The sequence below is a fragment of the Mauremys mutica genome, chromosome 25 (assembly GCF_020497125.1).
Source record: "Mauremys mutica isolate MM-2020 ecotype Southern chromosome 25, ASM2049712v1, whole genome shotgun sequence".
Taxonomy (NCBI): Eukaryota; Metazoa; Chordata; order Testudines; family Geoemydidae; genus Mauremys; species Mauremys mutica.
The window spans coordinates 14894690-14964200 of record NC_059096.1 but is presented as its reverse complement, the minus strand read 5'-3'; the positions used below and the strand labels follow the sequence as shown (position 1 = coordinate 14964200).

The window sequence follows — 69511 nt, the reverse complement described above, 5'->3', positions numbered from 1 at the left end:
CCCAGTGCCCTCCTGACCCACCCGCTCACCTCGGGACCTACTTACCCAGCCGCTCAGCTACCTCCTGACCCACCTACCCATCTCCTTCCCCACCCGTCTACCTCCCTCCTGACCTACCTCCCTACCCCAGCCCAGCACTGGAGCATCAGGCCTCCAGGCTCCTGCAGCCCCGGTACTGGCAGCACCAGCTGTGTCATGTAGACCAGGCTGGGGTCCCGCCTGCGCCCACACCCTGCCCTCTTTATGGCTGTAACACTGGCAGGCTCCAGGGCAGAGGTGCTGTAGCCCCCTGCACCGGGGGCGGGAGGGTGTCTCATGGCCCATTTATTCTGGCCGAGATGGTCAGCAAGGCAGATACACCTCATGCCCACCCAGCCACTCGCACCAAGCACCCCTGACATGGTAACAGTGGGGCCCTGGTAACGGAGGGTCCCTGGGTCTGCCCAGTTCCCCCGTCCACGTGCAAGACTTGCCCCAGGTCGCAGGGTGTCTGTGCTCAGCCCAGTCCAGTCCTGTGTCCAACCACTCGTCAAGCAGGGCCCCTTTGGTCACTGGTATCTGGGCTGTTGGGTCCTGGGCGCGGCCCCTGTGTGAAGAGCTGTTGGCATCACGCTGGTGGTAGAACTGGACCGTCTCCTCCTCCTCCCGCCAGGCCCAGGGGCTCTAGGCAGTGCCAGGAACGGGGCCGAGGGTGCAGCCTATTGCACAGCCCCCTGTGCCCGTGAGGAGCGCTGGCACCAAGCAGGATGCAGGGCAGATGGTAGTGCTCCAAGCTCTGCCAGCCCTGGCGCTCCCTGGGCCCCTGCTCACTGCTCTGGGGAGCACGGCCCTGCCCAGCGCCGGGCCTCCGTCCCCGGCAGCTCTTCTCGGTCACGCTGCTTGGGTCTGGCGGCTGAGTGATTCCAAGGGCCCGAGAGCCCCCAGCTGAGGCTCAGCAGGCTCCAGGGGGGTGGGGGTGGCTGGGGTGCCAGGCTGGTTCAATTCGCTGCCTGCCGGATGGGCACATCGCTAGGGCTGCTCGACGCAGAAAGGCAGAGTGTGACCCCTGCACCCCCCGGCAAGCCCCAGTGTGGACACCATGACGCTGGCTGGGTGGCAGCTCTGCGGCGAAAGCACTCGCTGCTCTAGCTGCGTCTCCACTGGATGGCTCTGCGGGGGTCTCGGGCCTCTCCAGTGCAGACCAGGCCTTAGTGTCTCCGGGCCTTCGGCTAGCAGCACTGCCCAGGGCGGGGGTGTTAGGCACGGGGAGGCACCTGGATCCAGGATGCGGGAGCCACAGAAGCTCCCCAGAGAGTGAATGAGGGGCAGGTGAAGGGTCCCTGGGGCACCGGGAGGGCAAGGCAGGTTCGGCAGCCCCATTCCCCCCTGGCAGCGCATCCTCCAGGCAACAGCAGCTCTGCCCTTTCTCCCCTGGGTGGGTCAGAATCAGCAGCCTTCTGGAGACGGGGGAACCCCCCCAACCCCCCAGGCCACCCCCTCTTCCCCAGCCCCCAGGGAACGCTCCCCGCACGGAGGAGACGCCTGCAGACGGTCCTTCCCCAGCTCGGCGGGAAGTTCCCCAGTTCTTATCATGAGAATGCCCCCAAACCACCCCCACGCTGCCTGGTGCCCGGAGAGGTGGCAGCTCCACCTCGCCCCAACGTCCCCGTCTTATCAGGGCTGGAACTAACAGGGCCTCAGGACAGTGACAGCTGGGGACCTGGGGCCAGCAAACGCAAAGGGGGAAAGGCCTGGAGTGATTTCTGCAATCTCCTTAAATAGCCCCGGGGCCTCTCCCACTCCCGGCTGTTCCCTCGCCCTCGGCCGGGCCCCCTGGAAACCCCCCTCGGATCCCCGGGGCCTCTCCCACTCCCAGCTGTTCCCTCGCCCTCGGCCGGGCCCCCTGGAAACCCCCCTCGGATCCCCGGGGCCTCTCCCGCTACCGGCTGTTCCCTCGCCCTCGGCCGGGCCCCCTGGAAACCCCCCTGGGGTCCCCGGGGCCTCTCCCACTCCCGGCTGTTCCCCCGCCCTCGGCCGGGCCCCCTGGAAACCCCCCTGGGGACCCCGGGGCCTCTCCCACTCCCGGCTGTTCCCTCGCCCTCGGCCGGGCCCCCTGGAAACCCCCCTCGGATCCCCGGGGCCTCTCCCACTCCCGGCTGTTCCCTCGCCCTCGGCCGGGCCCCCTGGAAACCCCCCTGGTGTCCCCGGGGCCTCTCCCACTCCCGGCTGTTCCCTCGCCCTCGGCCGGGCCCCCTGGAAACCCCCCTCGGATCCCCGGGGCCTCTCCCGCTACCGGCTGTTCCCTCGCCCTCGGCCGGGCCCCCTGGAAACCCCCCTGGGGACCCCGGGGCCTCTCCCACTCCCGGCTGTTCCCTCGCCCTCGGCCGGGCCCCCTGGAAACCCCCCTGGGAACCCCGGGGCCTCTCCCACTCCCGGCTGTTCCCTCGCCCTCGGCCGGGCCCCCTGGAAACCCCCCTCGGATCCCCGGGGCCTCTCCCACTCCCGGCTGTTCCCTCGCCCTCGGCCGGGCCCCCTGGAAACCCCCCTGGGGACCCCGGGGCCTCTCCCACTCCCGGCTGTTCCCTCGCCCTCGGCCGGGCCCCCTGGAAACCCCCCTGGGAACCCCGGGGCCTCTCCCACTCCCGGCTGTTCCCTCGCCCTCGGCCGGGCCCCCTGGAGACCCCCCGCTGGGGTCCCCGGGGCCTCTCCCACTCCCGGCTGTTCCCTCGCCCTCGGCCGGGCCCCCTGGAAACCCCCCTGGGGTCCCCGGGGCCTCTCCCACTCCCGGCTGTTCCCTCGCCCTCGGCCGGGCCCGCTGCAGCCCCCGCTGGGGTCCCCGGGGCCTCTCCCACTCCCGGCTGTTCCCTCGCCCTCGGCCGGGCCCCCTGGAAACCCCCCTGGGGTCCCCGGGGCCTCTCCCACTCCCGGCTGTTCCCTCGCCCTCGGCCGGGCCCCCTGGAAACCCCCCTGGAGTCCCCGGGGCCTCTCCCACTCCCGGCTGTTCCCTCGCCCTCGGCTGGGCCCCCTGGAAACCCCCCTGGGGACCCCGGGGCCTCTCCCACTCCCGGCTGTTCCCTCGCCCTCGGCCGGGCCCGCTGCAGCCCCCGCTGGGGTCCCCGGGGCCTCTCCCGCTCCCGGCTGTTCCCTCGCCCTCGGCCGGGCCCCCTGGAAACCCCCCTGGGGTCCCCGGGGCCTCTCCCGCTCCCGGCTGTTCCCTCGCCCTCGGCCGGGCCCCCTGGAAACCCCCCTCGGATCCCCGGGGCCTCTCCCACTCCCGGCTGTTCCCTCGCCCTCGGCCGGGCCCGCTGCAGCCCCCGCTGGGGTCCCCGGGGCGCTTCTCTTCGCAGGTGCTGCACAAGGTTGCTGTGGCTGGGTTTCCCCAAAGGCAGTGTTTGAACCCCGCCCGCCCGCGTCTCTGGTGCTGCTCGTTATTGTTATTTGTGCGTAACATGGCGGGGCCCCGTCCGGACAGCACATTGCTGGCTGCCTTTTCTGGGCCCGAGGGGTCGGCAGTCTCTGGCCATGCCCAGCAGTGCCCTCCCCACACCGACCCCCAGCTCTCTCCTCCTCACAGAACCCTCCGCCCCGTGGGCAGCAGCATGGACGCGGGAGCTGAGCCAACCCTGCTCAGGCTGCCGCGGCTGCCTCTCTCGCTGGCTCCCCCATCCCTCCCCAGAGGCCCCTAATCCATCTCTCGCAGCGGGAGGCGCTAAGCCGCCTTTTCAATTCCCTTCCTCAGCACGCCGAGCTCTCGGCGCTCTCAATGCCGGCCCTGGCAGGAGACGTGTCAGACAAGCTGGAGGGATCCCTCCCCTGCCAGGAAGGTCAAGGTGTGCTTAAGCCAGCTTCCCTCTCACACAAACCCTGGGCCCCTGGGGAGGGCAGCACGGGCGCCAGCCCCTTCTGGCTGGAGACTCCCCCAGCACGGAAGGACAAACAACCAGCAGCCAGAGAAAGCTGGTTTGTTCCCCTGGGGACCTGCTTTCTGGACAGGCTGGGGAGAATCCAGCCAAGCTGGTGACGATGCCCATGCCATGCTCCAGGGGCCGGGGCTTCTGCACAGCCAGCCGCCCAGGGAGGGCACCGAGCTTCGGCCGGGGGTGCCAGCCCGCAGGGAGGGGATCCACTGAACCCCCTCCCCGCCTGTATATACCAATCTCCTAGAACTGGAAGGGACCCTGAAAGGTCATCGAGTCCAGCCCCTGCCTTCACTAGCAGGACCAAGTATTGATTTTGCCCCAGATCCCTAAGTGGCCCCCTCAAGGATTGAACTCACAACCCTGGGTTTAGGGGGCCAATGCTCAAACCACTGAGCTGTGGACGCGGCAGGGGGACAAGGCCCCTCTAGTGGAGGGACATGCCGGGGGAAGCACTGAAGAGGCAGCCCTGGCTGGGAGGGGTTACTGCTAATATAAGCAAGAGGTGAGCTGGGAAGGGATGGGCCGGACATGAACACCCCCTGGCATAGAGCAGCCCTGAACGGGGGAGGCTCAGGATCTCGCAGAGGGCGAGGGGGTGTGGGAAGGTGGGAGCCACACCTGCCCCTGCCTGGCATGGACAGCAGCGCAAAGGGCTGTCAAATCACAGCGACACTTAACAGGGCTGTAGACAGGCCTGGGGGCACAGTGAGGGGCTTTGTTTATGTGTCGGACCAGGGCCGGCTCCAGCTTTTCTGCCACCTCAAGCGACAAAAACCCAAAGACGACGACAAGCGGCGGCACTTCGGCGGCAGCTAAATCGCGCCGCTCCTTCGCCGGCAGCTCGGTGGTGGGGCCTCCCTCTCTTCCTCTTCGCCGGCAGCTCGGTGGTGGGGCCTCCCTCTCTTCCTCTTCGCCGGCAGCTCGGTGGTGGGGCCTCCCTCTCTTCCTCTTCGCCGGCAGCTCGGTGGTGGGGCTTCCCTCTCTTCCTCTTCGCCGGCAGCTCGGTGGTGGGGCCTCCCTCTCTTCCTCTTCGCCGGCAGCTCGGTGGTGGGGCCTCCCTCTCTTCCTCTTCGGCGGCAGCTCGGTGGTGGGGCCTCCCTCTCTTCCTCTTCGGCGGCAGTTCGGTGGTGGGGCCTCCCTCTCTTCCTCTTCGGCGGCAATTCAGCGGCAGCTCAAAGAGGAAGAGAGGGAATGAGGGACCTCCCGCCGAATTGCTGCCGAAGGCCCGGACGTGCCGCCCCTTTGAATTGGCCGCCCCCCTGCTTCCTATGCTGGTGTCTGGAGCCGGCCCTGTGTAGGACCTAGAGTAATGGCTGTGTAACAGTTCGGAGCCGGGAGCAGCCCTATGCTGGGATTGGAAGGAGTAAGGGCACTTTGCGGCTACGAGTCCAGGAACCACGCACCGTCCCCAGGGCTGGGTGCCCAGCGTGTGCTCCGTGCCATTTAGCAATGCCTGGCATCACCATGACCGCTCGGTGTCCGACCCAGCCCACGGAAGTGCTGGAAGGACCCGCTTAATCCTCCTCTCAGCCCCGACACAGCCACCCCCATCGTCCCACCAGGGACTCTATGGAGACTGAGGCCCAGCTCCAGCCTGGGCAGATTTGGAGAGTAATTAACCTTCGGAACAATATACCGAGGGACTGGCTGGACTGGCATCTGCCAGGAGGGTGCATGAGCTCAGTGCCCGACTGGCCTTGTGCTCTGCTCCGCAAGGACCAGGTCCTCCGGGGGCCGCATCGCAGTGTCCTGCCTGTGCTGCTTTCCACCTCTCTCCAGTAGCGTCCCTGTCCTGTGTCCTTTGCTAGGGCCTTTCCCACCCAGGTGAACTCGTCTCTAGGCCCCAGATGGAGCGAGGCCTCTGCTTCAGCCTGGGAAAGACCAAGCCCTTAGGAAGCCACTAGGTTCTTTGGAGCATATGGGCAGAGAGGTCACAGGATCCGTTACCAGCACCATGGACTTGGAAACGTTTAGAACGTTGTTACATCTTGGCCAGGCAGCCAGGACCCCTTGGTTCAAAGACCCACCCCCCACGGGCTCCACAACTTCAGTGGCAGGCCTCAGACAGGGCCCCTCGGTGGAGACAAGCAATGCGGAGCTGGGGGCCCCTTCGCGGCCGCCCATGGCCCTTGGGGAGGGAGGTGCTCCAGGCCACACTTAGCCAAGCGCTCCTTGTCCGCCGGTGTCCTGCTGCTGCTCTGCTCGCTGATCTCCTGCATGCGGGACGGAGAGGCTCTGAAAGGAGAAAGAGAAGCCGCTCCCCAGTAACTGCTGGTCTTCCAGTTGTGTCTGTGCAGTCCCACTGCCCGGGTGCCTTCCCTTCTACCCTGGAGTGCTCTGAGCCACCAGGCCCCAGAGGTCTGGGGCACGGCTGGGGGTGCCCCCCCCCAGTGGCTTTTCCAGGCAGTTCCACTGTGCAACATCAGGGACCCCATATCCCACAAGTGGGAATGCACCAAGCCGGCTCCCAGAGCTCCACCGGCAAAGCCGCCTAGTGGAGACGCAACCCTAGCGGGACCCCAGTGCAGCTTGTACCCCCACCAGGAGAAACTGCTGGCAGAAGCTGCGGCTGCTCCAGGGCTGTTGCTGTCACAGACGGGTTGGCTGCGGGGATTTTCACACTCTACCACGCACCAGTGATGCTGGTAAAACCAGGCTTCAGCAAACAACGATTCCTGGTGAGGAGCCTCACGACTCCACAATGGGTGGGGGATGGTGGTGTCCTTTTCTGAGGGCCTGCACACACACGCTCACACACACACGCTCACACGCCCATTCAAACATCTCATCCATTCACATGTGTCACACACACACACACACATTCAAACATCTCATTCACCACATGCACCCCCCCGCAACACATGCATCACACACTCCACTCGTACACACTTGAACCTTTCGTACTCTCTCACACACACTCCCCATGCACTCCCCACACCAGACTCTAGCCCTCCCCCTGTGCTCAGGGTTAGCCTGAGGGTGGTAGCGATGTCTCTTGGGGGCAGCAGTAGGGGAGGGGGTTCAGGAGCTGTTCCCTGTGGCTCTGGGTCGCCATGGGGGATGGGGGGAGAGCTGGCATCCATAGCAGGCCCGGCACGTCTCTTCATTTCCATAGCAATGAGCCCCATTCTCCTCCACACAGAGCCGCCAGGGCTTTTGTAATGGGTTTTAATTAAAGGCTCTTAAGTGTGAGACAAAGGCGGGGGGGGGTGCCCCCCTTCCCGGGGCCTGCACCAGAAATGTAGGGAACCACCCAGCTCCCCATGCTCTTCCCTCCCCGCCCAGTCCCACAGTCCGGCCTCTGGGTAGCCCTGGCAAAGGGCCCCAGGGGGGCGCAGCGTGGGAGGCACCCACCTTCCAGGCTGCCCTAGGCAGCAGTGGGCAGGGTGCCCATCAGGGTGTTCCTGGCCAGCTCCCGGCCCCATGCACTGTGCCAAGGCGATTTGAGGTCTGCTGGTTCCCCCCCAGCCCAGCCAGCAGCTCTGGTGAACAACAAACTCCAACCCCAGTGGGGATGGGCCTACGGGGGGGTCAGGAGCGAATCTGGGCCAGAACTGGAACTCGGGATCCAACCCCCCCCAGAGTCCAAACCTGCAGGCAGCTGGAGCTGGGCCCAAACCAGCCTCCCCACCCTGGGCTTAGGGGGTCCGGGGTGCAAGCTCCAGGTGCCCCCTGCGTGCCTGGCCCTGCAACGTGGGCTGCCAAGTTGGCCTTTGGCATGCAGCCCAGGGGGATGCTTGGATTTGGCGTGGGCCTGTAACAGGGGGCTGGCTCGGAGAAACAAGCCAGGCCCCTGGTAGCCCTGTTCCAGAGGAAGAGGGGTCTTAGTTGGGCTGGCTGAGGGGCCACACCCTAATTACCAGAGTGGCTCCACCTGAGGCCTGGGTAGCCAGCCTGCCCTATGAAGCTGGCTGGGAGACAGGAAAGGGAGGAGTGGGGGCTGCAGGTCCCTGCTGGCAGGGAAGTTAACAGTCTCCCAGAGCGCTGGTCTCTGCAGATACCTGTAAATAACAGGTGGTGGGAACGGACACAAACAATAAAAGGACCCAGGTGCTGCACTTCAGCTGGTCTCTGACTGTGTTTGTGGAGGGGCCGGGAGAAGGCACCGCTACAGGGCCCCTCTCCAGGCAGAGCAGAGGTCAGCAGGAATGGGGGCACGGCCCCAGTGGGGGGTGTCAGTTCTTCCAGCCCAGGGTGTGGTGGCAGGCAGTGCTGCGCATACATAACATTCTCTGAATTCCTTTGCATTTCCTGGCCTAACCGGACGTTGCTGTGTGCGGTTTGACAGCTGCTGCCTCCCACCCCAGAAGCAGCTTCATGTCAGGGAGTCTTGTCTCTCGGGGCGGGGACTGCGTGGGATCCTTCCGGATGAAAGGCCCCACAGGAACCGTCTCTTTCCCTTTGCTCACTGACATGCTGTCAGCATTGCGGCCAGCCCTCATAGTGGGTGATATTCTTATTAACCCACCCCTGGGTGCTGGGGCTGGTCAAGTCCCTGAGTCCGCTCCAGCCCCAGGATCCTGCTCCTGACTTGGGGAGTCCCGGTGCAAATAGCCATCTCTGCTTTCGCACCCCAGAGAGTTGGGGGGGCGTGTCTCTGCTTCGCGTGGGAGAGCGGCTGGCGCCCCAACACGGACAGACACTCCCCTTGAAACTAACAATCGACTGCCTGTGTTCTAGTCACTGCCCTGCTCCGTGCCTCAGTTTCCCCAGCTGTGAACAAGGGCTGGTGCTTGCCCACTGCCAGAGTGCTAATGGCTGTAAAGTGCTCTCAGGCTCCTGGGCATAAGCAAAGACCTGGGATATGTGACCAGGGACAGAACAGGTGAGACCAGACACCTGGGAACACCTCCCTCTGCACTCAGTCCCCTGCCCCTTTGCCCACTTTCTCCTTTTCACCCCCTCCCTGTCAGCGGAGTCCCCCCCCCACCCCCACCGGCTTTTCATTGAAAGAAGCTGAAACCCAGGTGCTCCGTTTCAGCCCCACCAAAGCCTGGCTCAGAGCAGCACCCACGTTTCCAAGGGTTCTCTGGGCCCTACAAGCTGGGGCAGCCCCCTAGAAGACTGGGGGACCCCTGCCTGGGAGGATGTTAGCCAAGACTTTGGGGAGCTCAGCACTGATTTGAAGGATGGTGGGGGTCTGGGCACTGATTCTGCCCACTTCCTATTTCACCCAAACCTCTTCCCCACTTCCCACGGTGCTGACGGGGAGCCCGTCCCAAGGCTCCGGCTGCAGGAAGAAGACAGCCCTGAGATCAAAGCGAGCCCAAGCCTGCAGGGTCTCAGCAACACCGTGGAGCTGCGAGAGGTGACCGGGCCGATGGAGACACCATAGCAGATGGGGCACGGCCGGGAGGAAAGTTTGGGGCATCTCCCTTGGCTGATAAGGGGTTGTCTTGTTCTTGCCTTTGATCCCTGGGTCAGGAGGCAGGAGCTGGCCTGTTTTCCTTCTTCAGCACAAGGGTCTCTGATAGCGCAACTCTGGGTGACACGGCTTCTCCCCCACCCCGGGGGCGAAACAAGCCTGGCCCGGGAGTGTTGCTGTGACACAAGGGGTCTTGCTAAAGAACCTGCTGGAGGGGAAATGGGAGGAGATGGGGGGCAGCCAGGCAGTTCAGATTCAGCCCCCTGAGCTGGGCTGAGGACGGTTTTACCAGCCTGAGACACACACAATTCACAGACTGGCTTCCCAGATCCACCGGGGAGCGAGTGGCAGGAGACGCCCATCTGTGCCAGCTGCCCAGGGCACTGCGTACACAGCTCCCGGGGGGTGGAAGCTGCTGGTGGAGCCACAGCCCGTTGTCGGGGCAGCCTGGGGTGGAGGGACTCCAGGAGGGGATTGCGTTGGGAGCAAACCTCCAGGATCCCAGCATGCCCTACACATCACGCCCCCCCACTGCTCCGCGCCGGGCCCCAGCACTGCCACGCCCCAGGCGAAGCATCACACCTAGTTCCTACCCCTTCCCCCACCCCTGCCTGCCGTGTCTGTGCAGACTGCGCGCTCAGTCTGGGGTGCGCAGCGCCCAGCCCAAAGGGGCCCTGATCCCAGCTGGCCCTGGGCACGGCCCTAAGAAACATCCTAGGAAATGCAGCCACCTCTGGGAGTTCAACACAGCTCTCCGCGGAACGGGGGTGGGGACACTCCTGCTCTTCCAGAGGGACTTCTCCTTAGAGCCCTGCAGCGGGACTGGGATCCCACAGGATCCGCTGCCACGATGACGGGAGCGTGTTCAGAGTCATTTGTCGAGGGTGGGGAGAAAACCCAGCCTGTGGGAACTGGCGGGAAAACACAGAATCGCCCATCGGTTTGTGCCCAATAGAATTTCATGGATGTAAAGTGAGTTTGTCTTTTGTTTTAGATAAAGGTTTAAATACGTCTATTTAAGCAAGGGAGCAAAAGAAATTTGCTGTCTGTTGTAACAGGAGCTACAGTCTATTTTCACATGGTTTAAGCAAGGTTTGTTTTATTCTTTTAGTGGTAAAAATTGGGTCTGAATTCTGTTGCTATATCGAATACATTAACTGACCATTTTGGGGTGGGGGGGGTTGTTAGCGTGGGGGAATCTGCCTCTCGTGCAGGTTTGTGGGATCTAAGGGTTTTGCGGGAGGGAGTGGGAGTCGGTATTGCGGGGGAGGGGAGGGGGAAGGAGAGGGATTGAAAAAAAATAGTCCCTCCCAGGGCTCTACTTCTAATGTCCACACAGGGACACAAGACTGGCCAAACTAGCTCAGACCTGAGGTCCTCCCAGGCCAGGATCCTGCCTCTGCCAGTGGCCAGCACTAGATACTTCAGAGGAAGGTGCAAGAACCCAAATTAGGCGTTTGTGGGGTAACGAGCCCCACCCAATAGGTGTGATCTTGGTTTTAAGAGATCCGTTCAAGCCATGCAGCAGGAGGTCTAATATCCCTTCCAACACGGCTATTCTTGTATTAATAGAACTGCCCAGTCCCTTGTCGAATCTTGCTGTGTTCTTGGCCTCAGTGACTTCCTGTGGCAGTGAGTTCCACAGGCTAATTACACTCCTTTTGTTGGCTTTGAATGCCTCATCTTTTAATGTCATTGAATGTCCCTTTGGTCTTGTGCTGTGAGAAGGGGGAATGGAGGCTCCCCATCTCCCTCCTCTAGGCCAGTCATTATTTATCGAATTTTATCACGTCCCCTCGTATTCATCTCATGTCTAAGGTAACAATGCCCATTGTTGCTACCTCTCTGCAGAGGAGAGCTTTCCCAGGCCGTTGCTGATCCTCATCGCCCTCCTGTGAACCCCTCCGGTTCTGCAGCAGTATCCTCGGGGGAAGGGCTGCACAGTGCCCAGCCGAGGCGGTGCCAGTGCTTAGGTAATGGCATTCGCACAGTCTCCGGATTATGCCCCAGTCCATGCCGGATGCATCTTGTTTGCTTTTGTGCCCACAGCTGCACATGGAGCAGAGCTCCCCACAGAGCTGCCTCCACGGGGCCCAGGTCCCCGTGCTGAGATGAGGCGTGTGAGGCGCGTACCTACAAACATGGCTGTGGTTCCAAGGGCCACGTGCACAGACCTGGCTCCATCTGCTACCCAGGGGTGAGTGCGCCCTGCAGAGGGCCAGACAGGGAGCTGGGCCATGGGGAAGCCGCTGCTAAGAGCTCTCGTCCAAGGAGAACTTGGGTAGTAGGTGCCAACGCCCATCCCGGCTGACTGGTGTGTGTCTGGGATGGGCTGCGCTCCATGGCCTGGCCTGGCCCAGGGGCCATTGTCCCCGTAGCAGCGGTGGGTTTTCACGGCCTGGCCATTGGACTAAGACCCATTGTGTCCAGGCCCTTAGATGCAGCCCCAGTGTACAGGGCTGGCCTTCCAAGTAGTGAGAGTAAGGGGCAGGGAGCCGGACTCCTGGGTTCTCTCTCCAGCTCTGGGAGGGGAGTGGGGTCTAGTGACTGGAGCAGGAGGCTGGAAGTCAGGACTCCTGGGTTCTATTCCTGGCTCAGGACAGGGGGTGTCTCATGGTTCTAGCCAGGGCCGGCTCCAGGCACCAGCCCAGCAAGCAGGTGCTTGGGGCGGCCAAGGGGAAGGGGCGGCATGTCCGGCTCTTCGGTGGCATTTCGGCGGCGGGTCCCTCTCGGTGCAGTGGCGCGGTGGAGCTGCCACCAAAGTGCCACCGATCCCGCCACTTGGGACTGCAAAACCCCTGGAGCCGGCCCTGGTTCTGGCAGACAGAGACAGGACTCCGGGTTCTGGATGCAGCAGGGGGTGGTTAGAGCAAGGGGCCGGGCGGCCCAGAACTCCTGGGTTCTCATCTCAGCGCTAGTAGTGGTCTTGGGCCAGTCCCTCTGCCTCTCTGTAGCCCGGGCGTGACCCCGAGGGCTCTTTTGGGGCAGCGAGGCCAGGCCCCTTGTTATCTGTCACTGAGAAGGACAAAGGGCTGTTGTTTGAGGCCTCGCCCCGTGGCATCGTCAGACCCCCCAGTCCTGGGGCATGCCCCCCTTCAGTGCAGGCCCTGCTCCGCTCTGATCTCTCTCCCCTCCACCCAATCGCTTCACAGCTGCCACTGCAACTTGGACCTGCTGCTCCCTTCCCCCCCTGCAGTCCCCAAATCCCCCTGCTCCCCTCCCCCTCGCTGCCCCGGCACCGGCCTGTCCCCGGATGTGAAGTGAGCCCGGGGCAGGGAGCCGGGGGGGCGGGGGGGAGGCGCAGGCTCCGGGCGTTAATCCCATGAGGTCTGTTTGTAGTTCGGATGCTTGTAATTCCAGAGCCAGCGGGCCCGCCGGGGGGAGGGTGCCTCCGGCTCTAGGAGGGCAGCAGCTGCCGCTGATGGGAGTGTGCAAACACGGCTCTCCTGGACCCAGCCCCAGCTGCCAAAGGGCCCCTCTGAAACCAGAGACCAGCCTGGCCTGGGAGGCTGGAAACTGGAGCTCTAGACCCAGCTCTGCCACTGCCCTGCCAGGTGACCCTGGGCAAGTCCCTTCCCACCCTGGGCCTCTGTCCGACCTTGCAGGGCCTGGCTCTCCCACTGTGCGGGTGCAGTGCCCGGTGCAATGGGGTCCTGACCTCCGCGGGGGCCACTAGGTGCCGTGTAAATAGCTGGATGCTTGGCCTCCTCCCCCCATTGCTAGCACAGGCTGAGCTCCAAGGGGGTAGTGATGGCAGGCGCTTTAGTGCTCCCCAGCACCACCTGGCGCAGCCCAGCTCAGGGCAGGTTTTCTTGTCGGGCCCAGCAGCCCCAGTCCTGGCCTGGACCCCGTCCGTCATCGTAATGTCTGAGCCCCTGAGTCTCTAATCCCCCTGCGCAGCAGGGCAGGGCGCCTAGCCCCACTGAGCACGGGGAGCCTAGGAGCCTGGCCCTGGGGCAGCCTGTGGCAGCCCGGACAAGTCCCGGCCTCGCCTTCCAGCAAACCCCGTGACCATCCCTGCCCCAAAGCCGGGGCTGTGGGGAAATGCCTGAGCCTCGTCTACACACCACCCGTCCCTCTGAGAACTTCACCCCTGGTCAAACAAAGGGCTGGGGGCTGCCGCGGTGGCTGGGGTCAGTTCCCAGCGCTGCCCCAGACTCTGTGGGTTCCCTTGGTCAAGGGGTCTTCTCCTGTCTGTGACTCCACACCCAAGCTGAGCTCCCAGGGCACATGGGGCAGCGACCCCGGTGCTGTGGGCTGCGTAGGAAACTGCCAGACATGGTCTGGTCCGGTGATGAGCTCCTCAGAGCAGGGCTGGTCTCCTTGGCCTGGCCCACACACCAGCTGCACTGGGATAACGAGGTGGGGCAGGGGACATTGTCTCTTTCACTGAGCTAGTTACGCTGGTACAAACCTCACGTGCTGCAGATGTACCGGGATACAGGTGCCTTTGACCGGAATAACTTATTCTCCTTCCTAACAGGAACATCTGTACCAGAATAAGGTCCCTTTATAGGGATATAAATGCCTCCCCCTTGGGGCATTGTGCCGCTTTCACTGGACCTGTGTAGTGCAAACAGTGCAATTTTTGTGCGCAGACAAGGCCTTACTCTATATATGTGTGTGTAGCTCCCACCACAATGGGGTCCTGGTCTCAGCTGGGGTCTCTCCGTGCTACTGTGATATCAATGATAGAAGCACTCCTAGCTTCCAAGGCCAGAAGGGACTGTCATAACCAGCCCATCTGATCTCCTGTCGAGCACAAGCCAGAGAGCCTCGCCGAGTGGTTCCAGTGTCCAACTCATGCACTAGCTTGGCCAGAAGGTACCTTTGAGACAGATGTTGTCGCCAGGTGACAGGGAACTGCCACATCCCTGGGTCAGTTGTTCCGATGGTTGATTACTCTCCCTAGACCTTATTTCCAGGCTGAACTTGTCTAGCTTCAGCTTCCAGCTACTGGACCTTGTTCTCCTTTGTCTGCTCGACTGACGAGCCCTCGGCTGTTAGAAATCTCTCTGTGTAGGTATCTAGCACGCGTGATCACTTGGAAAAACTCAACAGATTGAGCTTCTTTAGTCTCTCATTTGTCCAGACCTCAGATGATTCATGTAGCTCTTCTCTAAACACTTTCCAATTGGTGACTTCCTTTTTAAATGACAGACACCAAAACGGGACGATTTCCAATAATGGTCTCACCAGTTCTCAGTGTGGAAATGATTGAAGAGCTCTCTCCAGATCCAGCAGGTCCCAGCGACAGGCGAAATGTATGGGACACACCTGTGGATGGCAGCTGGGCTCAACCTTTACAAAAATCAGTATTGCCCACAAAGAGTTCTCCAGCCATCCAAGGGAGACAGATGTCCTGGTTGGGGATTCAGTTCTCAGAAGAATCGAAAGGACATTCTGCAAGGGACAGGTGAGCAACAGAGCCAAGGTTCAAGCCCTCACTCTAAAACTGGACAGGCTTCTGAAGTTGGACGATGATTATATCGACACTAATGATGCTCTGTGGCAGGATTTCTCGCAGAGAATAGAGGACTTTGGGGAACTCAAAAGCAGGCTGAAGAGATGATTGTCCAGCTGACCTTCCCTGAGATCCTCCCTGTCCCATGAGATAAGGAAGACAAAAGGCAGAAGATTCTGGAAGTGAGTCATTGGCTAGGTAAGTGGTGGTGGTTTCTTTGTGGAACTTTGTTCCACCTTCTATGGGGAGACCGACCTGTGTAGTTTGGATGGACTCCACCTCAGGAGACGGGGGAATAGTCTCCCTGGGGACAGGTTGGCTAGAGTAGTCAGGAGAGGATTAGACTAATAGCAAAAGAGGGACGATATGAGCACTCAGCACAAAATCGAGATGTTGAGAACAAAATGAATGGAGGACCCAAAGGACACGCGGAGAAGAAATTCTTGAGTTGCCTGTACACCAATGCTAGAAGCCTGCGTAACAAACAAGAGGAACTGGAATTGCTCATTTATGAGCATAACTGCAGTGTAGCCAGTATCCCTGACATCTGGTGGGATGAGTCCCATGAGTGGAATGTTAATATCAGGGGTTCTATGCAGAGATGTTGTAGCCAGGTCGGTCCCAGGATATTAGAGAGACAAGGTGGGGGAGGGAATGTCTTTTATTGGACCAGCTTCTGTTGGCGAGAGAGACAAATACCCTGAGAGAACCTGTTTCAGTCCAGAAATACCCCCAGCCCTGACCACACACCCCTAATTGTCACCTGCCACCACACACTGGAACTCCTGGGGTACATCAAACAATACTCAGTGGGAACCCCATCCTGAAAGAAACGTATCAGAGGGGTGGCCGTGTTAGTCTGGATCTGTAAAAGCAACAAAGTCCTGTGGCACCTTATAGACTCACAGACGTATTGGAGCATGAGCTTTCGGGGGTGAATCCCCACTTTGTCAGACGCATGTGGTGGAAATTTCCAGGGGCAGGGATATCTAGACTGATTCTTGCCTGCATATTTATCCCTGCCTCTGGAAATTTCCACCACATGCGTCTGACGAAGTGGGGATTCACCCCTGAAAGCTCATGCTCCAATACATCTGTTAGTCTATAAGGTGCCACAGGACTCTTTGATCCTGAAAGAAAACTTTCCTGAATCCCACTTCTGGCCTTCAAACAACTCCCCAACCTCTCCAAGCTCATCATCAGAAGCAAGCTCCCCACAGCTCAGGACACACCAACTCGAAGCGGCACCAGAACAACAGATGAAAACCTGCAGGCGCTACAGTGATCAACAACCCCTCCCGCCGTCCGCGCCTTTCAAGATCCATGGATCCTACATGGATCTATCACACGTGCTGTGCCGCATCCAGTGCACAAAATGCCCCAGTGACAACTACGTGGGTGAAACCAGACCAGCAGGACGCTCTGGAATGAACTCACATGGGAAAGTGATTAAAGATAAAAACCCCTTGTCACCAGTGGGTGAACACTTTTCACAAAGTGATCACGCTGTGTCTGACTTATCAGCCCTCATCCTCAAAGGAAACCTGCACAACACTTTCAAAAAACGAACCTGGGAGCTTCAATTCAAAACTCTGCTTGACACCAAAAAACATGGACAGAACAGAGACAGCGGCTTTATGGCTTTAACCCCCTAACCCTCTGTTTGTCCTATGCCTGCAGAGGTGTTAATGGGCCACTCCACCCAGGGCGGGTGCAAGGATGTTTCGCGCCCTAGGCAAAACTTCCATCTTGAGCCCCCCACCCGAGCCCTGTGGCAGCCCTCCGCCCCCACCCCCGCCCTGAGGCGCTCCCCCTGAAGCAGCTCCTCCCTCTGCCCTGAGGCACCCCCCCGTCCCGCGGCAGCTCCGCCCTGAGGCACCCCCCCGCCCCACGGCAGCTCCGCCCTGAGGCACCCCCCAGCCCGGGGAGCCGTGTGGCAGCTCCCCGCCCCAGCTCCCCTCTGCTCCACCTCCTCCCCGAGCACGCCGTCACTGCTCCACTTCTCCCGCCTCCCAGGCTTTTGGCGCCAATCAGCCGTTTGGCGCCGCAAGCCTGGGAGGGAGAGAAGCAGAGCGGGGCGGGGTGCTCAGGGGAGGAGGCGGAGCAGAGGTGAGCTGGAGCGGGGAGCGGTTCCCCTGCGTGCCGCGCCCCCCCTTGCTTGCTGCAGGCGGCCCTCCCCGCGCCCCCCTGCCCCCAGGTCCCTCCACCTAAATGCCGACGATGACCGGGGCGGCCGAAGATCCGGCCGCCGCCGAAGGACCCGAAATGCTGCCCCCAAAATGCTAGTGCCCTAGGCAACTGCCCAGGTCGCCTAATGGGTTGCACCGGCCCTGACTCCACCTTGAATGGGCCCTTACAATATGTGCTAACTACTGGTCCACCCTGCATTTTGCTGTGATGCTTGGCCTATGGCTACGTCAGAAATGAAAGCGCTGGTGTAAACAGCCCTACGTCAAGGGGAGAGCCGAGCTTTTCCACCACAAGCACTGCAGCTGCATAAGTGTCTGCTTCAGCCCACCAGATCACACCAGGGAACAGGCACCTATCTACCAGGTGTAGGAAACAAAAGCTGTGTGATGCTGGAGACGTCAATCTGAGTGACTTTTTTGCATGCTGGAGGTCTCATGCTGCCAACACTAAAACATCCTTGGAATTTCTAAACATTATAGGTGACAATTTCCTAACAAAGTGTTGTATCCTACATGGGGGAATTCCATAGTCGCACTCATCTGGACAGGTGACGTATAATTGATCACAGACTAAACATTAATGGTAGCTTAGGAACAAGTGATCATGACTTGCTCGCATTTATAGTGTGCAAACAGAATAAAGTACAGACCAGAGATTGATATAGATATAGATAGATGGACTTTATTCTGTTTGCATGATAGACAGACAGACAGACAGACTTGGGTGCTTTAAAATGGCCAATTTCACAAAGCTGAAAACAATTTTAATCCAGATCAACTGGGAGGAAGGATTTAATCAGAAAAATGTGACTGATATTTGGGAATGTTGTAAGAACACTTTACCAGATGCCTCAAAAGCTACCCACCCCCCACCCCCCATCGTCCCAGCCCGTTATCACTTCCCTCCCGAAGCAAACAGCCATCATGGAAATTTCAGCCTGAAAAGTTGAACTTAAACATAATTATAAGCAACCAAAAATAGGCTCTAGGACAGGGATGGGCAAACTACGGCCCGCGGCTGGTTTTAAACTGACCCATGAGCTCCCGCTGGGGAGTGGGGTCTGGGGCTTGCCCTGCTCCAGCTGGGGCGCCGGGTTGGGAGAGCCACACCACGTGCCTCCTGGAAGCCACGGTGTCATGGGTCTCACCCTCACTTGAAACTGGGGGGTTTCAAGTTGAGGACCAGCATGTATCCCCCCACCCTAAAATCCTAGGGTAGGTCTCCTTTTGGCTGCCACCACCCGGTCAATTACGTGGGCCGGGACACCCCTGTTTCCCCCCTCCTCTTCCCAAAGACGTTCCCTGGGGAAACACAGATCAACTCACAGAGGGAGAACCCTCCCTCCCCTCTCTGCCCGGAGATAAGCTTGTCTCACCACCGAGAGAGAGTTTCTTAGCCCCCTCCCCCTGTATCCACAGTAGAAGGGATTTAATTAAATCTTTATAGAAAGAATTTATCAAAAGAAAAACAAGAAAATACAAGTATCAGAGGGGTAGCCATGTTAGTCTGGATCTGCAAAAGCACCACGAAAGAAAATACACAATCTCTATGAGTCCAAGCTGGACACTCATAGGGTATAACCTTGCTAAGTTCTGGAGAGAATCTTCTCTCCTTCTCAGTACAAACAATACAGGCAGAATTAAGAATAATCAATAACAACCACACAGAATTGTAAACATAGGATTATTAGATGAGGACACAAAGTACCTTTCTAATACTCACTATCTTGACTAGAAGAAATTAGTTCAGAAAGATGGAACTTGTAGAAGACTTGATTAAACATCTGGACCCTTGTAACTCCAAATGGCTAAGAACAACACACACACAAACAGAGAGAAAAAGTTCCCTCCTAGGAATTTTAAATTCTCTTCCCTGATTGGTCCTCAGGTCAGGTGTTCACCAGGTACCATGTGTTAACCCTTTACAGGTGGAAACTTAACCCTTAACTAACTATTTATGACACACGGCATGGCCCCACTGCGGGGCGCAGGGTTGGGGGCCGCACGCAGCTCCTGGAAGCAGCCACATGGCCCCACTCCGAGGGTTGGGGGCCACTCCACACGTAGGAGCCGGAAAAGGGACATGCCACTGCTTCTGGGAGCCACGCGAGGTAAGCCCTGCTCGCAGCTAGGGTGACCAGACAGCAAGTGTGAAAAATCAGGACAGGAGTGGGGGGTAATAGGAGTCCATATAAAAAAAGCCCCAAATATCAGGACTGTCCTATAAAATCGGGACATCTGGTCACCCTACTCGCAGCGTGCACCCCTGAACCTCTCCCCACTCCCCAAGCCCCTGCCCCAGCCCTGATCCCTCTCCCATTCTCCAAACCCCTTGATCCCAGCATGGAGCACCCTCCTGCACCCCAAACCTCTCATCCCCAGCCCTGCCCTAGAACCTGCACCCCCAGCTAGAGCCTGCACCCCCTCTCAAACCCCTGCTCCAGCCCTGATCCCCCTTCTGCCCTCCGAACCCCTAAGTCCCAGCCCAGAGCACCCTCCTGCACCCCAAACCTCTCATCCCCAGCCCTGCCCCAGAACCTGCACCCCCAGTCGGAGCCTGCACCCCCTCTCGCACCCCTGCCCCAGCCCTGATCCCCCTTCTGCCCTCCGAACCCCTCAGTCCCAGCCCAGAGCACCCTCCTGCACCCCAAACCTCTCATCCCCAGCCCTGCCCCAGAACCTGCACCCCCAGCCAGAGCCTGCACCCCCTCTCACACCCCTGCTCCAGCCCTGATCCCCCTTCTGCCCTCCGAACCCCTCAGTCCCAGCCCAGAGCACCCTCCTGCACCCCAAACCTCTCATCCCCAGCCCTGCCCCAGAACCTGCACCCCCAGCTAGAGCCTGCACCCCCTCTCACACCCCTGCCCCAGCCCTGATCCCCCTTCCGCCCTCCGAACCCCTCAGTCCCAGCCCAGAGCACCCTCCTGCACCCCAAACCTCTCATCCCCAGCTCCGCCCCAGAGCCCTCACCCCCAACCAGAGCCCTCACCCCCTCCTGCACCCCAACCCCAATTTTGTGAGCATTTGTGGCCTGCCAGACAATTTCTATTCCCAGATGTGGCCCTCAGGCCAAAAAGTTTGCCCACCCCTGAGCTAGGAAGTGCTGGACCACTTTAACTATAGGCCACAGGCTCTGGCTATAATACTTATCATGGCCAGAGCTGTTAATGGGAAGGACTCGAAGCACGTTATAGAGCTGGGTAGGTGTCATTTTACAGATGGGGAAACTGAGGCACAGAGAGGGCTGTGACTTGCCAAGGATCACACAGGGAGTCAGTGGCAGAGCCAAAAATAGAACCCAGGAGTCCTGACTCCCAGTCCCTCCTGCTGAAGCCACTAGATACCACTGCTTCCCAGGCTCTGACCCCTCTGTGCCGGGATTCCTAAGCAGTCCCCTGGCGCCAGTCTACACAGTCTGGCTTGTTGCAGTTCTTTCCTGCAGGTGTGTCATAGCTGCCTGCGGTGCGACTGCGTCCAGGGGAGCGTGACCCAGCTCCAGGGCCTGGCTCAGCCACACAACATGATGGGGCCTGAGGAGGCCACCGGGCAGAAAGAGACGCAGCTGTTTATGCAGGGCCTAGACGCGCACAACTGGGCGATGCAACTGGACTCCGCCGGGAGCTAATGCAAACTCTGTGTGGCGCTAGTGTGGTTGGAGCAGGGGATGGAGAGCCAGGTCGCCTGGGTTCTCTCTCAGGAACTCACTGTGTGGCCTTGGCTGTCGCTCCCTCTCTCTGTGGTGTAGCTACCCTGGCTGTAAAATGGGCACAACGCAGGCATGTTGTGCCCAGAGCCTGTTCCCACTGAGAAATAATCCCCTCTAACTGCCCTTGGGTAGTTATGTGCTTTCTGAAACCGAGCACCCAGGAATTTCACTTGGAGGCCTGGAGTGGGGTGGGGGCATTTTCTGCCATATGGGACTGGAAAGATGGGCTGGGGTCCACCGCCAGCAGCCATGAAATAAGGCTCGGCCCCTCCCGGCTGTCGCCCGTTTCTTGTCCTGCAGCTCCAGGGTGCTGGATCCTCACGCAGCGAACCTGCCGCCAATTGCTGGAATGACGCCATGGCCACCACGAGCGGTGTCACTTCATTTCCATCCCTTCCCGGATTGCGTCTGGAGCCCTGCAAGCCCCAGCTCCCCCCCCCCTCTGACAAACCCCCCTCAGGGTCCCCTTCTCTGGCCCAGCCCCACTTGGCTTTGACCGAGAGGCTGGGAGAAAGGACCTGCCACAATTACATTACTGGAAACATTTCTCCAGCTCCCCCCACTCCTGGCCAGGCTGCCCCCCTCGCCCCCGGTGCTGCCCCCCCTGCGCCCACCCCAGGGGCAGAGAGACGAGGGCCCTGCCCGCAGAGCCCGGCTGCAGTGTGGAGATACCAGTGCCAGCCTCTCGCACGCCCAGCCCAGCCTGGGGGAGCCCAGCCTGGGAAGGACTTGCCCTTCCAGCCCCCGCTTCACATGCATCCCCCCGCCAATTATCCCAGGCCTCTCCCCATTCCCTCCCCACCCCCAATTATCCCAGGCCTCTCCCCATTCCCTCCCCCCCCCCAATTATCCCAGGCCTCTCCCTGGGCCCTCTGCAGATGTGGGGGAGCAGCAGGCCCTGGGCCAGGACTCCACGCCCACCCCAGAACCAGTCCCCTTGGGCTGACAGCCCAGGACACAGCAGCCCTCTCTCTCCCAGCCTCGCCCCCCACCCTCCGGGTCCCCCACTGGCTCAGTGTTGTCCTGACTCGCAGCCCCACCCCGCCCCGGCAGACCAAGGGTCTAGGGTGCCAGTGGCCTTGCAGAGGGGTCTGAGCTCCCGCCTCACAGGGAAAAGGCCCATCTCTCTCCAGCAGCCACATCGGATGGAGCAGGAAGCCCCCACGCCTGGAGTGAGCCGGAGAGAGGGAGAGCATGGCCGGGTCTGTGCAGAGAGCTGTACAGGCTCCTGGCCCGCAGGAGAAGCCACGGACCCTCCCACGCCTCCCAGCCTGATCAAGCCTCCCCATCTTCAAAAAAGGGACCAAGGAGGATCCAGGGAACTACAGGCCAGTCAGCCTCACCTCAGTCCCTGGAAAAATCATGGAGCAGCTCCTCAAGGAATCAATTCTGAAGCACTTAGAGGAGAGGAAAGTGATCAGGAACAGTCAGCATGGATTCACCAAGGGCAAGTCATGCCTGACTAACCTGATTACCTTCTATGACGAGATAACTGGCGCTCATAGACTCATAGACTTTAAGGTCAGAAGGGACCATTATGATCATCTAGTCCGACCCCCTGCACAATGCAGGCCACAGAATCTCACCCACCCACTCCTGTAACAAACCCCTAACCTATGTCTGAGTCATTGAAGTCCTCAAATTGTGGTTTGAAGACCTCAAGCTGCAGAGAATCCTCCAGCAAGTGACCCGTGCCCCACGCTGCAGAGGAAGGCGAAAAACCTCCAGGGCCTCTGCCAATCTGCCCTGGAGGAAAATTCCTTCCCGACCCCAAATATGGCGATCAGCTAAATCCTGAGAATGTGGGCAAGACTCACCAGCCAGCACCCAGGAAAGAATTCTCTGTAGTAACTCAGATCCCACCCCATCTAACATCCCATCACAGACCACTGGGCATACTTACCTGCTGATAATCAAAGATCAATTGCGAAATTAATTGCCAAAATTAGGCTACCCCATCATACCATCCCCTCCATAAACTTATCAAGCTTAGTCTTGAAGCCAGATTCGTCTTTTGCCCCCACTACTCCCCTTGGAAGGCTGTTCCAGAACTTCACTCCTCTAACGACACTGTGGATGAGGGGAAAGCAGTGGAAGTGTTATTCCTTGACTTTAGCAAAGCTTTTGATAGGGTCTCCCACAGTATTCTTGCCAGCAAAGAATAAATATGTTAAAGAAGTATGGGCTGGATGAATGGACTATAAGGTGGATAGAAAGCTGGCTAGATCGTCGGGCTCAACGGGTAGTGATCAATGGCTCCATGTCTAGCTGGCAGCTGGTATCAAGTGGAGTGCCCCAAGGGTCAGTCCTGGGGCCGGTTTTGTTCAATATCTTCATTAATGATCTGGAGGATGGCATGGACTGTACCCTCAGCAAGTTTGCAGATGACACTAAACTGGGAGGAGTGTTAGATACGCTGGAGAGTAGGGATAGGATACAGAGGGACCCAGACAAATTAGAGGACTGAGCCAAAAGAAATCTGATGAGGTTCAACAAGGGCAAGTGCAGAGTCCTGCACTTAGGACGGAAGAATCCCATGCACTGCTACAGACTAGGGACCGAATGGCTGGGCAGCAGTTCTGCAGAAAAGGACCTAGGAGTTACAGTGGACGAGAAGCTGGATATGAGTCAGCAGTGTGTCCTTGTTGCCAAGAAGGCTAATGGCATTTTGGGCTGCATAAGTAGGGGCATTTCCAGCAGATCGAGGGATGTGATCATTCCCCTCTATTCGACATTGGTGAGGCCTCACCTGGAGTACTGTGTCCAGTTTTGGGCCCCACACTACAAGAAAGATGTGGAAAAATTGGAAAGAGTCCAGCGGAGGGCAACAAAAATGATTAGGGGGCTGGAGCACATGAGTTATGAGGAGAGGCTGAGGGAACTGGGATTGTTTAGTCTGCAGAAGAGAAGAATGAGGGGGGATTTGATAGCTGCTTTCAACTACCTGAAAGGGGGTTCCAAAGAGGATGGATCTAGACTGTTCTCAGTGGTAGCAGATGACAGAACAAGGAGTAATGGTCTTAAGTTGCAGTGGGGGAGCTATAGTTGGATATTAGGAAAAGCTTTTTCACTAGGAGGGTGGTGAAGCACTGGAATGGGTTACCTTGCATCCGACGAAGTGGGTATTCACCCACGAAAGCTCATGTTCCAAAACGTCTGTTAGTCTATAAGGTGCCACAAGACTCTTTGCTGCTTTTACAGATCCAGACTAACACGACTACCCCTCTGATACTTACCTAGGGAGGTAGTGGAATCTGCTTCCTTAGAGGTTTTTAAGATCAGGCTTGACAAAGCCCTGGCTGGGATGATTTAGCTGGGAATTGGTCCTGCTTTGAGCAGGGGGTTGGACTAGATACCTCCTGAGGTCCCTTCCAAGCCTGAGATTCTATGATTCTATAAGGGGAGCAGAGAAAAGACAGCGCCAAATCCCTGTAACAATAAGGGCCTGGCTGACCCAGTTCTGCCCCCAGTCGTCGTTCCCCCCCCCCCACACCCTTGCTATTCAGCTAGGGTCAGTGGAGTTACCCAAGGAAGACTCCAGCAAGGAGCCAGCCTGGCCTCGTGGTTGGAGGAGTGGCCTGGGAACCAGCTCCGGGCAGGAAGGATGCTCTGCCCCAAAGCTGGAATTCCTGTTCCCAGGAAATCCCACAATTCTGAAAAAAAGTGAATTCTGTTTTGGGTCAAAACGTCCCATTGAAGGAAAGTCCCAAAAATTCATTAAGAAACAAACAAAATGTTTCATTTTGAAATTTTTGAAACAAAATTGAGCCTGGTGGTCCCAGCTCAGCCCTGGCTCCCAAGTCCCCGTCACTCACTAAGGCCGATGGGGAGCCTCCGAGCTCGGGAGCTGGGGTTCCCAGGACTTCCTGCTGTGAGCCAGGAGCCAGGGCTTCCAGGCACCCAGTTCCATGGCAGGGAGCCCGAAAGCCCTGGGGCCGCAGCCTGGGGCGTGCCACATGGTGAGGCTGGCAAGGAGGCAGTTCTTGCCCACTGCCCAGCTCTGCTATTCGGGGGTAAGTCAGAGCTCCTGGGTTCCATTCCTGGCTCTGCCACATACTCTCCCTGTGGCCTTGGGCAAATCCTTGCCAGCTTCTTTGTGCCTCAGTTTCCCTGTGAGCACCTTTGGGGTGATGGTACTTCCCCCACCTCTGTAAGGCACTTGAAGGCTGATGGCAGAAGAGCGTGACATTGGCGGGTGCATTAATCACCCTTTACACAGACCATCCTGGCGCTGCCAAGGTTCGCCGGCTCGCGGCTCTCGGACAGCAGCGGCCCGGTCGCCCTGGCTGCCCCGCCCCGCAGTCAGCCTCAGCACACTCTGAGGGCGTCGTATTGCCCTGCTCAGGATCCCCCACCTCGGGAATTGCTCCCTGGCCCATTCCCGCCGCAGGGTGGGACCCTTTCCAAAGCAGGCAGGGCCTGTCCAAGGCAATGCCTGGGCAGGGATCCCGGCCAGCTGTTCCTGGCTCCTCCCAGGGGCTCCTGGGCCGCGGCCCCTCTTACCCCTCTCTGAGTGAGGCTACTCAGCCGTCTCCTCCCTGCCCTGGTTCCTCTGTTGCTCTTCGGAGGAAGCCCCCAAGCTGGGAAGGAGAGGGACAGGCTGCTCCCCGGGCACCAGCCGCCAACTGCGACGCGCCCGAGAAGCTCCCCCGGAACGTTTGGTCTTGGCCTGAATCTCCTCAGCCCCCCCCCAGCGCCTGCCCAGCCCCCCAGCCCAGCCCAGGGCTGTTCCGCCCCACCAGCGCCTGCCCAGCCCAGCCCCCCAGCCCCAGGTCCACCTGCCCCAGGGCTGTTCCGCCCCACCAGCGCCTGCCCAGCCCAGCCCCCCACCCCAGGGCTGTTCCGCCCCACCAGCGCCTGCCCAGCCCAGCCCCCCGGCCCCAGGTCCACCTGCCCCAGGGCTGTTCTGCCCCACCAGCGCCTGCCCAGCCCAGCCCCCCACCCCAGGGCTGTTCTGCCCCACCAGCGCCTGCCCAGCCCAGCCCAGCCCAGCCCCCCGGCCCCAGGTCCACCTGCCCCAGGGCTGTTCCGGTTTGATTGGCTTTAGCAGCATTAGCCGAGGGTACAAAGCAGAGTCACATGCCCGCACTTCGGTTGTTAAAGGTTTTGGCTCTTTAAGGCTCAGCTGAGCAGATTTGATCTCAGCAGGGAGGATGCAGAGCTGACTAACTCCTTTAATTAGGCTCTCCAGCCCCCCCCCCCCCTTCCCGGCATCCCAGCCTGACCCCCCCGGCCGTTCCCCTGCTCTCTCCAGGCCTGGCCGTGGGGGTGAGAATTCCCGGGCCCAGCCGGGCAAGCGCAGCTGCCGGCCCCCAGCACAGGGACAGATTGTCGGTTGCTTTCTGTCCAGCAGCCCCCACTGGGTCATGTGAGGCCCCTCAGCTGTTCTGCTGAGCCAGGACCGGCAACTGGGGCAGGGCTGAGACGGTGACTGTCATTAACCAACTGCCTGGAGATGACACTCGCCGCTGACTCCCAGCCGCGGTGCTGCGCTGACCAGGGGATGTGGGCGGACGAGCAGAACCCCAGGCCCAAATGCTCCCAAGGCTCGGGGGGGGGGGGGGTTAGATCCAGAGCTGAACTTCCAAACTGGGCTCCTGTCCGCACTGAGCATGGACGGGTGTGGGAGGGGGGTCCTAGATCTTCCCTCTGTTCGGTACATGGAGGGACAAATTCCCCAGGGCCCAGCGCCCGCGATCGGGGCCGGGTTCCCCAGGGCTCAGCGCCCGCAATCGGTGCCGCGTTTCCCAGGGCCCAGCGCCCGCAATCAGGGCCAAATTCCCCAGGGCCCAGCGCCTGCAATCGGGGCCAAATTCCCCAGGGCCCAGCGCCCGCGATCGGGGCCAAATTCCCCAGGGCCCAGCGCCCGCGATCGAGGCCAAATTCCCCAGGGCCCAGCGCCCGCGATCGGGGCCAAATTCCCCAGGGCCCAGCGCCCGCGATCGGCGCCGGGTTCCCCAGGGCTCAGCGCCCGCGATCGGGGCCAAATTCCCCAGGGCCCAGCGCCTGCGATCGGGGCCGGGTTCCCCAGGGCCCAGCGCCTGCAATCGGGGCCAAATTCCCCAGGGCTCAGCGCCCGCGATCGGGGCCAAATTCCCCAGGGCCCAGCGCCTGCGATCGGGGCCGGGTTCCCCAGGGCCCAGCGCCTGCGATCGGGGCCGGGTTCCCCAGGGCCCAGCGCCCGCGATCGGGGCCAAATTCCCCAGAGCCCAGCGCCCGCAATCGGGAACAAACTCCCAAGGGCCCAGCGCCCGCGATCGGGGCCGGGTTCCCCAGGGCTCAGTGCCCGCGATCGGGACCAAACTCCCAAGGGCCCAGCGCCCACGATCGGGAACAAACTCCCAAGGGCCCAGCGCCCGCGATCGGGGCCGGGTTCCCAAGGGCTCAGTGCCCGCGATCGGCGCCGGGTTCCCCAGGGCCCAGCGCCTGCGATCGGGGCCGGGTTCCACAGGGCCCAGCGCCCGCGATCGGGGCCAAATTCCCCAGGGCCCAGCGCCTGCAATCGGGGCCAAATTCCCCAGGGCTCAGCACCCGCGATCGGGACCAAATTCCCCAGGGCCCAGCGCCCGCGATCGGGGCCAAATTCCCCAGGGCCCAGTGCCCGCAATCGGGAACAAACTCCCAAGGGCCCAGCGCCCGCGATCGGGGCCGGGTTCCCCAGGGCTCAGTGCCCGCGATCGGGGCCAAATTCCCCAGGGCCCAGCGCTCGCGATCGGGGCCAAATTCCCCAGGGCCCAGCGCCCGCAATCGGGAACAAACTCCCAAGGGCCCAGCGCCCGCGATCGGGGCCGGGTTCCCCAGGGCTCAGTGCCCGCGATCGGCGCCGGGTTCCCCAGGGCCCAGCGCCCGCGATCGGGAACAAACTCCCAAGGGCCCAGCGCCCACGATCGGCGCCGGGTTCCCCAGGGCCCAGCGCCCGCGATCGGGGCCAAATTCCCCAGGGCCCAGCGCCCGCGATTGGCGCCGGGTTCCCCAGGGCCCAGCGCCCGCGATCGGGGCCAAATTCCCCAGGGCTCAGCGCCCGCGATCAGGGCCGGGTTCCCCAGGGCCCAGCGCCCGCGATCGGGGCCGGGTTCCCCAGGGCCCAGCGCCCGCGATCGGGGCCAAATTCCCCAGGGCCCAGCGCCCGCGAACGGGGCCGGGTTCCCCAGGGCTCAGCGCCCGCGATCAGGGCCAAATTCCCCAGGGCTCAGCGCCCGCGATCGGGGCCAAATTCCCCAGGGCCCAGCGCCCGCGATCGGGGCCGGGTTCCCCAGGGCCCAGCGCCCGCGATCAGGGCCAAATTCCCCAGGGCCCAGCGCCCGCGATCGGGGCCGGGTTCCCCAGGGCCCAGCGCCCGTGATCGGGGCCGGGTTCCCCAGGGCTCAGCGCCCGCGATCGGGGCCGGGTTCCCCAGGGCCCAGCGCCCGCGATCGGGGCCGGGTTCCCCAGGGCTCAGCGCCCGCGATCGAGGCCAAATTCCCCAGGGCCCAGCGCCCGCGATCGGGAACAAACTCCCAAGGGCCCAGCGCCCGCGATCGGGGCCGGGTTCCCCAGGGCTCAGCGCCCGCGATCGGGGCCGGGTTCCCCAGGGCCCAGCGCCCGCGATCGGGGCCAAATTCCCCAGGGCCCAGCGCCTGCGATCGGGGCCGGGTTCCCCAGGGCCCAGCGCCCGCGATCGGGAACAAACTCCCAAGGGCCCAGCGCCTGCGATCGGGGCCGGGTTCCCCAGGGCCCAGCGCCCACGATCGGCGCCGGGTTCCCCAGGGCCCAGCGCCCGCGATCGGGGCCAAATTCCCCAGGGCCCAGCGCCCGCGATTGGCGCCGGGTTCCCCAGGGCCCAGCGCCCGCGATCGGGGCCAAATTCCCCAGGGCTCAGCGCCCGCGATCGGGGCCGGGTTCCCCAGGGCCCAGCGCCCGCGATCGGGGCCAAATTCCCCAGGGCCCAGCGCCCGCGAACGGGGCCGGGTTCCCCAGGGCTCAGCGCCCGCGATCAGGGCCAAATTCCCCAGGGCTCAGCGCCCGCGATCGGGGCCAAATTCCCCAGGGCCCAGCGCCCGCGAACGGGGCCGGGTTCCCCAGGGCCCAGCGCCCGCGATCGGGGCCGGGTTCCCCAGGGCCCAGCGCCCGCGATCAGGGCCAAATTCCCCAGGGCCCAGCGCCCGCGATCGGGGCCGGGTTCCCCAGGGCCCAGCGCCCGTGATCGGGGCCGGGTTCCCCAGGGCTCAGCGCCCGCGATCGGGGCCGGGTTCCCCAGGGCCCAGCGCCCGCGATCGGGGCCAAATTCCCCAGGGCCCAGTGCCTGCAATCGGGGCCGGGTTCCCCAGGGCCCAGCGCTTGCGATCGGGAACAAACTCCCAAGGGCCCAGCGCCCGCGATCGGGGCCGGGTTCCCCAGGGCTCAGTGCCCGCGATCGGCGCCGGGTTCCCCAGGGCCCAGCGCCCGCGATCGGGGCCAAATTCCCCAGGGCCCAGCGCCCGCGATAGGCGCCGGGTTCCCCAGGGCCCAGCGCCCGCGATCGGGGCCAAATTCCCCAGGGCTCAGCGCCCGCGATCGGGGCCGGGTTCCCCAGGGCCCAGCGCCCGCGATTGGGGCCGGGTTCCCCAGGGCCCAGCGCCCGCGATCGGGGCCAAATTCCCCAGGGCCCAGCGCCCGCGAACGGGGCCGGGTTCCCCAGGGCACAGCGCCCGCGATCAGGGCCAAATTCCCCAGGGCTCAGCGCCCGCGATCGGGGCCAAATTCCCCAGGGCCCAGCGCCCGCGAACGGGGCCGGGTTCCCCAGGGCCCAGCGCCTGCGATCGGGGCCGGGTTCCCCAGGGCCCAGCGCCCGCGATCAGGGCCAAATTCCCCAGGGCCCAGCGCCCGCGATCGGGGCCGGGTTCCCCAGGGCTCAGCGCCCGCGATCGGGGCCGGGTTCCCCAGGGCCCAGCGCCTGCGATCGGGGCCGGGTTCCCCAGGGCTCAGCGCCTGCGATCGGGGCCAAATTCCCCAGGGCCCAGCGCCCGCGATCGGGGCCAAATTCCCCAGGGCTCAGCGCCCGCGATCGGGGCCGGGTTCCCCAGGGCCCAGCGCCCGGGATCGGGGCCGGGTTCCCCAGGGCCCAGCGCCCGCGATCGGGGCCGGGTTCCCCAGGGCCCAGCGCCCGCGATCGGGGCCGGGTTCCCCAGGGCTCAGCGCCCGTGATCGGGGCCGGGTTCCCCAGGGCCCAGCGCCCGCGATCGGGGCCGGGTTCCCCAGGGCCCAGCGCCCGCGATCGGGGCCGGGTTCCCCAGGGCTCAGCGCCCGCGATCGGGGCCGGGTTCCCCAGGGCCCAGCGCCCGCGATCGGCGCCGGGTTCCCCAGGGCCCAGCGCCTGCGATCGGGGCCGGATTCCGCAGGGCTCAGCGCCCGCGATCGGGGCCGGGTTCCCCAGAGCCCAGCGCCCACGATCGGGGCCGGGTTCCCCAGGGCCCAGCGCCCGCGATCGGGGCCGGGTTCCCCAGGGCCCAGCGCCCGCGATCGGGGCCGGGTTCCCCAGGGCCCAGCGCCCGCGATCGGCGCCGGGTTCCCCAGGGCCCAGCGCCTGCGATCGGGGCCGGATTCCGCAGGGCCCGGCGACCATTCAGGCACTGATATAAAGGCTGGTTTTGCAAACAGAGCTCAGCTGCCAGTCTGCACCTGGCCGGGCTGAGATCTTTGGCAAAATCTGGCCTCTGTATTTACGTACTGAAATGAGAACTGAGCTGTTTGGAAAATTCTCCCCTCAGTGATGGTAATGGGGGTGGGGGAGGCGTTTTGTCGTTCTGGAGGAGAGCTACCAGTGCAAGGCACTGAGCATCCTCCGCTTCCAGCCGTGGTGGGACCTTCCCGGGGCTCCCTGGTCCCTGCTGCAGCAGGGGAGTTTTGCAGCATCCTAGTAAAGGGGTCACCCCCCATCACCCCCAAACTCCTCGCTGACCTGCCTGTGACACCGCTGTCCTCCACATCCCCCTTCTCAGGGGCCCTGGCTGAGCTGGGTTGGAGCTTTTCTGTTTGCCTCGCCCAGATCGAGCCCCCTGGATCCTATTTTGCAGGCTGGGGAGTGAACCCGTCACGGAAGGGTCGTAAGGCGAAGCTCTCTGCCGACGCCAGTCAAGTGGCATGAGACACAAGCCCCAGGTCCTGCCTCGCATGCTGCCAGCGGAGAAGCCCCGGGACACGGGAGCTCCTGTCCCCGCACAGAGCTGGGTTTTGTCACTCTGGTGCAGCCAGGGCAGGTCAGAGAACAGGGGCTCAGTGCGGCCTGGCTGCTGTCACCCCAGTGCTTCCCTTTGGCCACGCAGCTCCAGCAGCACCAGCCGAAGCTGCTCTTGCTTGGGAGCCAGGCTGGGGCTGGCCTGGACCACCTGGCAGAGTCCCATCCAGCCGGACATTTCTGTGCCTGTGTGGGAGGGACTTTAGTCCCAGCTCTTGAGGGCGTCTGGCAGATGAAGCCCAGGGAGCTGCTCTACATGGACCTTTGGGGCACTTTGGTGAGGGCTGGATCCCCCGTGTCCTGGAGTCCTTAGTCCCCTCCCCTTCCTGCAGCTGGCACGTGGCCGCTCCGCGCCGCGGTGCCCAGCCCTGCGCAGTGCAAGCTCCATTGTTCACAGGCCGGTTCCCGCCCTCGCCGTCCCCCGTAGTCTGTGCGAACTCTGGGCTCAAGTGGGCGAAAGGGGCCAGACTGGCTGAAACTAGAAACTTTTCTCTGACCCGCCCCCCCCCCCCCGAAGGTTGGAGTTTTGAACTGAATGGAGCCCAGATCTTACCCACACCTGGGCTCTGGGGTCTCTAATCGCAGAACCAGCCTCCCCTGCCCCTCTCTGCGCTATAGGCTTGGTGTGGAAATCCATTGCATTCGGGGTTATTATGCTTTGGTCAAACAATAGGAGCTGGATTCCTCCTTCGGCAGCTATACTGAGATTGTCAGCTCCTGGGGGCGGGGACTTTACTCTGTATGTACAGCGCCTAGCGCAATCACCGAGGCTCCAGGCATTCCTGCTATTCAAATGAATGAATGAATAATAATAATATTTGAAAGTAGGCCTGGACCCATGTTGTTTGCTAGTCACCAGACAGCGACTTTCAGTGGAGATCCCCACTGCAATTTACAAGCAACAGCTACAAGAAACACGTCGTTCCTGAGTGGAAACTGCCCCACCCCCATCTTTTGCCCGTCCCCATCCCCGGGCACAGCAGAGCTTGCCAGCAGTTTAAGGCTAGGGGACGTCCAAAGGCCCCCCTCGAAATGCAATGGACGTTGGACCCGACGCCTTTCGGTTCCTTTGGAAACTTCAGTGGCAAACACGGAGGTGCTGGTGTTTCTGGAGGGCTGGTGACGGTGGGTGCCCAACTTGAGGCACCATAAAGGGGCCTTGTTTTTGGAGGCCGGGTGCTCAACACCTCTGAGATTCGGGCTTCAGGTGCGTCAGGAATCCTAGCTCCGGCTGCCAGTGCCGGCGAAGGGGTCTGAGGGAGGCGATGTGTATCCGGCTGGGAATTTTGCCATCCCTCTTCCCCCTTCCCTCAAGGATGTAGGCAGCTCGTCCCGCTTCCGCTGGCTGTTTGCGTTAGAAGAAGGTGCCAGGCAGCCCAGGCCTTGTTGGCAGAACAGGGCAGTGGGGGGAGCTTAGCACCACCCAGAATCTGCTCTGGGAGCTGCTGTTTGTCTGACCGGGGAGCAGCCCTAGTGGGGCGAGAGCCCGGAGTTCCCCAGCCCTGGGGCCACGGGGGTTTGCACCACCGGCGTGGGCCTGGGCGGCCGCTTCAGGCTTTCTCTGCTCACAACAGAGTCAGGGCTGCAGCCTGCCGGGAGAAAGGGGCTCCCAGATCCCTCCCACCAGCCGGCCCGGGAGCTGGGATCAGAGCAGAGTCCCGGGCTCCTGCACAGTGTCCTGCAGAAACATTGAAATGCAGCTGGGGGCCAGAGCCCCTACCCCTCCCCCGCAGGAAGCAGGCCCTTGACAGCAATATGTTCACAGGGGGCTCCAGTGGGAAGGGTTTAAGCCCCTTGCACCATAATCCAGGAACACGGGGGGAGGGGACACTCCCTCCTAGCCCCTCGCAGCATACTTGAGTAACGCGGGGGAGGGGACACTCCCTCCTAGCCCCTCGCAGCATACTCGAGTAACGCGGGAGAGGGGGCACTCCCTCCTAGCCCCTCGCAGCATACTCGAGTAACACGGGAGAGGGGGCACTCCCTCCTAGCCCCTCACACCATACTCGAGTAACACGGGGGAGGGGGCACTCCCTCCTAGCCCCTCACACCATACTCGAGTAACACGGGGGAGGGGGCACTCCCTCCTAGCCCCTCACACCATACTCGAGTAACGCAGGGGAGGGGACGCTCCCTCCTAGCCCCTCACACCATACTCGAGTAACATGGGGGAGGCGACACTCCCTCCTAGCCCCTCGCAGCATACTCGAGTAACGCGGGGGAGGGGGCACTCCCTCCTAGCCTCTCAGACCATACTTGACTAACATGGGGGAGGGGACACTCCCTCCTAGCCCCTCGCAGCATACTTGTGTAACGCGGGGTATGGGACCCTCCATCCTAGACCCTCCTACCATACTCGAGTATCTCGTGGGAGGGGACACTCCCTCCTAGCCCCTCACACCATACTCGAATAACACGGGGGAGGGGACACTCCCTCCTAGCCCCTCACACCATACTCGAGTAACGTGGGGGAGGGGACGCTCCCTCCTAGCCCCTCACACCATACTCGAGTAACACGGGGGAGGGGACACTCCCTCTTAGCCCCTTGCGCCAATACTCAAGTAACGCGGGGGAGGGGACACTCCCTCCTAGCCCCTCACAGCATACTCGAGTAACGCGGGGGAGGGGACACTCCCTCCTAGCCCCTCGCAGCATACTCGAGTAACGCGGGGGAGGGGACACTCCCTCCTAGCCCCTTGTGCCATATTTGAGTAACGCAGAGGAGCAGGTACTTGCTCCTAGCCCCTCACAGCATACTTGAGTAACGCGGAGGAGCGGATACTCGCTCCTAGCCCCTTGTGCCACACTCAAGTAACACGGGGGAGGGGACACTCCCTCCTAGCCCCTCACACCATACTCGAGTAACGCGGGGGAGGGGACACTCCCTCCTAGCCCCTTGCACCATACTCGAGTAACACGGGGGAGGGGGACACTCCCTCCTAGCCCCTTGCACCATACTCGAGTAATGCAGAGGAGCAGGTACTTTCTCCTAGCCCCTTGCGCCATACTTGAGTAACATGGGGGAGTGGATACTCGCTTGTAGTCCCTTGCTCCAATACTCGAGTAACGTGGGGGAGGGGACACTCCCTCCTAGCCCGTTGCGCCATACTCGAGTAACGCGGAGGAGCGGATACTCGCTCCTAGCCCCAATACTCAAGTAACACGGAGGAGCAGATACTCCCTCTTAGCCCCTTGTGCCATACTTGAGTAATGTGGAGGAGCAGATACTTGCTCCTAGCCCCTTGCACCATACTCGAGTAACGCGGGGGAGCAGATACTCTCTCCTAGCCCCTTGTGCCACACTCGAGTAACACGGGGGAGGGGACACTCCCTCCTACCCCCTCGCAGCATACTCGAGTAACACGGGGGAGGGGACACTCCCTCCTAGCCCCTTGCACCATACTCGAGTAACACGGGGGAGGGGACACTCCCTCCTAGCCCCTCACACCATACTCGAGTAACGCGGGGGAGGGGACACTCCCTCCTAGCCCCTCACACCATACTCGAGTAACACGGGGGAGGGGACACTCCCTCCTAGCCCCTCACACCATACTCGAGTAACACGGGGGAGGGGGACACTCCCTCCTAGCCCCTCACACCATACTCGAGTAACGCGGGGGAGGGGACACTCCCTCCTAGCCCCTCACACCATACTCGAGTAACACGGGGGAGGGGACACTCCCTCCTAGCCCCTCACACCATACTCGAGTAACGCGGGGGAGGGGACACTCCCTCCTAGCCCCTTGTGCCAATACTCAAGTAATGCGGGTGAGGGGACACTCCCTCCTAGCCCCTCACACCATACTCGAGTAACGCGGGGGAGGGGACACTCCCTCCTAGCCCCTCACACCATACTCGAGTAACGCGGGGGAGGGGACACTCCCTCCTAGCCCCTCGCAGCATACTCGAGTAACACGGGGGAGGGGACACTCCCTCCTAGCCCCTTGCACCATACTCGAGTAACACGGGGGAGGGGGACACTCCCTCCTAGCCCCTCACACCATACTCGAGTAACGCGGGGGAGGGGACACTCTCTCCTAGCCCCTCACACCATACTCGAGTAACACGGGGGAGGGGACACTCCCTCCTAGCCCCTCACACCATACTCGAGTAACGCGGGGGAGGGGACACTCCCTCCTAGCCCCTCACACCATACTCGAGTAACGCGGGGGAGGGGACACTCCCTCCTAGCCCCTTGCGCCAATACTCGAGTAACGCGGGGGAGGGGACACTCCCTCCTAGCCCCTCACACCATACTCGAGTAACGCGGGGGAGGGGACACTCCCTCCTAGCCCCTCACACCATACTCGAGTAACGCGGGGGAGGGGACACTCCCTCCTAGCCCCTCACATCATACTCGAGTAACGCGGGGGAGGGGACACTCCCTCCTAGCCCCTTGCTCCAATACTCGAGTAACGCGGGGAGGGGACACTCCCGCCTAGCCCCTTGCGCCATGCTCGAGTAACGCGGGGGAGGGGACACTCCCTCCTAGCCCCTCACACCATACTCGAGTAACACGGGGGAGGGGACACTCCCGCCTAGCCCCTTGCGCCATGCTCGAGTAACGCGGGGAGGGGATCCTTGCTGCCATGGCTCTCCTGCCCCACAGGTGACGCGAGGCGGTGAGGGCTAGCGTGTCACTGCAGCTCCCGTGGCCTCTCCACACTCCCCCCAGGTCTGACGGGGACGCATGGGGACAGAGCCCCTCTGGAGCGGAGCGGAGCGGAGCAGGCCGGCAGGAGGGGGCAGCGCGGAGGGGCCGTGGCGCGTGGCTCCAGCCGTAAATCAGAGTTTGTCTCGAAGGATCGAGTTCCCCGCGTCTTTGATTTCTGGAGCCCCCCCCGCCCCTCCCCCTTCCCCAGAGCAGCACGATGGTTTCAATTACTCTCTGAAAAGCAGTGGGGCCTCTTTTCAAGCCAGCCTGGGTTTCTCTGACTCACAACAAAAGCTTAAGTTACAGGAAAGAGAGAGAAAGGGAGGCAGGGAGGGAGGGAGAAGTTAGGAGAGAAAGAACCAGACGAGGGGGAAAGGAAGGGACCCCCCCTCCAAAAAAAAAAAAAAAAGGCCAGAAAGTAAAGACGCTGCTGAAGCAAACCCATGCCCGGGTGCCTGAATGAGCCGGGCTGCAGCTCCAAACCCAGGCGCCCAGAGGGGGCAAGGGGAGGCCGGGCCCATTTGTCTGCACTCTGCTTTGATGGCCAAGATGCAAAACTACCAGGGAAGAGCGAACTCCAGGGCTCGGAAAGGCCCCAGCTGGCAGCGAGGTTCCCCTCTCCTGGGCAAGGGCACCCAGGGTAGCAGTGCCCGCACAGTTAGCGGTTGCATAGATCAGGGGAAACCATGGGGCCCCTCGGCTGATGCCCAGCCGTGCCCCGTCACCCCCCATCCTCACTGGCATGGCTGGGGCAGGGTGCCCTCCTGGCTCCTCCCACCCCCGAGTGCTGGTGCAGCCACAACGCCTGCTTGGCACAGCCCTGGCCTCGAAGGCCCTGCCTCAGGATGTGCTTCGGGGGCAGGCGGCAGCAAACCAGCCCCTGGGCTAGTCTAACTAGCACCAGCACCCCCAGGCGAGGGACACAGCAAAGCAGCCCCCAGCCTGGGCTGAGCTGGCACAGAGCTCACTTGGCAGGTTTTCCTGCTCCCGGCCAAGCTAAGGGGCCCCTTGTCATGGGGGCTGGTCCTGCCCTGATGTCCAGCGGCTGATAATTCCTGACCCAGCTCCAGTGCCAGCTCTGAGCTCTCCAGTGAACGCTGTGCCTGTGCACTGCGCCGGCCTGCCCCCTCCTCTAGCCATGGCACAGGTACAGCCTGGGCGGCCGCAGCACTTACACTGGGGCAGGGACTGTCTGTGGTCTGCGTTTGTACAGCACCGAGCACAGTGGAGCCCTGGTCTGGGGCCCCCAGGCACTACCGTAGTACACCTAATAGATAATGTACAGCACCGAGCACTATAACTAATAACAGCGGTGCCAGTGTCCCCATGCTGCCCTGCCCAGGCACCCACCTCTGTGGCCAGGCCAGGCTCTGGCCAATCCCGCTAAAACAGCCAGCCAGGAATTCTAGTCACAGTGGAGAGGGTGAGTCAGCTGGGGCCTGGCCCACAAGCCCTGGGCCTTTTCAGCTGTGGATTCCTTGGCTTGTGGTCAGAGGGGCAGCCGGGTTAGTCTGTAGCCAGAAAAACAACGAGGAGTCTGGTGGCACCCTAAAGACTAACAGATTGATTTGGGCAGAAGCCTTCGTGGTAGCCTTTAAGGTGCCACTGGACTCTCCGTTGGCTTGTGGGGCCGTCCAGTGGGATTGTGGGCCCTAAATTACCCACTGAAAAAAATCAAAGCCCTCAAATTGGATCCAGCCGAGGGTCTCTCAGCAGCGAGTTCTTGGTGTATGAGTTGCACCGTTCTTTCTGGGCTAGGTTAGATTACAAACTCCTTGGGCCAGGGGCTGTCATTTGCTAGACGCTTGTGCCGCACTCAGCACAGCAGGGGCCAGAGCTGATGCTGGGTTCTGCTGCAGTATAAATGTTCCCCAGTGGCAGTGGTACAAGCTCTCTGGTAGCATCAGTGGAGCTGAACTGGGACTAGAGCTGGAGCAGGGGCTTTTCAGAAAGGTTCCTTGCAAGGCAGCCTGAGGCAATCCACAGCCTTGTGCCAGGGCATCAGCAGATCACCATCAAGATCTGGAAGAAAGTCCCCTTCCCCCTGCCATACAGCAGGGATGTTATGGTGGAGATGCCCATTCATCTGAGACATCCAACACTCCCCGGGCACTGCCACAGGTAGGCTCTGACCTGATGGTGTGACAGCCCGATTGAGCTTAGCACATCCCATGGTGCGAACTAACGCCCTCAGCTTGCAAAGGTTAAGCACGGCTCTCTGACGTCTCAGCATCTCTGGGTCCCAAGACACTGCACATGAGACATGTGCATGGGATGTGTGCACGCTCCGGGGACACGGTAACACCCACCTAAGCCGCTCTGGTATGGAGCAGAGACTGGGTGTGCGTTCGGGACCAGATCGCTTGCGCCGTTTGTGTGGCCATTCAGAAGGTGCTGGGCTGAGGGCCCTGGGGAGGAAAGTCCTCTCAGCAGGAGAGTGCAGCAGCAGGGCAAAGCTTCCCCCTGCTTCCCTGCCCAGGCAGGAATGGCTGGGACCCATGCGCCAGTTGCATTGTGTCTAGTCGTGCCTTGTGAAGGTGTGAGACATGGGGGAAGGGCACAGGAGGCATCTGCACACATCTCAGGGGTGGGGGTGGGGTTATATTTTGATCCAGCAGCATGTTTGTTATGAGCTGGCATGGTCTAGTCCAGGGGTTCTCTGCCTGAAGGTCATAAACACCCTGCCCACCCTAGACTGCTGGAGCGTGGGGGCCTGGCTAGATGAGAGGGGGGACCAGCTGGCATGCAGGCCAGTATGGTAAAGGGGAGAACCTCTGGGCTGAATATAGGCCCGGAATCCAGGAAATTCAGGGTTCTACTCATGCCTTTGTCTTTTAGTAGCTGGAAACAGAACAGCTCACCTGTGTGCCCTAGACTCAGGGGAGGGATAGCTCAGTGGTTTGAGCATTGGCCTGCTAAACCCAGGGTTGTGAGTTCAATCCTTGAGGGGACTGTTTAGGGATCTGGAGTAGGGTGAGCAGATGTCCCAATTTTTGGGTCTTTTTCTTATATAAGCTCCTATTACCCCCCACCCCCTGTCCTGATTTTTCACATTTGTTGTCTGGTCACCCTAATTGGGGGGGGGGGGGGGGGATTGGGGATTGGTCCTGCCCTGAGCAGGGGGTTGGACTAGATCCCTCCTGAGGTCCCTTCCAATCCTGAGATTCTATGTCATTAACAGAGGTTCACCTTTAGCTCAAGTGCCTGGGGACTGGGCTCTTGGAGCAGGAGGATCTGAGTTCTGCCCCCACTGCTGCTGTGAAATTCTGGGGTGCCACAGGGCCTACCACAGAGGGGCTTATGGGCTACTCACTGGAGGATTACGTAAGGGCTGTGACATGGCTCTGAAATCCTTGGATAAAAGGGGGCACTTGTCAAAAGTCCTGCCCATAACCTGGCAGACAACGAAGCAGGATGGGCTGGTGAGAGACTCAGGATACCTGGCTTCGGGTCCCAGCTCTGACCCAGCCTCCTGGGAGACCTTGGGTACATCCGATGGGGCCGGACTGTCACAGAAGCTCCGCACGCCCACCTGGAGCCAGAAGAGCTCAGCTCCCAGCGAGGCACCCGCACAAGGGCCAGTTGTGCCAAAGAGCTGACAGCCCCGTGCACTGGCTCTGATGCCTGGCCCGGGCTCTCTCTGCCCGCAGTCCCCCCCTCTCAGGCATAGGGAGGATGAGACGTCCTTTGTCTCCTCGGTGGGGTGGGGTGGAGAATGTCTCTTACTCCATGTGCAGCCCCTGGCACAGCAGGGCTTTGATCTCCAGAGGGCTCCCTTGGGCGACGGCCTTTGGCTGGTGAGTCGCACTCTGAGGTCTCAGTGGCAGAAGATCCTGGCCCAGCGTTGGCCATGGATCAGAGCAGACCCAGGGGGAAAGGAAAGAGCAGGCGTGAAGGGCCGGGGTTGTGTGGCCAACGCACAGAAAACGGGGAGCGACTTGGAGAGGGGAAGGGGCACAAACCTGCGGGCGGGGAGAGGGGAGTTTTGGAACAGGGCTGGGGGAGGGTGGGAAAGGGACGGGGCAGTGGAGATGCTGAGGAGGGGCGCGAAGAGGCCAGAGACAAGGCCACAGTGCTCCAGAGGAATGGTCAGTCATTGGGGAGGCGGGGGGGGGGGGGCCTGCGAGGCGTCTTTCTGCTGGTACATGCCCCAGAGCCCCGTCAGGGGAACCCAGCCACTAGCATTGACTTCTGGACGTGCCCTGACACCTGCGTCTGGCACCCGAGGCTTGTTACAGGGAGCGCTGGTTGGAAACCCGGGTGCCTTCCTCCAGGCCTGCAAGCACTTCGGAGGGGTCCTGCTGCCCTGCCCCCAGCAGGCTGAAACTCCCCTCCAAAGTGAGTCACGGGGAAAGTCACCCCAGGGATCAGGACCCAGCTCCTGTCATCCTGAGCGTGCTGGAAAAGTCAGCTCTGCTCAAGGGCCAACGCTCGGCTAAATCAATCCAACCCCAAGAGGCTGCGGGCTGGAGAGGGCAGGGCACCCCTGCAGGGACTCCCGGGGGTGCCACCTGTGTGGGGAGCAGGCAAAGGGGTCACTGTAGGACGGCTGGCCTCAGGCACTGTTCACCCATAAGGGAAAAGGGCTGGTGGGATTCCTTGCCACTGGGCGCAGCTTCACCTGGGCCACAGGGCTTTGGCCCAGGTCCGGTGACGGCTAAACCAGAGCAAGAAACCAGTTTGCAAAGGGGGGGGCACTTTCTCCAGCCCCTTTGCAGCTCGGTTGTTAGCTCCGAGTCCAGGGCCAGGCAGCCTCTCCAGGCCCATGCCCTCGGCACCCGAGGGAAAGCCCTGGCCTGAGCTGCCCACGCCTGGCTGCCAGCCGGGGCGCTTACCGCTCGGCCTGGAGGGGCGAATGATTTCCAGGCGCCTCTTGGCGGGGGTGATGGAGGGAGGTGACAAGGAGCGATGTGCCGAGGTCCCGCGGCGATAAAGCCCAGACAGACCCTGCCCCGCTCAACAGCCCGTTGCATTTTTTCGTTCACATTGAAAACAATCCGGATTGCTCAGCAGGTCTTTGCAGAATCCCGATTGCTCGGCAGCTCTTTGCAGAATCCCGATTGCTCGGCAGGTCTTTGCAGAATCCGGATTGCTCGGCAGGTCTTTACAGAATCCGGATTGCTCGGCAGGTCTTTACAGACTCGGGTGCCGATACTCCGGCACCTTTCTCAGGCCCGCTCCCCCCAGGGGATCGAGCTGCACCTTTGGTCAGAATCCTGCAAACACCAGACTCCGGATTGATCTTGGTTTTCCAGCAACCCCCCCCCCCCCAGACTCCGAGGTTTTGCCCCAGCTGCGAGCAGGCCCAGGCAGCCGAACATTTCACAGCCCCCAGCTCCCGCGAGAGAGATGTGATTAACTTTCGTTTAAGACCCACTTGTGAATGTGCCTAAACTTTGCTTTGCATAATGAAGGGTTCCTCGGGGAGCAGCAGGCCCTCGGCTTTACCGCTGCAGGCCAGGCCCCAGCCCCAGGAACCGCCCGCCTTGCTCACAGCAGCGGGGTAAAGAATTGTCTCGCTTTGAGGTGCCACCGAAAAAAGGGGCCATAATGGAGTTCTTTGTTAGTGAAAGGGACAATTATATGCCAGTGAACAACCTAGCCATTAAAGAGAGTCTTAAAGAGACAGGGTCGCATTTCACAGGGGGCTTTTTCGGGGGGTAGGGCTGGAGCAGAAACACTTTCAAAGGTACCGGTTTGAAAAGAAATAACGATCGAGGGACATGTAGCTGTAGATAGACACGTGTACACTCCTCTCCCTCCAGCTCCAGCTGTTAGATCAGCTACACAGGGCCCTGAGAGAGCCATGCAGACCCAGGGCCCAGAACCTGCAACGTGGCCCTGGTCACGGCTCACCCCCTGTGCGACACGGTCCAGGATCAGGCCTCACCTGAGCGCTTAGACACCTGGTTCTGGCTCGCCAAGGGCACGTGCTTAACTTTCCTCCTGGATCCGCCAGTGCGTCAAGTTAAGCACGTGCCCCAGTCCCTGCAGAATCAGGGCCTAAATCTGTGAAGTGGTAGAAATCCGACCTGTCACAGCAGCGTCTCATCCCTACGGAGTTTAAGACAAAAGATATAAATCTCGCTCACGCGTTTTAAGCCGGGATGCTCACGAGTGGGGCGGGGGGGGGGGGTTATGTCAAAAGAATGTTAAAATGGGAGATTTTCCGGGAAATGTCGGTATTGGAAAAGGGTCGCGCAGGAAAGGGGGCTGCGGACGGGCCGCAGAACCAGGGAAAGCGGCGCAGGGAGAGCGAGACCCCCCCGCCCCCGCCCCGGGAGCTGCAACTCCGGAGCGGGGCTGAAGCGATTTTGCAGCCTGGCCGGGCTGAGCTCCGGCTGCAGCGGGACATTTGGGCCAGTCGGGACGACGGAAAAGCAGCACCGAGAAAACCCCCAAACTTCTGCTGAAATTGCCTGGCGCTCTCCGGCGCCCGGAGCTGGCAGCGCGGGTGTGTTGTCGTTAGGAAAGTTGTGTGTGTGTGGGGGGGGGGGTTCACGGAGCCCGCTGGCGGGGAGGGGGAGGAGGGGGCGCTTCCGCCCCACAAGATCAATGTAGCTGCAAAATAATCGCCGGGACGCTGATTAATGCGCAATTGCCCCTTTAAAGCGGCCGGGGCGGGGGCGGGCCCCTGGCAGCTGCTCGCGGAGCTCGTTACGCCGCCGTTGACCAATCCTGCCCTCGGGGCTGGTCCCTGCGTTTGAATCTGATTGGCCGCTTGGAAATTTTGGGAAGGGGCTTAGGGCCCGGCCCAGGCCGTTTCAAGGCTCCCTGGGGGCGGGGAGGGCTGAGCTGGATTCTGCGCGCTCCAGGGCTGGGGGCCCCCTTGAAACCGGCTAATTGGGGCTGAAGGGGGCTGGAGCCGCACAAAGGAGGGAGCTCCGGGACTTGGCCGGTCTGGCTGCGGGCAGGGCGCCCGGCGGCGGTCCCGGGACTCGGCGGCGGACTCCAGCGCGAACTTTGCCGGGCCCGGGAGGGGCGGCTGCGGCTGCGGCTCCGCGCGGGGCGCGTTAGCTCGGGGAAGGCGGCGGCACCATGCGCCCGTCCAGCGTCCTGCACCGCCTGGCCTCGCTGCTGCTGTGGCTGAACGTGCTGGGCCCGGGCCGGGGCCGGGGCCAGTTCCACGGCGAGAAGGGCATCTCCATCCCGGACCACGGCTTCTGCCAGCCCATCTCCATCCCGCTCTGCACCGACATCGCCTACAACCAGACCATCATGCCCAACCTGCTGGGCCACACCAACCAGGAGGACGCGGGGCTGGAGGTGCACCAGTTCTACCCGCTGGTGAAGGTGCAGTGCTCGCCCGAGCTCAAGTTCTTCCTGTGCTCCATGTACGCGCCGGTGTGCACGGTGCTGGAGCAGGCCATCCCGCCCTGCCGCTCCATCTGCGAGCGGGCGCGCCAGGGCTGCGAGGCGCTCATGAACAAGTTCGGCTTCCAGTGGCCCGAGCGCCTGCGCTGCGAGAACTTCCCCCGCCACGGCGCCGAGCAGATCTGCGTGGGGCAGAACCACTCGGAGGACGGCGGCTCCCCGGCGCTGCTCACCAGCCCCGCGCCGCTGCCCGGCCAGGGCACCCCGGGCGCGCCGCGCTACGCCACGCCGGAGCACCCGTTCCACTGCCCGCGGGCGCTGCAGGTGCCCAGCTACCTCAACTACAAGTTCCTGGGCGAGAAGGACTGCGCGGCGCCCTGCGAGCCGGCCCGCGGCGACGGCCACATGTTCTTCAGCGAGGAGGAGGTGCGCTTCGCCCGGCTCTGGATCCTGGTGTGGTCCGTGCTCTGCTGCGCCTCCACCTTCTTCACCGTCACCACCTACCTGGTGGACATGCAGCGGTTCCGCTACCCGGAGCGGCCCATCATCTTCCTGTCGGGCTGCTACACCATGGTGTCGGTGGCCTACATCGCGGGCTTCGTGCTGCAGGAGCGCGTGGTGTGCAACGAGCGCTTCCAGGAGGACGGGTACCGCACGGTGGTGCAGGGCACCAAGAAGGAGGGCTGCACCATCCTCTTCATGATGCTCTACTTCTTCAGCATGGCCAGCTCCATCTGGTGGGTCATCCTCTCCCTCACCTGGTTCCTGGCCGCCGGCATGAAGTGGGGCCACGAGGCCATCGAGGCCAACTCGCAGTACTTCCACCTGGCCGCCTGGGCCGTGCCGGCCGTCAAGACCATCACCATCCTGGCCATGGGGCAGGTGGACGGGGACCTGCTGAGCGGCGTCTGCTTCGTGGGGCTGCACAGCCTGGACCCGCTGCGCGGCTTCGTGCTGGCCCCGCTCTTCGTCTACCTCTTCATCGGCACCTCCTTCCTGCTGGCCGGCTTCGTCTCGCTCTTCCGCATCCGCACCATCATGAAGCACGGCGGCTCCAAGACCGAGAAGCTGGAGCGGCTCATGGTGCGCATCGGCGTCTTCAGCGTCCTCTACACCGTGCCCGCCACCATCGTCATCGCCTGCTACTTCTACGAGCAGGCCTTCCGCGCGCACTGGGAGCGCAGCTGGGTGAGCGCGCACTGCAAGAGCCTGGCCATCCCCTGCCCGCTGCACTACGCGCCGCGCATGAGCCCCGACTTCACCGTCTACATGATCAAGTACCTCATGACCCTCATCGTGGGCATCACCTCGGGCTTCTGGATCTGGTCCGGCAAGACGCTGCACTCCTGGCGCAAGTTCTACGCGCGCCTGGCGCACAGCCGGCACGGCGAGACCACGGTGTGAGCGAGCCTGGCCGCGCTGGCGGCGGGAGCCGGGGGCCGGGGCCGAGGGAAGGATTGAACACACGCGGCTGCTTTGCAGTCGCCGTAGCGTCTGAGGGTCAGTAACGGCCGAGGGGGGTTGTAATTAGACCTGTACATAGCGTCTGTAAATGGAATTATATATTTCTATTTAAAACCAGCACGGACCCCGCGGAGAGCCAGAAACTCGGGGGGCGGCTCGGCTCGGCCCCTCGCTTCGGTACGAACGTGTCGGGTTTTTCCCCTTCTCGGCCTTGGCAATAGCTCCCCTCGCCATGGAGCCCTGGAGCCGGAGTGTCTGTTTGTGTTGGCTGCGGGGGAACGGTTTCAGCTGAACTTCCATACGCCCGGCCAGCCCTGTGATCGCTGCCCCCGATGTGCGCACGGGGCTGGCCTGTGTTAAAGGCAGACTGGGGGTTGGTTTTTTTTAAGTACCCTTCTCCCTCCGGTGGAAGTTAACCAAGAAGTCTGAAGAGACTTATGAAGAGGGGCTGCCTCCCCCTGTTCTCCTGCCCTGAGCGGGGTGGCCTGGCTCTGAGCAGCTGGCAATGGTGTTTGCTAAGGCTCTTCTGCCCAACTCCAGCGGAAGGCGCATGGGATTGATTCATGACAAAAGCACACCCCAGTTCAGCGCTTTTCTCAACCCCCTTCTTTAAACCTTTGCCTTAAAGCTACTTTGCTGGCATTGTACGTTTCGCTCCCCCCGAATGCTGTGTACAGAAGTTTCTTCCTAAACGACGTGTCCTTAGTAAGCAGCCTGTTCTTTGCAAGGACAACTGAGTTTAAAAACACACACAACCCCCAAACCCTACTTCGGAGGGGTTTTTCCTAACTCAAGAGCTGTCATCCAAATTATAAAACCTTAGCAAGTGCCAGTTGAGACTTTGGTGGTGTGGTGTGGTGCTCTTTCATTCAGGTAGGCATCACTGAAAGCAGGAAGTGGCTTGGGAAGGATCTTTTTACTTATTTGGGGGTGGGGGAAGTGGCTCTCATTTTAAAGTTACTGCTTGTGCAAAAAAAAAAAAAAAAAAAACCCCACCCAGAGGGTTACTGTGCCTTGTCCGTGTTTGCTGATGTGTTCTGGATTCCTATATCTGAAAACTCCTAGAAAGTTTAACAGATTATTCTGTGAAATAAAGGTGAAGACTCTCTCTTTTGTAACTCCATGTTTGGCAGTGATGTGGTGGGGAAATGCTTGTTGCAGAATTCTTAATCGCTCCTCTTCCAACCTCTTTGTTTTTTTTTTAATTTCCAGGATTGGCCAATACGTTACAACTTTATTTTAAATTGTAAAACTCTTTTTTGTGGCTTAGTGCGCAAACCATCAACTGCAGAGGAGGAGATTTAGAACTAGATTTTAAAAACGAACAACTTTCTGCCACTGCACACTTTAAACTTTGCCCTAATAACGACAGAATTAAAGAGGGAAGCAGTAAAATGAGATTTATAGACCCTGCCCCCTAGTAATGAATGCTGGCTTCACTCCTCTTTTCACTCATTGCAGAATGCATCAATTATCCATTTGTAAGGTTTTTAATTCTCTTTTTATAATATTTAAGGGGCAGGGACTTGGATTGATTTCTTTGCCACCACATCAAATATACTTTAGTTTGACAGTCTGCCTCTGTGTTTTGGAGAGGAATTGGGAAGGGGAGAACATAAGGGGGGGAATCAGAAGACATTCTAATGAATTGTACTTTAAAAAAAACACAAAACCCCAACCTGTGAATGCTAGAAATAATCAGCTCTTCACTTGAACTTTTCTTCATTTCACTGGTAGATTTCGGATCCTTTGGGCTGAAAAGCTGGTTTGATCAAAATCAGCAAATTGACTTCCCTCCAAACACTTCAGTATCTCGCTGGTAAATGGAGTCTGGTCTCCAAACAGCTTTAATTAAGCAGTAATGTGTATGGCCTGATTCTGTTTACTTTAACTTGACAGAAAATGACTAGAAAATACCATCCACTGGACTGTAATTATAATGTAGCTTGGGCTATAAGATCATGGCTAAAACAGCACAAAGCTGTGGTAGGATACAAAGAGTTAAACTACAAATCTTGTGTCTCCACTATAGATTGGGGGGAGGAAAACACCCCTTAACTCTGGTTTAATTTTCCAGTGGCAAATGGGGGAAATATTCTCTCCCCCCCCCCGCATTTAAAAAGTGAGCCTGCTGCTGCTACACCTACTTCCCCTGGGGGATTGGCTCCCCCATCTCCTAAACCTTTCATAGGGTTGTAAGGTTTTAATCAAGGTGGTTTTGATTTACTGATTTTCCTCCCCTGCAGGGGGAAGAATGCCCAGGGAGACACTAGATGCCAGTGTAAGCAGGGGGAGGACAGTGATGAAGGGGTGTGGGTGTTGGGAATGGTACATTTTAACCCCTGTATTTGATTTAATCTATTTAATCCCCCCCACCCCTTGGGCTCAAGAGACTGTGGAAGGGAATTTGGAAACATGCTGTAATTGCATGTGAGCTGGTTTCAGACTCCAGAGTAAGGAGTAAGTGGGGGGGGGGGGGGAGACTGTCCTAAAGGGAACCAGCTGGGGGTGGTAAGCTGTGAACATGTGTCCTGTATCAAACTGGGCCTGCTAGATAAAGGAGAAATACATTCCAGCTGTCTGGTGTGCCCTGGTCACTATTAGAGAGTGAGGGGGCGGGGGTGTCACTGCTGGAGCCAAGGCGGGACCTTCCTGGGTACATGCGCCTTAGCCGGTTCTCTGCTGAGCCAGTACAAGTAAATCCCTTGCTGCAGAGCTGGACTATTGACCCTGCAGGGCCAAAACGTGACTAGAGATTTGGGGGGGGGCCGAGCTCTAGAGCCAGCCTCTGAAAATGGGGGGCCTGTTGGGGGTCTTCTATGAGGCACCTAAACCCACCAGCTCCTTCTAAAAATCCTCCCCTGAGCCTTGGAGGTGTGAATGCCAGTGAAAGGGAACGTCTTCAAATCAGCTCCCCCCCAAGAGGCTGGCAAGGCTCTGCTGCTGCCCCCCCTAACCCCCCAAAGAATGCAGCTCTGCTCTGCTCAGGTGTCAGCGGATCCCTGGCTGCTGGGAGGGAAAGGCAGCACCCCCCAGGGCCTGCAGCCTGCTGTTGACAGACAAGGCGTCTTCCCAGTCACTCTTTGAAAATGCCTGTATTTGTGCACTTTGAAATCAGCCTTGCTAATCAGCTGAGCTCCCCAGCAGCTGTTTTGTGTTACTCTGTTGTAGGAAGGCATTTCAGTTTACCCCTAAGAAGATAGATTACACCCAACCCTGCTGGAACATCCTTTGTTTTTCACAGACAAAATGTCCTGTGCAAATCACGAGGGGAGGAGGGGAAATGCAAACTCTTCTCCAAGGATTGCAGGATCTGTGTGTGTGAAGCTTTCCAGTGCCCCAGCTTAGAAAGAGACCCTGGAAGGGCTGGTTTCAGAGTGGCAGCCGTGTTAGTCTGTATCAGCAAAAACAAAGAGGAGTCCTTGTGGCACCCTAGAGACTGGCAACTTTATTTGGGCATAAGCTTTCGGGGGCTAAAACCCACTTAATCAGGGCTGCTGCTTCGGAAAAGTTTGCACTGTGCTACCGTCTTTGTGATTTGTACCGTGCTGGCCCCTGCAGCCTTCTCTTGGGGTTTGGCTAGAGGCTTCTTGGTGAATTCATTTATACCACCCATCCCACAAGCACTCAGTGCCAGCAGCACCCGTGTTCTCAATGGGTGCTGAGTCCTATTGAAAACCTGACCCAAAGATTGCAGGGCTGAGAAGGAAGCAGTTTCATTCAATCAATCCTTGCTTCCCCGTTTTCTGTAAACCAGGAGTTCGCAAAGTGGGGGTCAGGACCCCTCAGGGGCTTGCAAGGTTCTTACATGGGAGGGGTCGTGAGCTGTCAGCCTCCACCCCAAACCCTGCTTTGCCTCCAGCATTTATAATGGTGTTAAATATATAAAAAGGCATTTTAATTGATTGTGGGGGGGGGTTGCACTCAGAGGTTTGCTCTGTGAAAGGAGTCACTAATAAAAACCAGTTTGAGAATCACTGTGTAAACGCTTCTCTTGTTCTAAGGCTCTCGGCCATCTCATTTTAACCAAACAATCTGTATCGTTCTCCACTGCCATGGACCCTACCTTGTGATTTAATACAAGGGCCTTTCACGGGCTTTTTTTGGTTTAGGTTAGAGTTGAATTGGATGCTTTTTTTTTTTAAATGGGACTGGGGGGAGGGTTTTGTTCCCAGTTAAGTGTGGAAAGTTGACAGACTGGCTTTGAAATGGAGATTCCCCCCACCCCCAACACTCAAGAAAAGCAGAGGTCTGCTTAATGCATTAAACATCCCAGCTGTTGTAGAGAAGGAAAAGACTAGAAAGTTTCATCTAGTCAAGGAAGAAACATCTCCAGGTTCGGGGGGTGGGGGGGAGAGCGGGTTGTTCTCTCTGCTATAAACTCTCATCCCAGTCCAGGAATTATTTTAAATAAATAAATTCCTTTGCACCAGACTGGAGACTGCCCAGTCATGCAGACAAAAAGCCCTTCTTTAAATGACTCAGTTGCGAATCAGTGCTCAGAGGAGCATGAGGCAATCTGAGCTGCTTAATAAACACACAACTTTTTTTCCAGACAGAAAAAAGCTGGCTCTGGGCAGGGAGAAAACTGAACCCCCAAAGTGACTTTGCCAGTGAAGTAAGCGGCTGAAAAAGGGGTTGGGGGTGTGGGTGAGTGAGATAAAGGGAAGTTGGGATTCAACCCTGCCTACCTAGGAGTTTGCTTCGTGCTCCTTGTCACGGCATCCATAGGCTTCCGTCCCGGCCCTCTACCTCTGTCTCCCATAGGGCTCCAAGCCTGCAGGCTCCCCCACGTCAAGGGGGCTCCCCACATGGGCGCAGGGGTCCAAGCCTGGGGAGCAGGGATCTGGGAACTGAAGCAGCAAAGGCCGGGTGTTGGTGCTTTAATAACAACACCCTGGGCCAGCTGGGAGAGGGAAGGGGGCTCTTCTCTGGGGAGAGGGTGGGATGCTCCATGTGCTGTGCCTATTGCGGAGAGCAGGGACAGTGCCTGCCACCCGGCAGAGGTGCGGTCCCTTTGATGTGAACTAATTAGGCCTGTGATGTTTTCACAGCTGGCTTAGTGTGGCTGGGCTCTGTGGAAGTCAATTAAAGTGCAGCTCCAACCCCCACTTCCCAATCAAACACCCCAACTGATACCAGGGCCCCCCTTGCAGGTCCCCAGAGAACCTCCAGCTCCTCACACAGTGGTTTGTGATGAAAGAAACTAACCGCTGGAGAGGAAAGACCCAGCAGGTTTTGCTAGGGCTGAATATTTGAATCCAGATAATGTATGTAAATTGTAACCTTTCTATCTAATCCTTGGGAGGGACGTATTGTGTTCCTAAAGCGATGGGGTCAGGCCGAGGGGAGCGCTGAAGGAGTGCAGCTGGATCTCTATCCCAAAGTGGTAGAGAGCAGAAATCCTTCTCCAAAGGGAAAGCCGTGTATCATAGCCCCACGGTAGCAATTCATCACCGGCTCACGCTGGGCCTGGAACCTTTTATGAGTTCTGGTTTTTTAGTTAGAAAAGTCTGATTGTCTTTAAGTTACACACGTGTGTGTGTGTGTGTGTGTGTGTGTGTGTGTGTGTGTGTGTGTGTGTGTGTGAGAGAGAGAGAGTAAACAAATACGTTCACCAATGTGCTCAGGACTTTTCGTGCTTCTCTGACTCTCGGATGGTGGGGGGCTGTACCGACCCCCTGGGCGTGGCCTGGGCTACACAGAAAAGCCCCAACCCTGCAGCTCTTCAGTGGGTGGGTAGCTTTGTGCGGGAGCCCAGCCTCCCTGGAGCTGCTGGGGCTGCTTCCATGAGCACAGTTCTGTGAGTTTAAGAGCTTATCCAGCCTGGGAAGTTGACTGGCAGGGCTAGAGCAGCCGGCTCACGGCTGCCTGTAGCTGCGCTGGTGGCTAGTTCCTGTGCTCTAGCTGTGCTGGGTAATCACCCTGTGGAAAGAAGCACTCTCTTTGTTTGTGCGTGTGATCTCCCAGGGGCACTTATCGTGTGTAGGTGTTTGCAGGATCGTGGCCTGTATATGGAGGTAGATATAGCTATTACTACCCATCCGTGCCCGAGGTAGCAGGGACTGAATGGTAAACTTAAGGTGCGTTTCCAAAACCATGTCTCCAAGGTAAACTGCAGCAATCTGCTCTGCTGGGTCAGGTTCCCTGCCTGCCTTGGGAAGTGCTCTCTCTTTGGTGTAAGGAGCGCTGAGCCAAGGCTCACCAAAGTCAGTAACCGTCATTGCTGCCTTTGGCGCCGGGAAATTCACACACGTTGGGCCGAGCGCCCAGTCCCGTTGCCATAGAAAGTTCAGTTGGCTTCAGTGGGGGTGGGATCTGGCTCAGCGCGTTGGAGAGAGACCAGGATCAAATCCATCACGGATAGAATTCTGTTCCTAGGTTCATTGATCCCAAGGCCATGGTGATCATGTCAGCTGCCCTTCTGCATAGCACAGGCCAGAGAACTTCCCCACAATAATTCCCAGAGCAGAGCTTTTAGAGGACCATCCATCTTGCTTTAAAAAGTACCAGTGATGGAGAATCCACCACGACCCTTGGTAGGTTGCTCCAATAGTTAATTACTCTCCCTGTTAACAAATGACATCTTGGTTCCAGTCTGAAGTTGTCTAGCTTCAACTTGCAGCCACTGGACCTTTGCTGGGTTGAAGAGCCCATTGTCAAGTATCTGTTCCCCAGGCAGCTACTTATAAACTGTGATTGAGCTTCCTGAGTCTCTCTCCGTACGGTGGGGTTTCTAAGCTTTTAGTCAGTCTCGCCGAACTCTCTGCAATTTATCAACATCCTTCTTGAAGTGTGGGCACCACAACTGGATGCAGGATTCCAGCAGTGGTTACACCTGTGCCAAATACAGAGGAAAATTAGCCTTTGCTAGTCAAGATTCCCTGTCTAAGCATCCCAGGATCACATTAGTTCTTTTGGTCACATCACACTGGGAGCTCATGTTCAGCTGATTTTCCCCCTGATTTTCCCCCATGCCCCTGCTTCCCAGGATCGAGTCCCCCATCCTGCAAGTGTGGCCTGGTTCTTTGTTCCTAGACAACTACGTTTACTTGTAGCCATATTCAAATGCATAGTTTGCTTTCACCCAGTTTACCAAACGATCCAGATCACTCTGTACCAGTGATCTGCCCTCTTCATTAGTCACCATTCCCCAATGTTTGTGTCATCTGCAAACTGTGTCAGCAGTGATTTTTATGTTTTCGTCCAGGTAATTCATAAGAATGGTAGGTAGTGTAGGGCCAAGAACAGATCCCTGCTGGACCCTGCTGGGAACACACCCACTTAATGATGATTCCCCATTTACAGTTGCATTTGAGACATACCAGTAGGCCGATTTTTAATCCATTTAACATGCCGTATTAATTTTGTATTGTTCTAGTTTTCTAATCAAAATCTTGTGTGGTACCAAGTCAGATGCCTTACAGAAGCCTGGGAGCAGGTCTGCACTAGGAAATTAGCTTCGTATAACTAAGCTGAATGAGTCAAACTTGGTATAGAGAGCACTAAGTTGACAGGAGACTTCTCCCATTGACTCTAGCTAGCGTCTCTCAGGGAGGTACCTGCACCGAGGGGACACCCCCTTTTCACTGAAGCGCTCCAGTGGTGCTGCTGGAGCATTTTAAGTGTAGACAAGCCTGTTATCAACCGCTCTTGAAATCTCATCAAAGAGAGATATCAAGTTAGGTCGACAGGATCTGTTTTCCATAAACCCATGCTGAGTGGCATTGATTCCATTACCATCCTTTACTTCTCTATTAATCCAGTCCCGTATCAGCCACTCTATTATCTGTCCCAAGAGCGATGTCAGGCCTATAATGACCCAGGTCATCCCATTTACCATTTTAATATTGGTACAACATTGGCTTTCAGTCTTCTGGAATTTCCCCAGTGCTCCAAGACTTCTTGAAAATTAACATTAATGGTCCAGCGAGCTCCTCAGCCAGCTCTTTTAAAACTCTTGGATGCCAGTTACTGAGACCTGCTGATTTGAAAATGTTTAACTTTAGTAGCTGCTGTTTAACATCCTCCCAAGATACAACTGGAATGGAGAGAATGGAACAGCCTTCCAAGGGGAGTAGTGGGGGCAAAAGACATATCTGGCTTCAAGACTAAGCTTGATAAGTTTATGGAGGGGATGGTATGATGGGGTAGCCTAATTTTGGCAATTAATTGATCTTTGACTACTAGCGGTAAATATGCCCAGTGGTCTGGGATGGGATGTTAGATGAGGTGGGATCTGAGTTACTACAGAGAATTCTTTCCTGGGTGCTGGCTGGTGAGTCTTGCCCACATGCTCAGGGTTTAACTGATCGCCATATTTGGGGTCGGGAAGGAATTTTCCTCCAGGGCAGATTGGCAGAGGCCCTGGGGGGTTTTCACCTTCCTCTGCAGCATGGGGCACGGGTCACTTGCTGGAGGATTCTCTGCAGCTTGAAGTCTTTAAACCACGATATAAGGACTTCAATAGCTCAGACATAGGTTAGGGGTTTGTTACAGGAGCATGTGGGTGAGATTCTGTGGCCTGCGTTGTGCAGGAGGTCAGACTAGATGATCATAATGGGCCCTTCTGATGTTAGAGTCTCTGAGTCTGTCACCGTCATCATCCTTGCCACACGGTCTGAGTTGGGGACTGGATTAAGCTACAGTCATTCCAGTGTCGCTGCTCTGCTGTCAGGCCGCACCCCACAAGCACTAGCCGGTGCGGCTTTTCCTGAACCCTGCTCTGTGCTTGGTGCTGCGTCTCTAAGTGCGGGGCCTTCAGGTTCTTTAGAGTTGTGGAGCACGGGCCCAGAGACTGACTGTGCAGCTCCCTGGCTCGCAGTCCTTATCAACCCCCTTCTGCCAGCAGATGATGATTTGTTGACACAGCAGCGGGCAGTGACTGATTGTTCCTAGGTGATGGGGGCGGGGCGTGGGGGAGCCCAGTGACCCCTGGAACAGGGTTGTCCTTTCGCCCCTTCGTTATCAGGAGTGACCTTTCCCCCACCCCCGGCCATGTGGGGACTGAGCATCTGAGGGTGCTCTCCACAGGGCTAGCAGAGCCCACTGGCCACGGGAATAGTTAGTCATGTGCTGATGTGTTAATGAACACAATTGTAAATTCTAGTGTAGATGTGTGCAGGAGCAAACGGTTCTGGAAATCCACACAGTTTATAATCAGGCGAGTTAATGTGAGTTAATTAACAGAGCAGGGCATAGCTGAAAGTTCCCTGGTGTTATCTATGGCACTCGGCACACTAACTGCCCTAGCTCGTCGTGTCATTCCCCGTGATTTACTGATGGGGAAACTGAGGCACGGAGCAAGGCAGTGACAGGTCTCCAGCAGGGCTGGGAATAGCCGCCAGCTCTCCAGAGTCCGAGCCTGCTCCACTTGGCTATGCAGGCTCCACTAGCGCTCACGCTGTTGTGGACTCTGGTGGGGGAAGGACTCGTCTCAGCGCAGACAGGAGCATAGTCCATATCTGGTGCCATCCCACTGGCAGCAGAGTGAAAGTTTTGGTGCCTCCAGCTCCCCTGGGCCTCTGCAGGGAGTTAGAGCAGAAGTCTCACCTTGGCTCTAGCCACCCTGAGGAGAAAACTGCTATTCCAGTGAGCTGGAGCCTTGGGTTGGAGCCAGTTTATTCCAGCGAGAAAGCCGACACCGCTCTGCGATGCTGCATGGACCAAACCCTGCCCAAGCTGCTTCTGCCCTGGCCCTTGCACTGAGGTCTGAGGGAGGCTGGCAGAGCTTGGCTGAAGGGCCAGGATGGTGGGAGGCAACACGACCAGGTTTGGGGATAGAAACAGGCTGTTGGGAAAAGTGGGGAGAGACTCTGAGCTTTGTGGTCAGTTTAAATTCCACAATTTACCCCCCCCCCGCCATCACCCCGTTGCCCCCTCCTGCTGAGTTACAGCTAGCGACCGGCCGGTCTTTAACTGGGCAGAGACTAAATAGGAGGGAGATGGTGGCAGGGTTAAAAACGATTCCCCTCCCTGAGCTGGGTCTGGTCGTCCACCACTGTCCCTTACGTCTGTGCAACAAGTTGCGTGGAGTCCCAGTCTCTGGATTTCCAGCCCTGTCCATGCCACACCACTGCCCCCAGCCCAAGACAAGGAGGCCTTTGTGTGGGAGCTGCCGAGCATCAGGCAGCCTGATGGTCATGGATACAGCTGGCCTGTCCCACCACCGCGTTCGCAGCCTGGGATTGCTCAGCGGCGTTGCTGATTGAGGGCCAGGTCCTGAACTCGGGTATTGGGGTGCTCAGCACCATGCCAGGATCAGGCCCTTAACTCCCCAACGCTGCTTAATCAGAGTCACGTCTACACTCTCCAGGAAACCTCCCCAGGCCCTACCTGTCCCCCGTCCCGCCGCGATTGTCAGCAGCATTTTAGAGACTAATGAACCAGCCCCACAGAACCCCGCTAAGCAGCCGAAACAACCCAGCAACACAGGAAGTGTCACGTTGCACTGTGAAACGCAGCCCAACCCAAAGGGCACGTCCTGGCTGCACCCCCACCCCCAGGGGGCACCCGACTCCCTGTGGAGTGGTGGCAGCTGGGAACTGGTTCGGCACCAGAGCTGTGATAAAAGATCCCTGACCCCAGCCCAGCTTCCATCTCGCCTGATAGGGGCTGATAAGATGCCTGTTTTCTCTGTTGATCTGGATCCGATCCCCCTTTGTGACGCTCAGGCTGTTTTCGTAGCAATGGGCTGAGGGTCCAAACCCTGAAAACCTCTCAGTCAAACTGAGTGAAAGGGCTGGATCCTCAGCTGCCGGGAATCAGTGCAGGGGTGTAGGGAGTTGCCAGCCTGGAGCAGGGCAGGGCTCCCCCTAGTCCAGCGGTGGCGGTGGCCAGCACCTGCTGCTTCGTTCTGAGGAAGGTGCAGAAACTCTGCAGTTCTGGGAGAACCTGCCCCACGGAGAGCTCCTGACCGCGGGAGCTAGCAGGTGGCTTGAGCCTGACGCAGGGGGCTGTGGAGCCCAGCCCCGTCCTTTGCTTTTGCTGGAATTTTCTTTTCCGACTCTGGCCACCCTTGTTATCCAGACACACGCCCGATCCCCACTGCAGCTGGCTCAGAGACTCACTGAACTGGGGCTGGAAGGGATCTCGAGAGGGCAGCCCTAGCCCATCCCTAGCCCATGCCCAGCCCGTTCTTAAACCCTGCAGTGGGGGGGGGGTTCCCCAGCCTCCCCCGGCAGCCTGGTGCACAGCTTAGCCGCCCGGCACGTTCTAGCCCCAGCAGCTGAGCATCACGCCCAGATTCTTCACACGCAGAACCCCAGTGAGTGTCTCTGATGAGCGTGAAGCTCTGGCAGGGACCCGGCACACGCCCACACTTTGTGGGCAGGGGCAGCGTTTTCTAGAGAGCGGGACTGGCACCATGAGCGCCCCATCCTGGGTGGGTCCCCCAGAATCCACAGCAGCACAAATAAAGGGGAAGGTGTCGGGCCAGATTCGCACATCCGATTTAGACGTCATTGTTGGCTTCCCGGGCAGCTTGGCAGAGAATGGGGGGGGACTCGTTACACATGTGGGAGTAGCTTGTAAGAACGCCACGCCATCACCAGGCAAAGCCCTGCCTCCAGGAGCCATGTGAGGTTTTAACTGGCCCCTTGGTGGGGGGGACACGGGCTCTCTGCCCTGAGAAAGCCCGTCAGTCTGGTGCTTTTAGGCTGACCAGGCAGCAAGTGTGAAAAATCGGGATGGGGGGTGGGGTAATAGGCACCTATATAAGACAAAGCCCCAAATATTGGGACTGTCCCTATAAAATTGGGACCTCTGGTCACCTTGGCGGCAGAAAAGAGTCCACACAACAGAGTCAGTGCCCAGAGATGAGCTTCCCCTGGGCTGCGGGTTGTTACATTGTCCCCATCTCGGAGCTGGGACAGCTGAGCCACTGGGGGCTGTGGGACTTGCCTAAGGTCACACAGGAAATCGGTGGCAGAGCTGGAAAGAGACCGTGGGAATCCAAGTGTTTCTGTTCTGACCACCAGACCCCACTCCCCTGCCAGAGCTGGGACTAGGACCCAGGAGTCCTGCTCCCAGCCTCCCTGCTCTAATCACCAGACTTCACTCCTCTATCAGAGCTGGGACTAGGACCCAGGAGTCCTGCTCCCAGCCTCCCTGCTCTAATCACCAGACCCCACTCCCCTGCCAGAGCTGGGACTAGGACCCAGGAGTCCTGCTCCCAGCCTCCCTGCTCTAATCACCAGACCCCACTCCCCTGCCAGAGCTGGGACTAGGACCCAGGAGTCCTGCTCCCAGCCTCCCTGCTCTAATCACCAGACCCCACTCCCCTGCCAGAGCTGGGACTAGGACCCAGGAGTCCTGCTCCCAGCCTCCCTGCTCTAACCACCAGACTTCACTCCTCTATCAGAGCTGGAAAAAGGACCCAGGAGTCCTAGCACCTCATCCTCCCGGCTCTAACCACAAGATATACCTAAGTATGGTGCTGCCACTCTGAAAGCTAAGGGTAGGTAGTGCAGGATGTGATTCCATCCTGCTTCAGCATTACCCATGAGTAGCTCCAGTCCCCAGAACCCCCCGCATTAATGTCCGTGCTAGGAGGCAGCCCCTCGACCACAAGTAAGAGCTGGACTCTTCAGGGAAAGAAATGTTGTTGTCGAGCGTCCGAGAATTTTACACATAACACGTCACTGTCACTAACGACAGGTGACAGCAGAGCAGGGTTTGGTTAATGGCGCCTGTGGTGGCTAAGCAGTGCCACAGCCCCTTTGACTCCATTTCCCTTGCTGGGGGTGAGTGGCTTGGCACTGGGGGGGAGCTGGGAGCCCACGTGCTCGCCTCCATTCTGTCAGGCAGTGTGTGTCTAATGGTTAGAGCAGTGGAGTGGGAGTTGGGACGCCTGGGCCTGTTCCTAGCTCAGGCACTGACTTGCTGTGCGGCCTTTGGCGGATCTCTGGGGACCCGACTTGCAGACTGCAGCACTTCCATTGGAGTCAATGGGAGCATCTGAAAAATCAGGCCCTTAGCCTCTTTTTGCCTCAGTTTCCCCCTCTTTCCGGTGGGGATAATGGCAGCTCTCCCCCTGTGCAGTCCCTGGGTGAGGGGCCCATAGTACAGCCCCGTGGGATTTATCCCTCTTTCCCTAGGAGGGGGACGGGCCCCTGAAATCCCTGCTGCATGAACCGTGCCCCACGAGGTACATCAAGGGCATGCCCACAAGTGCCGCACTGCTAGCTTGAGCAGCGGCTGCATGTGTCTGTCCCCTCGCACTGGGAGCCAGGCCCAACAGCTGGACTCCCTGGAGGCCAGGCCATGGACAGACCCAGCAGAGCTGGCACTGGAGAAATTGCATCTTATTGTGACTTTGCTTTTGTGTGCAGGGCGGGGTCTGTGCTGATCCAGCTGCAGGGGCAAATCCAAGGCTGTGACCCCCCCTCTCCCAGCAACCTGGGGCTGGTCCTGTCTCTTTAAATATGCATTGTCGCTCCTCACTCAGGACAATGCAGCGCTGTTAATCCCCTGACAAAAGGTGTCAATGGGCTGAATGACATCGAGGTAGCAGAACAGAGCTACCTGGCCCCCACCCCCAGTCCTCTGGCCTGAGTCGCTTTGTGTGGGGCCAGCTGGTGTGCAGCACTGGGAGTGGAGGCTTTCTGGAGGGACCTGCCCTCCGGCCGTAGCTCCTCAGAGATGCCCACAGGGCCCCCTGGGAGTGCTTAGCATTAACTCAGCCTTGCAGCCTCCGCCCGGTGAGCTCAGTGCCACTATGCTGATTATACAGGTGGGGAAACTGAGGCACGGAGCGGGGCAGAGACTTGCCCCAGGTCACCCGGTGAGTCAGTGGCAGCGGGGGAGCATGAACATTTGCAGTGCAGTAGTGCCTGGAGACTCCAGCTGCCATCGGGGCTTCTCTGTGCCAGGCGCCGTAAGGGCACATGGCATGAGACAGCCCCTGCGCCGCGTTCGCAATCCAGACAGAGGTTGGGAGGGGAAACGAGTGCATGCAGCGACTGGCCAAATGCCACACGGTCAGTCAGTGGCGGAGGTGGGACTAGAACCAAGAGTCCTGCCTCCCAGGTCTCCCCGTCAGGCCCAAGGCCGGGCTGCACAGGCACTGCAGGTTTGGGAGCGAGCGGACACCGGGCCGCACTGCGTGCCGAGGTGTCCGAGTGCGCGTGTGGCTCCGGGCGCTGGGGGGCCAGGAACAGGCGGGCTGACTGATCCCAGAACGTCTCCTTCCAGCTCCCGCCCCCTGGGCCAGGGATCTGCCGCTAGCAGAGCCACGGGCTGCTGGGGCCTTGGGCACCTCTTCTCCGGAGGCGTCAGCGCCAGCCCCAGGCGCCCCAGTCCCATACCCACCAGCCAGGGACCCCCCCCCCCCAGGACACACTGCCTCAGTGGGGAGCCTGCCTGCTACGGCCCCGCTGGGCTCACATTCCTCACCCCTGCGCCCCCTCTTCTCTTTCGTTTCCTCCCCCGCCCTCCCCCTCGTCTTTCTTCCAAGCCCCTTTCCAGGGATTCCCTCCCCGCCCCCCATGGCCAGGTTTGCACAGCGCTGAGCCAGCGATCGCATCAGCAAGCCGGGGGGGCGGGGGGAGAGGGACCGAGAACAAAGCCTTTTGGGGAGACGGTTTCCTTTCGTCCAGCCTCTCCAGATGCCAGTGTGTCCTCGCCCTGCAGCCGCGGCCAGGCCTGGGTGGGGAGGGAGCAGGCGGGCGGTGGAGGCGTCAGGCTGCACTAGGGCCGTAGCAAGCCGGGCTGTGCGAGGGGAGCGCCTGGGTTGCCGGCAGAGGAGGGGGGTGGGCGCTGGGGGGCAGGAGTAGAAGGGGTGACTGATGGAGCACAGCACCAGGATGTTCCCCAGAGCAGCGGGCCGGGGCCGGGGGCAGAGGAGGCGGCGGCGGCAGCACTGTTAGAATGTGCACGCTTGGATCTGTTCACCCCCACGCAATCACAGAGAGGCACACCCAGACCCACAACTCATGGACACACACGTACATACACCCAGACCCACAACTCACAGAGACACACATGGACACACAACTCACAGAGACACACATACACACAACACACCCAGACACACAACTCACAGAGACACACACAAAGACACACACGGACACAAAACTCACAGAGACACACACACAGACATATAGACATACAACTCACAGAGAAACACACCCACACATACAGCTCACAGAGATGCACACCCAGATACACGTACACCCATACACACACAGGCACACATCTCACAGAGATATGTGCACAAAGATACCTTGGAAGACAGCAAGACACAAAATTCAGCACTGAGAGGCACACACACAGGGACACATTATGACACACTCTAAGACAGACACATGCACATGCACAAACACTGACACACCCAGGCAGATGAAAAATCTTACACACGGTCACCAAACACAACCCAAGATCTGCTGACAGACACCTCCGACCCCAAGCTCTCACCCCAGGCCAGTCCTCCCAAGCCTGTGCACTCACACACCCACACGCGTGTGCACACGCATGCACACACACACACTGCAGTTAAAGGCCACCCCATATGGGAGTTCAATCTCCTTCTGGCTGAGTCCGAGTCATGCCTCTGGCTCTGGTTTCAGTTGTTCAGGGGGCTCCTTCTCTGTGAATTGCAGGCTGGGCTCTGGACTCCAGCCCCCATCTCCCCTCTGGGTACTGCTGCCCCCTATGTGCAGCACTAAACCCGCTGGCAGGTTGGCTGCGCACCCAGCAGGCGCGTAACTGTCTGTGTGGTGCCACCTGCCTAAGCTGGGGCTCCCCTGGCTGGGGTAAGGGGCCCCATGGTACGGAGTGCGCCAGCTTGTCTATGAAATAGAGCCAGGACTCCTGGGTTCCGTTCCTAGCTGTGGGAGAAGAGGGAGGCGTAGGGGTTAAGCAAGTGCTCTGGAGTCAGGAGTGCTGGGCTCTGCTTCCAGCTCTGGCACTACCTTGCTGTGTCCTTGGGCAGTCCCGCCCCGGCTGTGAAAAGGGGTGACTGGCACTTCTCCACCTCCGCGGAGTGCGGCGAGCTCTGGCACGGCACTAGCTGACCGGCAGACGCATCTCGTGACATTAAACCCAAGCTCTAGAACCCAACCGTGTCCTCCCAGGGTTATTTATTGGTGGGGCATCGGCACTCCGCAGGCGTGTGAGCGCGAGGTCCTGCCCCAAAGACCTTACAGTGCAGAGATGGTGACTGCAGCCAAGGGAGCACTGGGTGGGAAGTCGGACTGAATTCCCCAGGGCCCACGCTGGCCCCATCCTGTGGCTGCAGGTGCACAAATGCCCATGGAAAGTGAAGGTGAAGACGGCGTGTTCGAGGGCTGTGTCTGACAGTAGTTGATATGGGACAGAGCCCAGCTGTGAGACAGAGCACCCCACACCCCTTGCCAGAGCCCTGGGACAGATGGAGCCAGAGGAGGGTCTGACTGTTCTTCTCAGCAGGTCTAGCCGCCCACGTGACCGCGGTGAAGTGTGGGGCAGGCTCCGGGAGCTGGCATGGACACAGCAAGATAAGTCAGTCTCCTGGCACACACAGCTGCCGTGATCAGAGGGCAGGAGGGGAACCCCGCGCTCAGGCAGCAGGGCTCACAGGCGCTTAGTTCTAGGACTGGCACTTGGGGCACGGCCTGTGGGTCCCAGCATGGCAAAGGTCCAACAGTGTATATGCTCCATTGATCTTACTTAGCTGCTCCCACCCCCGAAACACCCCCCACCCCCCGGCCGCAGCTCCTGGACAGGAGTGCGACACTCATCCGATCAGTGAACAGAAACAAGACCATGTGATTCCTGACTGGTCATAGTTCAGACCACTAGACGACCTGTCAGCAGGCCAGCCGCGGTGTGGGCTTGTGGGTAGGGCACTGGCCTGGGACTCAGGAGCCAGGGATTGTAATACCTGCTTTGCCACCGACTCCCTGTGCAACCTCAGGCAAGTCATGGCATCGCCCTCTGCCTCAGTTTCCCCATTTGTAACATGAAGCTAATCCTAGTCCCCTACCTCAAAGCTGTGATAAGGGCCTGAATCCCAACCCAGGGGCGAGGTCCTGCAGGGGCCAGGCTGCCATAGCAGGTGCTAGTGAGATAACACTCGTTTCCAGAGGCTCCATCTGAGAGCAGAGCCCTCTTGTGCAAACATGGAGTAAGAATCAGTTCCTCCCCTGCGGACCTTACAATCAAAACAGACAAAGGATGAAAAAGGAGCCAGAGGGGGGAGGGATAGCTCAGTGGTCTGAGCATTGGCCTGCTAAACCCAGGGTTGTGAGTTCAATCCTTGAGGAGGCCATTGGGGATCTGGGGCAAAAATTGGTCCTGCTAGTGAAGGCAGGGGGCTGGACTCGATGACCTTTCAATGTCCCTTCTAGTTCTAGGAGATTGGTATAGCTCCAATTATTACCTTTTAGGCCCAGCAAGGGGCAGGGACTTGCCCAAGTTCGCCCAGGAGGCCAGGGCAGAGCTGGCACCAGAGCCCACATCTCCTGAATCCCAGCCCAGTGCCCGGCCCGCTAGCGCTCTCTGCGGCAGGTAGGCAGCGCTAGCCGAGCGCGGCGGCTGGCCGCCCGGGCCGTGGGGAGGGGAGAGCGGCACCCCGTGCACCGAACAAAGGCAGTGCAGGCCTGGGAACGACAGCACCCAGCTCGGGGCTGCGGCTGAAGCCAGTCCAATGGCTCCGTTGAGGGACCAGGCCCTGCTGCAGTCCGGCTTGGGGACTCAGCCTCCCCCAGCCCCAGCACAGTGGCAGCGCGAGGGACCCGTCGGCAGGCTCCTGGCTCAGGCCTGGCTTTCCAGCCGCGCTGCTGGGGAACAGAGCGGCCCTGTGCGCGCCATGCTCCCCGCCCCCAGCCAGCTTCCACACGTTTGTTAGCACTCGATAAGGATCTATTTGAAAGCTGTTCCAGCCGCTGGACGGATTCCAAAGGAGACATGCCGGCGCGCGGGCTAAATTCGGATCCCCGCCTGTGCAGCTCTTAAAGGAAAAGAGCCACCCCACCCCCGCCTGGCCCAGAAATCGCCCCCACCCCCACCAGGGCGCGGGGAAGGAGGGGATTCTCCTGTCATGGCTGCTGTGTGTACATGGGGGAGCTGCAGGGCGGTCCACATGGCAGCCCAGGGCTGGGAGCCTCACCCGCCTGCTCAAATGGGAAAAGTCACTCGCTCCCCACAATGCCAGAGTCTGGTGTCATTTCCTGCAGGGACTGCTGCTGGGGCACCCTCGCCCTCCCGCCAGCGCCGTGCCAGCGCCCACAGCGCCCCCTGCTGGGAGAGGCTGATGTAACCGTGCGCTCCCCCTCCTGCCAGCGCCCTGCCCCGCTGCCCACAGCGCCCCCTGCTGGGAGAGGCTGATGTAACCGTGCGCTCTCCCTCCTGCCAGCGCCCACAGCGCCCCCTGCTGGGAGAGGCTGGGGCACCTGGGCGCTTCCCCCCCCAGCCAGCGCCCTGCCCCGCTGCCCACAGCGCCCCCTGCTGGGAGAGGCTGTGGCACCTGGGAGCTTAACCCCCAGCCAGCACCCTGCCCCGCCCCCACAGCGCCCCCTGCTGGGAGAGGCTGTGGCACCTGGGAGCATAACCCCCACCCAGCACCCTGCCCTGCTGCCCACAGCGCCCCCTGCTGGGAGAGGCCGGGGCTGGTGTAGCTGGAAGCTCCCCCCCCAGCCCGGACCGTGGTGCAGTTTGTACCTGGAGCGACTTTCCTTCTCTTTTGTGTTTCTTGGCAGCAGAGAAGGCCGCGGCCGCGGCTCCTCTGCTCCCCCCTCCCCCCAGAATTAAGCAGAAACTCGCTGCCCAATGAGCCTTCAGACTGTGGTTTGGCAGGCAAGGCCAGGGTCCCTTTCCCAGCATGCACTGCTTCCTCCCCTGGGCTCTCACCTTAAGGCAAACAATGTCCGACTGGCAAGCGCCCCTCTCCAGGCTAGGGGATCGATTGCCGCAGTTCCGGCGCAGCTGTCACGAGGGGCGGGGGAGGGGGGGAATTCGGCTCGGGTTGAGGCCTGGACTGTGCAGGCGAGAGGCGGCTCCCAGAGACAGAGCAGGCTCTGAATTCTGGGAATGTTTTTGCAGCTGGAGTCTATTAGGGGAGGTCTCCTTGGCTTTTAGTAATCCCAGCCTTCATCCCCCGTGTGCGTGCGCATGCGTGTGTGGGCGTGCGCCTGTGCATGGAGGTGGGTGTGGTGCCTGTGCGACTCACTTAGTCTTTGGTGGGTGTGGGGGGAGCAGGTGTGTACGTGTGTCTGGGGGGTGCGTGCTGCTGGCAGAGAGAAGTCAGAGTGTGACTGGCCCGATGGGGCGGAGCATGGCCCCCCGCCCCACGTGATTCCACAGTGTTCCCATTTCACCAGCCATCAACCTCCCCCTTCTCTAGAGCTGTGCCATGGGAGTGACCCTACATGACAGGCCACCTAGATCCTAGTCCTGAGCTCCAGACCCCCTTGCACGGGCATTGATACGCACGGGGAGCCCACCCTGGCACCGCCGGGATCAAACCCAATATTCCTGGCACCCAAAGCATGGGAGCTGTCAGAGCTCCTATGAATAAAGAGCAGGCTCCTTCCTCCATGTGATCCAGGCACGGGGCGGGGGGGCGGGAGACATGGGTCGAAGCTCTGAGCCGGTGTCTCCTGGTCCACACCCACCACGGATGGGACAGCTGCTCATGACACAGCACAAGAAGACAAGAGGACGGTACCGGCAATACGCATGTGTAGGCAGGGACTCCCATGCAGACAGCACGTATCGCTTGCACTACGGGGGATGCGAGCTTCAGAATAGGGGGTGTCTTCCTGGGGCTCAGGGTGGGATGGGCTGGGGACCCACTACCCCAGGCACACATAATTACAGCCCCACTCTAGCTAACGGCCTGCCCAGGGGTCTATGATGCTCATCTGTGCAAATGGCTCCTGATCTCAAGATGGCCAGGAGGGTCCAAGGGCTTTTAGGGTGAAGTGGGGGAGAGGGACTCCCCCTCCACCTGTCTGTCGGAGCCACCCGTTTTGTCTTGTCCTGTACTTAGCTCATTGGGCCCGTGACTGTCTTTTCATTATAGCACTGTACAGCGCCTGGCGCAACCAGGTCCCGACAGAACTATAATGTGCTACTGGAATCCAGATAGTGGGGATTAACAATGGACTATTAATATTTGTCAGTAATTACAAGTAACCCCACACATGTATGCCCACAGGTACATCCACACACGTGTATGTATGCTCACACCCACATGCTTGTGCAAAGACACACCCGCACGTCCTCTCACCGTAGCACCTGCACGCATGCACACAAACACGCCCTGCCAGTCCCGGACGCTGGAGCATACTGTAAGGACCATTTCAACTGGATCGTTTATCTGGCAGGATTTCTCCAGTCCCCTGCCCCTTCCTGAAGGCCTCCCTATCCCCTCCCTGTGGCATTGCCCGTTACCCTGCTCTGTCGAGCCAGGGTGTGTGCTCCTGGCCATGCACAGGAGTGGTCTCACCCAGGGAGGGGTTCAACCTCTCCTTGTTTGTCTTGCTAGTGAAAATGCCCTGGCAGAGGGCAATAGGAAGAATCAGAGTGTCTGGGGCAGGGGGTTCCTTCCAGTCCTTGCACCCCACCCTCTGATCCCACTAGTTATTGCTCAGGTATTTGGGGGGGTCATTCCTCCCCACTCCCCCCATAATAACTGGACTGAGTCTTGCCCACGCCTCTTTGTCCATCACCTCCCCTGCCCAGAGGGAGACAGTCCTGGGCCCCAGTTACTTCACTGGCAACCCGATGGGAGGAAGTTTCTCTCCAGAGGCGTGTGTGTGCATGTGTTAGTGCAAGCCCCTGGGGAGGAGTGCATGGGCGTTCACATGCCAGTGTGAGTGGTCGAGCAAGGAGCACAATGTAAAACCTAAGATACAGAGCGTGTGGCCATGCGGAAAAGGGGCTGCTCATGTGTGTGTGCACGTGTGGAAGTCCACACGTGTGACTGCACGCTGCGTGGGTCTGTATTTCAGAGGCACTGAGCACTCTCTGGTGCAAGGCGGAGCTGAAGGCACTTCTGAAAATCAGGCGTGTGTGGGGGAATGTGTGTGTGTGTCCATGAGTGGGTGTGAGTGCATAGTGGGCAGACATGCAAGAATGTGCGTGTGTTAGCGTGAGCCCAGTGTGTGTGTGACAGGCTGGGTGTGTGCGCAAGCACAGCGCTGTGTGTGTGAGTTCTTGAGTGGGCTGCGCTGGACGCCACCACACGTGGCTCTGCTCTCTCGTCTCGCTGAGCCTGGGGGCTCTGTGCACAGCCAGGCAGCAGGGACCGTTAGTTTCAATGTGACCCAGACGTGTCTGGAGTCAGTGCCCGAGCAGCAGGCAGCGGGCTCTGCTCTGCCTCGTCTGCTACACGCTCCCAGCCCAGCGAGGGGCAGGAACCAGAGCAGCTCCTCCCCCCACACCTCGGGCCCTCTGGGAGCTCCACGTGGATTTCCCAGGCAGCCCATTGCTCCCCCATAGCCCATGTGACAGTGCAGAGACAGGGCTGCTTTCTTATGGCCAGAAGCCCCCTGGGTGTGTCCCGTCCCACCCCCGCCACGCACAGATCTGGCCTGGCCTAAGTGGTCTGCAGACTGTATTCCCTGCAATTTCTCCCCGCTCCCTTCCTCTTCTCTTTCCCCACTGGAGCTCCAGAGCGGAGCACCGAGTCAGACCGGGACATGCCCGGCGGTTGAGTGGGTAGGACCGTAGGAGATGGGGCCAGAGGCGTTTGCCAGTCCCCAGCTTTGCCCTCCTTTCCCGAGATTCTGTGAGCTCGGGGTGCGGGTGGTAACAGTTTTCCTAGCCAGAGCGGGGGGCTGTGGGGAGGGTGCATGAGACAGAGCAGTGCAGGAGCGAGAGAGGCCGGGGCAGTCACGCTCCCAAAGCCCTGCCGCATGGCCTGTGCCCATGGCAGCAGCGCCTTGTTTGGCAGCTGCTGCGGCTGCTGCTGGGAACGGGGCTTGTGTTCCAAATGTCAGACTATTTCTCCGGTTTCCAGAGTCCCTCACGGCTGTAACAAAGACCAGCTGCTCTGCGGTGGTGCTGCAAGCTCCGGCTGCACCATCTATAGCCCTTTCCTTTGCACACGTCTCCGCACAGCAGCTCGCTTCCCAGGGCAGGGGCGCTCCCCCAGGGGCTGCGATGGAACTGGGCCGAGCTCACAATATGTGCATGGTAATTTTCATCTTGCGGATACAGACTAACACGGCTGCTACTCTGAAACCTTTCATCTGGAGGGGTCTCAAAGCCGCCTGCCAGCCACTTAGATGGGAACCACTTCCCTCAGCGCCGGAATGCACCCACCTCTGAGGTGTAGCATGGCGGCTGTTGAGCAGAGTTTAGGACAGGAAGTGGTGAACACCGTCTGCGACTGAGAATGCGGAGGGAAATCAAGGAGGCAGAATGTAGCCACCTGAGTTGGAGTTTGGCCGAGACGCAGGAGGTGACACGTCTGAACTGGATGACAATCCCATGGGGGCTTTAAGAAGCTTCTGTGTCTCTGGGAGGCACAGGCGCTAGAGCCTCATGGCTAGAACAGGAAGTGGGAGTCAGTTCTCTTCTGTTTCTGACTCCTGTAATGCTGGCAGAGTCCCTGCCCCACTCAGGGCCACGGGTCCCTGTCTGTAAAATGGGCACAATAGTACCCCTCACAAGGAGACGGGTTGTTCAGTTATGGCTGCATAGCGCCCCCTATGGGAGCACTGGTGGGACAGACTGGCCAGCACCATAGCCTGCAGCAGCCGGGCTTTTCCTACGAGCCTTTCATCAAATGTGGACCTGGCATGTGGGAGATTAGGCAGGGTGTTCTCACGCCACCTCCTGTCCCTCAGGAGGGTATCTCAGCTGCTTGTAAATCTTCCAGCTCCCCTCCCCAAACCAGGGCAGGTCACGATCACATACCAGCAGGAATCCATCTCCCTGGGAAAGCTTGCTCGGGGACAAGGGGAGATGGTCCAGGACCTCTCTGCTGCCTGGGGAAAGCCTCCCCGTGCTAGAGTGTGGGGAGAGCTCAGAGGGAGGCCGCTGAGTCCCTTCTGTCTCATATCCCATTCCAGCTCGCTCATGTGGTCCTTGTCACCTGCCCCAAGCCAAGTCTCCCCCAACAGAGCAGACCACCTAGTGTTTCTTCAGCCCCATCCATCTAGGGAACACCAGGCAATTTGCAGACACTGACTAGTTAAGCTGGGGAGGTTACTGTTATTCCCATGTGACAGGTGGGGAAACTGAGGCACAGTGCCTTTCCCAAGGTCACACATGGCCTTAGTTCAGGCTCCCACCCTGACTGCTCCCTCTGCTGGAAGGAAGCAGGAGTTTCTCCTAGGCGGCTGCCAGCCAGACCCTAATATATGGGTATATACCTATTATCTCATAGAGCTGGAAGGGACCAGGGCTGCCCGGGGAGGGGGGGAGCAGGGCAATTTGCCCCAGACCCCCCCATGAGAATATAATATTGCAATTTTTTTTAATGGAAGGTGCCCCCGAAATTGCTTTGCCCCAGGACCCCCTGCAAGAGATCTTGAAAGGTCATCGAGTCCACCCCCCCTGCCTTCACTAGCAGGACCAAGTACTGATTTTGCCCCAGATCCCTAAGTGGCCCCCTCAAGGATTGAGCTCACACCCCTGGGTTTAGCAGGCCAATGCTCAAAGCACGGAGCTCCCCCTCCTCCCCTATAGTACAATCACAATACCGTGGCAGTCGATTATACAGCCCAGTACCCCACAGTAGAGTCCGATCTGCTCAGCTGCAGGGCAGTTACTGCGAGCCACCGCACAGGTCAGTCACGATCATGCACAGTGAAGCAAACCCTGTTACAACAGCATTGCCAGCCCCAAACCGTCCAAAACGAGACGTCAGCCCTAAAATCATGAGATAGGCTTAAAGAATCATGAGATTTAAAAAAACAAAACAAAAAACCCCACCATTGGTGTCTTTTCTTTTTGCCTGGGGTGTCGGAGCCGTCAGGGCACACTTTGATCACATTTTCAAACTTCTCATGTGACCATTTACTTAAAAAAAAATAAAGCTGAGGTACATATGTAATCCCAGGACTCCAGGAGCTGGGACTTTCAGAAAAATTATCGTGGGACTTGTGATAAAATTGCATGCATTGGCAGCACTATTGTAAAACACCTCCCCATGGATGTGCCAGGAATCCCTGAGCCCTTTGCACCCATCCCATGGCTTTGTCTTGGCATCCTTTGACAGGCTAGAACATACCTCCCTACCCTCTCCCTGGACCTGCCCTCACAGAAACTCAAAGAGATTGTAAAGCTCCAGGAAAATCCTGGAACAAACTAACCCTGGCGGCTGTTTGAACCTTTCTGGGTTTATTTCTGAGGCATGATCAGAACCAAGACGTCAGGCAGAGACAGGAACTAGCTTCCTTCAGATCAGACATATACCTGACCAGCTGCCCTGACCAAATCCCAGGATAGTTAATTACATTCTACTTCCCTAACCCACACTCTGCACTTTCAAACGGTTTCTTCTTCACTTCCTGTCCTAAACTCTTGAGGAGTAGTGTTGTGGCTGTTAAACAGCTGCTGGGTTTCACACCAGAAGCAGCTGCCTTTCAGGGGTGGGCGCAGTGATCTCTGTTGGTAGCTAGTACATCAGTTTGTTCAGTCCTTGGCCTGCTTTGCAGTCCCCTCGTAGTTACGGGCGCGATAGCGATGTGATATGTTATTATTCAATCACTGTAATGACCTAAACATCCAGGAAATGACAGGGCATTTCACCATAAAAGAACCTCATGCTTAATAACAAGCATTTTCATTTTACTAGGTGCCCTGCAGCCACAGCCATTGTGCCACAAATACGTACAGTATCGAGGTGTTTGCAGCCACCTCGTCCAGCTCTGCACATTCCTTACTAATCACCAGCAGGATTAATAACTAGGGTTTTGCCTGGAGGCCATCAAAACACTTTGTAAACAGGGCTGAGTGAATCCTCAGGATTCACTGGCGGACCTCGGGGTGAATATTATTGTCTCCATTTTCCATGGGGAAACTGAGGCACAGAGAAAGAAAATGCCTTGCCCAAGGCTGCCAAGGGGGTCAGCGGCAGAACTGGAAATAGAACCCAGGAGTCCATACTCCAAGCTCTCTGCTCTACCCATGAAAAAAGCCCCCTCCCGTCCTGCTGGAAAGACAGTGCAGAGTCCCAGTCCCCTCACCAGAACCCGGGAGCTGTGACTCCCATGCAAGCTCCATTAGAAGAGCTGACTTCATTTCCTCCCCAGCGAGTCAGCCCGGGTGCGTGGGGGTGGCAGGTGGCTGCGGAGACCACAGGGGGCTGCCGGGATTCCACCCCCACACC

At 59.4% G+C, this 69511-nt stretch overlaps 2 protein-coding genes across 2 annotated transcripts; one reads left to right on the top strand and one right to left on the bottom strand.

Annotated features, from left to right (window-relative positions):
* Nucleotides 1–1918: 1918 nt before the first annotated feature.
* On the bottom strand, nucleotides 1919–3430 carry LOC123356585 (glycine-rich cell wall structural protein-like). The gene has a single exon (XM_044999951.1). It carries the CDS (start codon nucleotides 3428–3430, stop codon nucleotides 1919–1921), a length of 1512 nt encoding a protein of 503 aa, XP_044855886.1.
* Nucleotides 3431–42276: 38846 nt separating this feature from the next.
* FZD2 (frizzled class receptor 2) lies at nucleotides 42277–44669 on the top strand. Its single transcript, XM_044999580.1, has one exon. The coding sequence runs from the start codon at nucleotides 42508–42510 to the stop codon at nucleotides 44185–44187; it is 1680 nt and encodes a 559-aa protein (XP_044855515.1). The 5' UTR covers nucleotides 42277–42507; the 3' UTR covers nucleotides 44188–44669.
* The last annotated feature ends 24842 nt before the right edge of the window (nucleotides 44670–69511 follow it).

What these genes read in the sequence shown, in the direction of transcription:
- LOC123356585 (XM_044999951.1), bottom strand. Translation starts at nt 3,430, where the DNA reads ATGTTACGCACAAATAACAATAACGAGCAGCACCAGAGACGCGGGCGG.
- FZD2 (XM_044999580.1), top strand. Translation starts at nt 42,508, where the DNA reads ATGCGCCCGTCCAGCGTCCTGCACCGCCTGGCCTCGCTGCTGCTGTGG.